This window comes from Oryx dammah, unplaced genomic scaffold (genome assembly GCF_014754425.2).
Source record: "Oryx dammah isolate SB20612 unplaced genomic scaffold, SCBI_Odam_1.1 HiC_scaffold_1, whole genome shotgun sequence".
NCBI lineage: Eukaryota > Metazoa > Chordata > Mammalia > Artiodactyla > Bovidae > Oryx > Oryx dammah.
Window position 1 is genome coordinate 11,197,982 of NW_024070185.1, and position 72,089 is coordinate 11,270,070.

The window sequence follows — 72,089 nt, forward strand, 5'->3', positions numbered from 1 at the left end:
AAGGATGAATGCCTCTTCAGAGAGAAACTCACGGCCCAGTGCATGGAGCCTGAAAAAGAGCCTAAACCCCCAATGATTAATCCACAGGAACAACAGTACTAGAACCAGACACTCCCATAGACAGCAAAGTTGTGTTCTTTTTGCAAGTCACCATGCCCTGCCCAGAGTTGTGAGATACTCCCTCTGGAATCACAGAATCACTGGGTGGATGTGGTGACCCCCAAGACTTATAAAGTACTGACTAGAAATCATTGTGTTTTCACTGCAGCACTGTTTTTAATAGGCAGGACATGGAAGCCACCTAACAACAAAGAAATGGATAAAGACGACGTGGTACATACATACAATGGAATATTACTCAGCCATGAAAAGAAACAAAATTGGGTCATATGAAGACATGTGGATGGACCTAGAGACTCTCATACAGAGTGAAGTAAGTCAGAAAGAGAAAAATATCATATGTTAATGCATACATATGGGATCTAGAAAAATGGTACAGATGATCTTATTTGCAAAGCAGAAATAGACACACACACACATACACACAGAGAACAAACATATGGATACTAAGCAGGGAAGGGGGCTGGGATGAACGGGAGGTTGGAATTGACATATATATACTACTATGTATTAACATATATATACTGCCAAGTCCAAGATGACTTAGAGACTGAAAAACAACAAGAAACCAACGTAACAGTGTAAAGCAGCAGCTGCTGCTACTGCTAAGTCGCTTCAGTCGTGTCCGACTCTGTGCAACCCCATAGACGGCAGCCCACCAGGCTCCACTGTCCCTGGGATTCTCCAGGAAAGAACACTGGAGTGGGTTGCCATTTCCTTCTCCAATGCATGAAAGTGAAAAGTGAAAGTGAAGTCACTCAGTCGTGTCCGACTCTTCGTGACCCCCATAGACTGCAGCCCACCAGGCTCCTCCGTCCATGGGATTTTCCAGGCAAGAGTACTGGAGTGGGGTGCCATTGCCTTCTCCAGTAAAGCAGCTAGACTCCAATAAAAATTAAGCAAAAAATAAAGAACTCAAGATGCATGTCTGTGAAGGTAGAGATGCTCTGGTGCCATCATGAGACAAATATGCCAACACAGAGCCACACGGAACTCCCTGGGGAAGGAGGATCCACACGAAGATGAATGACTGCTACCCGGCTTCTCTGCATGGAGGCTTGGGCTGCCTCAGTCCCTGAGTGATTCCTATCCAAGGAAATGTGGAACAGGCTAAGGGAGGTTAGCCTATGGAGATGAATCCAAGTTTAAGCGGGAGGTCTGCCGTTCTGGTCATGTGTCCCCCACCGTAATCTGGGGGTAATTTCTTATTTCGGAAATAGACAACAGCTCCCTGCTAGTGTCTTTATCTTGGCTTTCATGAATACCTCCTTCTCGCTTCCTCAAGCACACTGGAAGGGGAGATGCTGAAGTTGAAGCTCCAATACTCTGGCCACCTGATGTGAAGAACTGACCTCCCCAGATGATGTGTCAAGGAAGAAACCGTGACAGTGCTTCCGGATGAAAGCAGGGGTCCCAGCTGGTGACTAGGGAATGACCTAGCCATAGGTCACACCTTCTGACTCCTCAGGGTGTCTCTTCAAGCAGGAGTCCTCAGGCCATCCAGGCTGGGGGGAGCCAGTGCCAAGCCAGCTCCAGCCGCAGGTCAGGGCAGGGGATTCAAGGCCCAGGTGTTTCCACAGCCAGCAGCCTCGTGTGCAGAAACGGACACCCTGCTGCTCCTCTCCATTCCAGTGGCTGCAGGGCCTCCTTAGCCTGTGGGCACTAACAGCTTTCTTTAGGGACAGCGAGGTCCATGGGGATGTGGAGGCTGGAGGGAAGCTGGAGAAGTGATGGAGTTTTCCAGCTTTCATGCCGTGCAACTTGACTTTATCCCTCCCTCCCGCTGCAATTCCAGCTGCCTTCCCCGCTGCTGTGTAGTCATTTGGGCTTTTTTTTTTCCCTTCTGGAAGCCCCGACGACAGGACTTCATTATTGAGAACGTGGACCCAGATAGAAGCGCGTTAGAGGGACGAACGTGCTGTGGGAGAGCCAGGAAAGGATAACTCGACGCCCACAGCAAGGCAGCCAACAGCGTGTGCTGTCCTTGAAAGGTGTGGTCAGCAGTTTCTAGCCCTGAAATACATCAAGCTGTCAAGGAGGCAGGCTGCCAAGTCCCTGGGGCCCTCTCCATCTCAGGCTCCCCTGGGCACCCCTTTTCCCTTTCCACCAGCCCCAGGAAGTTCTTAAAGGGCCACCCTTTTAAAAATACTATTTCCCCCCCAAGATTCTTTCATTATGGGTGTGGAGTTCTTCATCTTTCTTTAAAAACAAAAAGGAATTATAATTGCACTGTCTTTTAGGGTCGCTAAAAGACTCTGATTGTAATTCAAACAATTATCCTGTCTCAGTGAAACAGTTTAAACATATGAGACAGTAATAGCAAGTACTTTTACACTGCATACTGTGTGCTAGGCACAAGGTGCCACTTATGTAACAACTCATATTTCTTAGGCATCCTATTTATTCCTCAGATGTGATATTACTATTAATCTTCCTTTGACCAATGAGGAAACTGAGGCAAAAAGAGCTTAAACAATTTATTTGAAATCTGTGAGACCAAATATGTAGTAGATGTTGGAATTAGGAGACCAATCCGGGCGTTCTGTGCTGTTACCCCTTACTGGCTTCATACACGAATAGTAGTTCAGTCTCCCTTCAGGCCAGGCCTGGGCCTGCTTCCACTTCTGCAGTGCCCTGGAGATTGGAGCAGGAAGAGAATGATACTGTTTGTACTGAAAACTTATGCTTGCTAATTTCCCATGGTTCCTCCCCTTTCCACATTTGCAAACAGCTTGGTGGCATGTCCTCAGTTGCAGAGTCTCCACCTGCAATGGGCTTATAATCACTTGGGCAATCTGTTAAAAAAATGAAGAATGAGAGAATGAGCGTGTGTGTGTGTGTGTGTGTGTGTGTGGTGGGGAGTCCTAGGCGGATAAGTCCCACTGTTGAGATCCACAGGAAGTGTCTATTTCATGAATATTGCATTCTACATAATACACTGAACACATTGTGGTAGCTCAATGATGCAAACTAAAGTTGGCAGTTTTGCTCTTTAAAAAAAGTAAACATGAACAAAAGCACTGTCAAAATCTTTTCTCTGTACCTATCAGCATTTGTGGGAAGTGAGCACCCACAATGACTGTACGTGACACTTCTCTTGTACAAGTTCATCCTCTGCTTTCTCTCCAGGGACCCAACAAAATTCTTTTTTTCATAGTATTTAAAAATAAGGAAATTGGTGGTGACATTTTGCAACATGGTATGACAACTGGTGAATTTGGAAAATGATAATGTAATGGAATTAGGTGAAACTGCTGAAATTCTTGTTTCCCCATGGAATTCAGCCAACATTTTGTTTTCTATGATTCTGCAGAAATAACATGAAACAAAATTGAACTTTCTCATCAGCTGGAGAAACTGCAACTTCTGTTTATCTAGTTATTATCACATACAAAATATTTTCTCATGGCTTGGAATTAGAAGGGAATCTGAACTTTTGACTACTTATTGGAATTCTTGAAAAAGCCCTAGAATGGTAGGGAAATATAAGTAGTAAATAAACAGCCACTAGGAAATCCTGTAGTGGGAAGTTCCCAGAAAGTGAAGGATTCGGGGAACTGGAGGGGATGTTATTAACAAAGATTGGAGCCCACATGGCGACGGTGGTAATAAAGCAGCAGCAGTAATGCACCCTAAGTTTTCATAGAGGGATGATCTCAGCACAGAGAACATGTAAGTGTGAAAAGCACATTAACCAGAGTGCTGACCCCCTAGTGCAAACTCCAGTTCTACATGTCCTGCTCAGCCCAACTGCCAGCACCTTCAAAGCCCTTAAAAGCTTTGTCTTAACAGCATCACTTGTCTCCTTCTCTGGGGCCCCATCCCAGTGGCTAAGCCAGACCTATTTTTTTCTTGTCTCTTCGTAAAAGGAGCAGCTGGAACTTTCCTATCCTCCTCCATCCCACTTCTCACCCAGCTTCTAAACCTGGGCTCACTTTAACAATACCTTCAGCATCCAGATGGAGAGGAAGATTCCTCCAGAGAGCTGGGATCTGGCCGGTCCTTCCTGGTGCGGCTGATTCCACAGCCGTGGGCATGGCAACAGGAGGAGAATCAAGTCCTGCCAAGGCTTTTGTCCAAAACCCATTGGTTTAATGAAGGAACCATCTTCTTGTCTAACAGAACTAAGCACCCTAGAAAAGTCCACTGCAAAATCCTCGAGGAATGGAAAGAGAACAGGTTTGAGAAGCTGGGTGATATTGAGGAGGTTCTCAATGGGAATCTTTTGTCTGATTATAAAAAAGTTTCAGTCATTCAAATCCATGCCTAATCAGTGCCCAGATACAGACAGATGGTCTTAAACTGGGGTGCTTGAAACCTCTAAAATTGTACATAAAGTTGTGCATGTGTGTGTGTGTAATCGTCTTCCAGAAAAGAGAAACAGTATCTTCCATTGTATTCTCAAAGGAGTCTGCTCCCCCATGCCCACTGTCACCAAAGTTAAAAACCAGTGACTTAGAGACCACATAATTTTTTTCTCAAGTTTAATCTTACAGATTTTTAAGCTTACTGTTTTTATTGAGATATAATTGGCATAATATTTTAATATTAATTAATATAGTTGCTTTGATAGTAATTTGACATTCATTTAATATAGTTGTTTTATAATATTGCAAAGCAAAGCAACTATATGAAATAAATATTAAATTACCATCAAAGCAATATAGTTGCTTTATAATTTTGGGTCTTCCCTGGTGGCTCAGTTGGTGAAGAATCTGCCTGCAGTGCAGAAGACCCAGGTTCAGTCCCTGGGTTGGGAAGATCCCCTGGAGAAGGGAATGGAAACACACTTCAGTATACTTACCTGGAGAATTCCATGGACAGAAGAGCCTGGAGTGCTGCTGTCCATGAAGTTGCTAAGAGTTGGGCACGACTGAGCAACCAGGCACACTTATAATGTGCTAGTTTCTGCTGTACAACAAAGTGAATCAATGATCTATACACGTATATCCCCTCCCTCTTGGACCCCCCACCCCTACCCTCGAGGCCATCACAGAACACTGAGTTGGGCTCCCTGTGCTATTCAGCAGCTTCCTGCTAGCTGGCTACCTTACACATGGTGTTATATATATGTAATTGACTTATAATATTAATAGAATTTTGAGCTGAAAGGTATCTTGGGGGTGATACTTAGTTCATTTTTGTTCCTTTAAAATTTTTTCTGTATAAAAACTTGTCTGATTAACATGAAATGTTTCATAAATAGTGAAGTCTTGTTGGCCTTTCTCTTCCAAAAACACCTTCCAAATGGGTCTAGGGAACTGCGTCATGGTGACCTAGAGGAGAGCTGTGAGTAGCGGGATGATCGTTCACCCATATGTGCCAGAAGGATGGATGAGGGGGTGGCAGGAACATTCCTGTCCTGTCTTCTGGTTTATTTTCACATCCTACTTGGAGCACAAAGATGGGACTTCATGGTTTAGAACCCCAAGCTCCTCCATTTCCAAAGGAACTGATAAAATTAATTCTTACTAGAATTACCAGGCATAGTCTCACCAAAAGACTTCACGATTTTCATGGCCCAGTTCTTCTCCAGAACACTTACACATTTATTTCTTTTACTTTTCTGGTTAAACCAGCTCAAAGATACATAATTTAAGGTGATCATCATTTGAAAAAAGTTTCATTGGTCCAACACAAATATTGAAGAGTGAAATCACCTTGACACTTGGCACCTTTCACTGCAGCTGGGTGCACTCTTCCTAAGTCCAGGGTTTTCATCTGGTAAATGGAAGTTATTTTTAAATTTCATTTATGTTAATTTTGGCTGCACTGGGTCTTCGTTGCTTTGCCGGGGCTTTCTCTAGTTGCAGCAAGAAGGGACTGCTCTTCACTGCAGTGTGCGGGCTTCTCATTGCGGGGGCTCCTCTTGTTGTGGATCACAGGCTCCAGGGGTCACGGGCTTCAGGAGTCACAGCACATGGGCTCAATAGTTGGCAGTCCGCAGGCTCTAGAACCCAGGCTCAACAGTTGTGGACCACAGGCTTCGTTGCTCTGCAACATGTGGAATCTTCCTGGACCAGGGATTGAACCCATGTCCCCTGCGTTGGCAGGTGAATTCTTATCCACTGCACCTCCAGGAAGTCCTGTATGTTCTTATGAAGAGCAGGGTAAGGAAACCACAAGACTCTAATTTTTACATAAGATTCCTCTAAGGTCAGATGGGAAGCAGGAGAACAGTCAGCTGATTCTTTTAGTAGGTAGGTCAGAAAGGAAGCCTTCCTATTAAGAAGTAGAGTAGAAAGAACTTGGCCACCACTGGCTGCTAGGGCAGGGGTGGGGGAGAAGTTAAGGATGACTCCCAGGCTTCTGACTTGGCAATTGGGGCACACAGAAAGGAGAGTATAGGGGAGAAATAAATGAGACCTACCTGGGATATGTTGCATTTGGATTCAGGTGGAGAATTTGGTATGCAGCTTGATATGAGGATCTGAAGCTCTAAGGAGAGCATTGGGCTGGAGATATGATTTGAAAGACATTAGGATACCGGTAGCCTACACACCTACAGGAAGTTAGAGAAGAGGATCTCAAAAAAGGAAAGCAGACAATGATGTCAAATATCTTAGAGAAGTCAAGTAAGAAAGAACCAACTGTCCATTGGCTTTAACAGTGTGGAAGTCATTGACGGCTTTAGGATAAGCAGTTTCTGTGGATTTGTATAACAGCCAAATTGTATCTGTTGAAAGATTGGATGGACAGCAAAAAGTGTCAAAATGGGATGGAGGCGACTCCAGAAGTCTGCATAAAAAAAGAAAAAACATACAGTGATAGATGGAGGAGGCGCGGAGGATGGTGGAAGTTTTATTAGTTTTTAGGTTTGAGGAGACTTGAACCCGGCCAAGTGATAATGAAAAGAAACCAGAAGGAGGGAAAACGTGAACCAGAAGGAGGAGAAGAAATGAGTCATTGATCAAACACATTTCTGGATGGCAGTGGAGTCACTTCAGGAGCTCTGTGGGGATGCTGGCTGTGAAGCAACCATCCCCCAAGACCTCAGGGAGGGAAGGATACGCGTGCAGATAAACGTGTGAGTCGGCAGCAGGGTTCTGAGGGAGTCCATGCTGGGTCCTCTCATTTTATCAGTTAAAGGGAGTGGGATACTTGAGATGAGCTAAGGAGCATAAGGGAAGTGGCAAAACTTTGACCCTACCATGGAGAAGAAAGGAAAGGGAAAACTGACCAGGGAAATAGACAAATTATGTACACACTTAATTCTTAACATCTCTTCCAGAAGCATTGGATTGAGGCACTGGGCGTCCAGCTGAGACGGGATATCCTAAGTGTGTATCCTAATGTATGCACTGTCCTACCCAGCTGTGTGTGTGTCTCTAATGCTTGGCTACCAGTGTGTAGAGCTGGAGAAGGCAGATCCATCTGGGTTAATTCAGGGTTGAAGATTTATAAGATGGGAGAAACAGCAGAACAAAGGGATGGGGAATCTGGGTTTTTCTGGGCAGAAAGTTGTTGAAGTGATGGATCATGGGATCTGGGCAAGAGAGGGAAAAGATGAAGCAGGAAAGAACTGATGCAAAGTGAAGGACTGAGCCGAAAGGGAGCACTCAAGTTGATGAAGAGCTTGGGAAGACAAAGAACAGGTTCCTCAGAGGAGAGCTGGAAAGCAGGTCGGGAAAGACAGGAAAGTGTCATCAGAGAATGCCTACACTAAAATATGGTTTCCAAAACACTCTACCTCTATTTCCACATTGTATTGTGAAATCTAAAAGTGCATTACAAATGAAAAGATAAATGTCTGGTAAATTACTTGTTATTTTGTTTCATGTGCCTTTGGCTCTCTTCCACGTGATAATTCAGTTCTCTTTTCATTGATGGAGAAAAATGTAGACCAAGTCTTATTTCTCTGTATTATTTCTCTGATGCTTTGACCATTTTATATCATTATTATATTAATATTCTAAATGTATAATCTTGGGAAAGAAGCCAGTGTTTTCCATTTCACCCAGCAGCTGTTATAAGGATAAGCAAGACTTCAATACATCTGCTATCTCTGGCTTTGTCATTTCCCTAAATTTAAGTTGATTATAAGAAAATTTTAACTTACAGATCTCAGGAGGACAGATCACATCAATAAAGCCCACATGACAAGTGACTGATGGTAACAAACTGGACCCAGAGGATGATGGAAAATGTCAGGAAGGCTGTGCACACCATTGTGACCTATTTTTGGAGCTGAGCCAGAAACCTAGTTGTATATACACAGGCTAGATGGGCATCTCAGGTTGATAAGGTACAGGTTGCCTCTGTTCCATTAAGGCTGCTTCCTTTATGCTTCTGGAAGAGATGTTAAGAATTAAGTGTGTACATAATTTGAACAAGTTCAATGGGAACATAAATATTTCCTTTGTTATGCCTCATTTTGCTAAAATATGTATTTAGCAAGTATGCAGGTTAGGTTGAAAAAGCAAACAGAATTTCGAGTAATGAATTAGAATTCCATTTGCAGAGCGAATTAACCCAGGAAATTGTGTTAGTCAGTAGGACTAAGGTATGTTTCAAGAATCCTGTTCCACACAACTATATGTAAAATGGATAGCTAATAAGAACCTACTGTATAGCACAAGGAACTCTACTCAGTGCTCTGTGGTGACCTAAATGGGAAGGAAATCCATAAAATAGTGGAGATATATATATATGTATAGAACTGATTCACTTTGCCATACGGCAAGAAGCTGGCACAACCTTCTAAAGCAACTATACTGCAATAAAAACTAATTTAAAAAAATGTATGAAGGCATATCAAAATGTATATAAACAGATAATTGAATCATAAGCACTATACAGTTTTGTGTTGCAATTATTTTCTTATTATTGAGTCAAGGTCATATGGATGTAACATATAGCGTGGTGACTATACTTAACACTATATCGAAAATCTGAAAGTTGCCAATAAAATAGACCTTAAAGGTTCTCATCACAAGGAAAAAAATTGTAATTGAGTGTGATGATGGATGTTAAGTAGATTTATTGTAGTGATCATTTCACAATATATACAAAAATCAAATTATGTTGAACACCTGAAACTAATATTATTGGCAGAAGATAATGTTATATGTCAATTATATCTCAATTTTAAAAAAGAATCCTGTTCAGTTGTTTTAATAGCTGGACAGAATAAAGATGGAGTTAACACATGTTTAAGGGCCACCAGGGTCTATGAAAAAGATAGCAAAAGTAAAAAGGCAAGCAAGGATTTATCTTTGGGTCACCACACTCAGGGTGCTCAGACCAGCTAGCAGTAAGGTTCTGGTTCCTTTGCCAAGCTTATCCCTGCCAGTTTAAAAATAAGGAAAGTGTCTAGTCCATCATAGGCACTTAGATGGCAGGTGGTTCAGACAGTAAAGAATTTGCCTTCAATGAGGGAGACTCAAGTTCGATCCCTGGGTCAGGAAGATCCCCTGGAGAAAGAAATGGCAACCCACTCCAGTATTCTAGCCTGGGAAATCCAATGGACAGAGTAGCCTGACGGGGTTGCAAAGAGTCAGACACAACTGAGCGACTAACACTTTCACTTTCTGTTCTCATCCCCCTGTCTTTGCTACAGGTGGTGTTGCTGGTCCCTACGTCTCAAGGCATTAACATCATCTAATTCCCATGCTGTTAGTCCGTGCTCATCAAACCACCTGCTAATGGTAATTTGCCTTCCTACGTAGACTTTTCCAAAAAAGATCAACTGCCTGGAATGCTGACATGAATATTCTAGTTTGCTTACCAGTTTTGTCTTTCCTTGTAATTAATGGAATAATATTCTAGTTGTATTTACCAGTCTCTTGTGAGATGGCTAATTAGAGTGAGTTGCTGTCCCTGGTTCCAATGAATTTGGGGGAAAAAAATGTAAAATTTTCCACCTTTAAAGATGATGAGCAGGCCCAGATTCTACAAAGCACCGGCACTCAGAAACCCCAGGTGATCTACTGTGAACTCTCTTTGACATTTTTTCTGTTTCAACAAATGCCATGCATGCCTTCTCAAATCATACACTGATAGGTTTCAGTGCCTGGAATTCCAATAAATTGCCTGTAACTCAGTTAATCTTGACCATGGTGAGGAGCCTTGTGGTGAGGCCATGGGGCTCAAACTCCAGTCTTAGCTGAATGCTTGTAAAAATTCATATTCCTGGCTCTCCCCATAGAGATCCTGCCTCTGTAGATACAGGTAGAAACAGAGACTGCATTTTTAAGCACAACTGAGTCTGATACACATAGTCAATGAACTACACTTTGAAGCAAATGGCTTTAGATCACGGTTGTAGCTCGTCACTATGCACCCTAGCAAGGGGATGTTTTCTGTTCTGAGTGCCTTGAGTTCTTCCCCCACAGAGTGAAGCTTGATGCACCCAGAGGAAGGGAAGTGGGGGGGAAAGAAGCCAGTGTAGAGTAACAACAGAGAGAAAGAAATGGTGGCAAACTGGCAAAGGAGCTGGGAGACTTTCTACTGGAACTTAAGCTGCTTGCCTGAGCCCGGTCCCCATCATGGAGTGAGACAATTTGTCTGCCTGACAGATTGGTCCTGTTGCCACACGCCCTCACTCAGAAGCATATTTCAGGTTTAAAGGGATGTTTCCTTTAGTTTGGCAAAGGGCAGATAATAATGGTGGCAGCATGCTGTGTTGTAAATGTGTAATTGGCACTCTAAGAAGCTTCTTTCTCTTTGTTCTAGAGGTCAACAACACTGGAACCCTCTTCCAAATTTAGTGCTGGAAATCTTTATTTATCGGCAGTTGGCAGTCAGCCAGAGAACCACAGGATTCTAGTGTTAGTTGCTCAGGCATGTCTGACTCTTTGCAACTCTGTGGACCATAGTCCACCAGGCTCTTTCCATGGAATTCTCCAGGCAAGAATACAGGAGTGGGTAGCCATCTCTTCTCCAGGAGATCTTCCCAACCCAGGGATTGAATCCCGGTCTTCTGCACTGCAGGCAGATTCTTCACTGTCTGAACCACCAGTGAAGCCCATAGAATGCTAGAACAGGGGCTAATTCAGAGTATGGTTGAGCCCCTCCCTGCCTATTTAAAAGATGGTGAAGCCAAGACAGAGAGAAGACAGGCGATTCACCAAGTCCCAGGGTCTCATGGAGGAAGAAGTGGAACTAGGTCTCCTGACCTTGTTGCAGAACACGCTGCTGCCTGCTCCAGAACCAGCTAACAGAAAGGTTCCTGCTGAGTCAGCGCAGATGAGCTAGCGATAGATTGGCCCTGTAGCTGTTTAAGCGTATTTTATCATACAGGAAGCAGACGCTACCAGATGCTTTGCATTTCGACTTCCTCCATCTGAGTCTACATAATTCCTTGCTACTTTAAGTAACCCACTTTTTTGGGTCATCTTTTTTTTTTTTTTTTTAACCCGTAATCTTTCTAAGTCAGCATTCCTCCTAAACTAAGTGCAGTCGCCATCTAGTGGTTTGAAGATCACAATAAAGTTTCCTGTTGGGACTTCCCTGGTGATCCAGTGGTTAAGAATCTGCCTTGCAATGGAGGGAACATGAGTTCCATCCCTGGTCAGGGAACTAGATCCCACATGCCTCAGAGGCCACAGTGAAAAATCCCACAATTAAAGATCCTGTGTGCTGCAACTAAGACCCTAACACAGCCAAATGAATAAATAAAGAACTTTGAAAGAAAACGTCCTGTAGAAGCTCTGTAGGTAGGCCAGTGGAACCAGAGAATTTTTACCACCTTGAAGAGAAACTGCTAGATCTACACACTGGACACCTTCACGCTACACAGGAGAAAAGTGAGGCTCCAGAGAAGGAAGCAACTTGCTGAAGGCCTCACAGGTTAGTGGAATCGCATGGAAAAAGTTGACAGTGTGAGCTTTGTCTGGTCCCACCCTCTTGCAGAGCTTTCCAGGTGGCGCTACCGGGAAAGAACCTGCCTGTCAATGTACGAGGCGGAAAAGATGAGGGTTCAGTCCCTGGGTCAGGAAGATCTCCTAGAGGAGGAAATGGCAACCCACTCAAGTATTCTTGCCTAGGAAATCCCATGGACAAACAGGCCTGGCAGGCTAGAGTCCATGGGGTCGAAACGCGTCGGACACAGCTAAAGTGAGTTAGCACACCCTCTCGCAGAAGGGCAAGGACTTCTGGGGGGAGGGGAGGTGTTGGGCGCAGCTGAGACTCCAGGAAGTCTGGCCGTGTGCCTGGCGCACTGTGCTCTGTGCTTGTGTCATGGGTGAGTGGCTCCTCCACACTCGTGCCGCCAGCCTCCATTGTTTTTCCCCACAGTGCCATCAAGCCAAAGCACTTCTCCGCACATAAGAGGCTCCATCAGTGTGGTCGGTGGCTGGACAAGCGCCTGCTTTAGTCGAACCCACTGAACAGTGTGCTTGGCTTGCGGTTGGCGGAGTGTGCCGGCTGCCTCCCCTCCAGCCGCACACTTCTGCATCCCTTCTGGTTGAGCGTCTCTTTTCCAGGACTCCTAGTGTTCTGACTGAGCTTCCTGACAGACAGCAAATCGAAGCATCTGCTTCCAGAAGTAGGGTGACTGCTCGGGCCTCACCCCCGTCTATTTATAACGGGTGTCTGCTTCAGGCAGTCCCAGAGAGGGTGCTCGGGGCAGAGCGCAGAGCACAGCAGACCTGCAGGAAGAGGCCTGGGCCGGACAGCTCCACGGGGAGCGGGAGTGGGCAAGGGCTTGGAAGGCTGCAGATGGCGAGGGTGCCAGGGTGGCAGACTGTGGGTGGCGGTTTGTTTTTTGTTTCCCTTTGTACTCCAAATAAGCTGAGGACTTTCTTTTTCTCGATGAAATCCCCTGGGAGAAAATGGGGACAGGAAGAGTGACAGGCAGAGGCAGCCCCCATAGGGAAGTTTTCTTATCCTGGGGTTCCCTGGAGGGCTTCCAAGTGGGATGCGTTCCGAAGCCTCTAGAATTATACACACAGATTTTGTGTCTGTGTATGTTTTCTGGGACAAAGAGTTTCTCTCTTTTATCAGCTCCTCAGAGGAGTTCATGACCCAAACATGTCAAGAACCCCTGGTGTAAATATCAAATCCATCTCCAAACTCTTCAGAATGAAACAATTTTTCATCCCATTCTGGAAGATTCAGCCACAAGTGTTGCTTTCTCTTACCACCCTTCTCATTCAGACCTGCTGTCATTTTTTAAAGGATGTGTACACATCAAAAACAAGTCTATAAGTAAAATCTTTCATTCTTTTACGATGGGTACATATCCAAGTCCCAAACTGAGGCAGGCAGAAAATATACATTTCTTTCAGTTTTCTAAAATGCAAATTAACTTCTATCACGAGCCCTCATTCCATCCTTGTGTCAGAGACTTAATCTGTATGTTTGAGATTTTCTGTTTCTCTCTCTGCCCCAGGGGATTATGTCTCAATTCTGGGTGCTCACCTAGTATGAGGTGCCCAGATAGGACCAAGGCATTGAGCGCAATAGGAGGCATCTGTCCTCCATGTCATCTGTCCACAAAGGCATCTGCTGAGATCCACCTTTTGTCCCATTGGATCCTTGGCCATGGGACCACATGTGCTGCCCCGAGCTGTCTATCTTCTAGTCCTGGCCTCGGCAGACCTCCCTGCTATCTTTTGATTTTTGGCTGTGCTAGGTCTTCATTGGGGGGCCCAGGACTCTTCGTAGCTGCAAGAGGGCTTCCCCTAGTCACAGCAAGTAGGGGCTGCTCTCTAGATCTAGCGCCTGGGCTTCTGTTTGCGGTGGCTTCTCTTGTTATGGAGCATGGGATCTAGGGCATGCATGGGCTTCAGTTGCCCACCGCATGTGGGATCTTGTTCCCAGACCAGGAATTGAACCCGTGTGCCCTGCATCGGCAGGCAGACTCTTAACCACTGGACCCCAGGGAAGTCCCCTTCCCTGCTGTCTTTATGATGAATCCTTGGAGCTGCTCATGGCTCTGCCCTCCTTAAGCTGAGGCTCTGTGGTCTGGCTTCTCTCCAGGGTGCACTGATTCAGGAAAGAGGGTGCTTTGGATCTCTCTTTGAGGTCCAAATTTACCAAATTTTCCAATTTGTTTTTCCAGAAGAAGCTGGAAATTTTCACTTTATGTAAACTGTTCTGATTTTTAAACACTGAAAATTAAATGTGCTTTGGAAAAAGATCACTCCAGGTCAAATGAAAAAACATCTGTGGCCCAGCTTCATCCCCAGGGCTGCCACTTTTCACCTCTGCCCTTAAAGGCTTAGACTTTGCAAACCAAAGCAAGGGCAACACCCTCCCCCCTTTTTTTTCTCTGTTCTTGGATATGTCCCTGCTCTCCCCAGGGCAATAAACACAGGATTGCCTACCTACTGGAACAGGAAAGAAGGGGAAAAGGGAGAAATCAGGGTGCAAAACATTATATTCCTAAAGTATTATCCTTCTTTACCTTGATACTGAGCTTTTAATGTAGGGTCTATATTTCATAAAAGTAAACTTCTTTTATGTCCAGGAAAAAAAGGCTCATCATTGCACAATATATTTTTGGTAATGTGATCCCACCCAGCAAATACTTTGAGTGGAATTACACAGCTTTCTATTGGGTGTCCTTAATGGCAATCCACTCTAGCACTCTTGCCTGGAAAATCCCATGGACGGAGGAGCCTGATAGGTTACAGTCCATGGGGTTGCAAAGAGTCGGACACGACTGAGCGACTTCACTTTCACAGTGATCATTTAATTTTAGTTTCTGAGAATGGATTAAATAAAAGAGACACCTGAAGCCTAGAGGTAAGTGACTTGGCCTTGGCCACCCAGCAAGTCACTGCCAGCTGGACTCACAGTTGCTGACTCTCAGCTCTTTCTGTTTAGTACCTCCTCCCAGACAAACCAGGGCCCTGGTGGGCACTGTGCTCTGCTTGGGGTGGGAGGAGGCTGTGGGTGCTGAAATGGAGTGCTCAACTCAAGGAGGAAAGACCCAAGAGGCCTGGCTCCAAGAGAAGTTAAGTTAAGGTGGGTGGAAACCAGAGGCTGTGATCATCAAAAGGGACTCAGGAGAGAGGGAGTATCCATGGACAAGCGGCAGGTCAAAAACCAGGAGTTTGGGCTGGGCTTTCTGGAAGGGCTTGAGACCTTGGTGGGTGGGTAGAAAGGCCCACCAGTGACATCAAGGCAACTGGGACATTTTGTCCTCTAATTGGGACACTTTTTACCTGAGAGACCTTTCTTAAAACTTGATTTCAAATTATATTACTCCCTTAAAACTGTCCAAGGGCTTCCTGTTGCCTATGGAACAAAGTTCTAACTCTTTGCTTATTGAAATATTTATTTATTTGGCTGCACCAAGTCTTAACTGTGGCATGCAGAGTCTTTAGTTGTGGCAGGCGGGATCTAGTTCCCCGATCAGGGGTCGAACCTGGTCCCCGTGCACTGGGGTCTTGGAGTATTAGCCAGTGGCCCACCAGGGAACCCCCCCCCCCAAATCCTTCTTTGTAACTGTGCCCCTGTGTGCATTTCTAGTATTTTTCAACACCATTACCCAACCTTTTCATACTCTAGCCCAGTGGTTTTCCAACAGCATTGTAACTTGAATAAATGTGTATCACAATTGTCTAGAGGTCTTGAAAGAACAGATTTCTAGATCCCCATCCTCAGAGGGTTTTTTTTCTTTATTTTTTTAATTGGAGGAAACTTACTTTACAATGTTGGGTTGGTTTCTGCCACACAACAACGCGATATATAATTATACATATATCACCTCCCTGTTGAGCCTCCCTCCCCTTCCCCATCCCTCATCTGTAGATCATCACAGAGCACCTGGCTGGGCTCCCTGTGTTATACAGCAACTTCTCACCAATTATTTACTTTGCACACGATAGTGTATATTATATGTCAATGTCCGTTCTCAGAGTCTTAATTCAATACATCTGGGGTGGGACCAGAAATTCTGTATTTCTCCCATGTTCCCAGGGGAGCCTGATGGTCTGGGCACTATATTTTGAACACTACTGTTCCAGCCACGTGCTTGATTGTTTCCTGAGCCAGCAGCAGCAGCAGCAGCAGCGTCGCCTGGGAGCTCTTAATACTTAGACATGCAGGTAGTCTGAGTCACACCAGACCTGTAGAATCAGAGTCTGCATGAAAAAGAGCCTCCTGTGATTCATATGATATTAAAATCTGAGATGTACCATTCTGGCCTAATAGTTCTCTACTCTGGCTACACCTTAGAATCACCTGGATAGCTTCACAATCTTAATTTTAAAATTTCATGGAGGCCTTGTGCTCCAGATTCTGATTTCATCAAACTGTTGAAACAAGGTATCTGTCGCTTTAGAAGCTCTCTGGGTGACCAGTATGAATACCATCCTGTGATTATGTGAATACATAGCAAGGTGGAAAATGAGTGCCCTGGCCTCCCAAAATCACCACCACCTTACAGACGTCATGCTGCCGCCTTCCCTGTTGTTACTCTGCACTGCTCTCCCCTCGGCCTGCAGCAACACTTTGCCTCATCCTTCAAAACCCACGCTACCAAACCTCCTCTGTGAAGAGGTCCCTGGACTTTTCCCCAGCAGAGTTCACTGCTCCTCTTTTAGGAGTCCACTCTTGGTGCACGCCATTGGAGGTAGATCATATCAAATTGTAATCATGCATTTTCATATCTCTTTCTGTCACTTGTGAACTTCTTTGGGGCAAGGAATCTGGTTCATTTGCTTTTTTTAAACTGTTTTTGTTCAGTTGCTCAGTCATATCCAACTCTTTGCAGCCTCATGGACTGCAGCATGCCAGGCCTCCCTGTCCATCACCATCTCCCGGAGCTTGCTCAAACTCACATCCATTGTGTTGATGATGCCATCCAACTGTCTCATCTTCTGTTGTCCTCTTCTCTTCCTGCCTTCAGTCTTTCCTAGCATCAGTATCTCTTCCAATGAGTCACCTAGCTTTTGTTACAGTTGGTTCTTTGTACCTGGTTCTCTTATGTTTTTGTCAGTGATTAAACTCAGATGAGTTGAGTCAAGCTTTGAGAATCAAGTAAGTATCCTTCAGACGTTCTCAGTCCCTCAATCAGCCCCACTGGAAACACCTACAACCCTGCCAAAACTTTACTGTCCACCAAAAGAAAACATAAGAAAGCAAAAGTGTGAAACAACAAACACCCGAGAGCAGATGTGTGCATAACATGCACGTCTCGTTTGCCTCAGAAGGAATAGTTGGGAACAGGTTGTAAGGGCAGGAAGTTTGTTGGTCTTGTTCCTTACTCTATCCCCCATGCCTGGGAAGAACTAGATGGAATAAATTGATGTTGAACAAGTGGTGACTGTAAGGCAGCTTGCTTTCCTCCTTCTCCTTTCCCATAGATCATTCACACCAGGGACTTTAAGCTCTGTTTTGAATGCTGTAGCTTATCCCAAGTCAGGATCACCAGGAGCTCCTCAAAAGATGCTCTCGCTTTGGAAATTTACTGACTCCAACCACAGTTTTTGCAGGCAAAGTGTGAATCAATCTCCAGTAATATCCTAAGTGCTTCTTAGAGACATGGTAATCTTTTGGAACGACTGAATATCATAGAGTTGTACGACCCTAACTTCTTCATTATTCACCCTCACCCTAGGCACACAGAAACACACAGATGCCCAAGGGAAGAGCTCAAGTTAGACTGAGCTGTTGTACATTGAGCATCACTGGCGCACCAGGTCTCCACACTGTGCTCTGCCCTTAAGAACTCAGAAGTATTTACTGCCCTGTGGGCTGAGTCAGCAGTGAATTTGACCATCTCTTGATGACAGCTTGTTTTGCTGAATCTCTGACAGAGAATGACAGAATTTTAGAACTGGAAGGGATCTTGGAGATCATTTGGTTTAACCTCACGTGTTTGATGGATGAGGAGGCTGAGATCCAGAGACATGTCACTTGCCTAAAGTAACTTAGCTCATTTTGTTGCTGAATAAGAGCATTAGTTGGTGTCCTGAGTTGTTCTTGTTGATGTTGTTCAGTTGCCCAGTCATGTCCAAATCTTTGAGACCCCATGGATGGCAGCATGCCAGGCTTCCCTGTCCATCACCAACTCCCAGAGTTTACTCAGATTCATGTCCATTGAGTTGGTGATGCTATCCAACCATCTTATTCCCTATTACTCCCCTCTCTTCCTGCCTTCAATCTTTCCCAGCTTCTGGGCCTCTTCCAGTGAGTCAGTTCTTCGCATCAGGTGGCCAAAGTATTGGAGCTTCAGCTTCAGCATCAATCCTTCCAATGAATATTCAGGACTGATTTCCTTTAGGATTGACTGGTTTGATCTCCTTGCAGTCCAAGGGACTCTCAAGAGTCTTCTCTAGCACCACAGTTCAAAAGAATCTATTCCTTGGGTGCTCAGCCTTCTTTATGATCCAACTCTGGTCACCTGCATTTTCTATTTATCTTATTACTAGCTCTAGAATATGTCTTATGCTGGGTCTTAAAGCACCTCATTTAGGAATGGCAAGTCATTTTCCGTTCCTTATGACAAAAAAAGGACTTTGAAAGAGAGTTATGATCCTTAAAAAAAATCCTTTTAGGTTAAAAGTGGGATTAGGATGTGTTGAAATGCATTGGTCTCAGCTTGAAAGAACATGGTGAAATTATTTTGCTCTTCAACTAAAAGCATTAGCCTCCGTTAAAGTTTTTCTCAAAGCATAATTCTTTTTTCCCAAAATGTATAACTTACAAAGAAACAAAACCAAAACAATGTCTCAACCAAACTGATTTATTCACTGTCTCAGAGATACACTTCATATTTGTAGAATATCCTCTCCAGCCTGCTCCACACTTTTGGTCCTGGCTGACCTCTATGCATATCTCTATATTTTTCCAAATCTAGTTAAATTTTTCTCCTCTCTAAGTGTCTCTGGACTGCATGCCTTGCCTGAAACAATTTCTCCTTTTTCCTAACTTCCTTAATATTTTTTAGAGAATCTAATAATTGTATATTAATTTTATTGTATATTAGGAGAAATATTACTAATATTTTAGACTCATGATTTCATAGTGGATTTTTTTAAAGGTGATTTAATTGAAAGTTGTATCAGTTCATTACTGCTGCAAAACAAACTAGTCCAACCCAATAGTTTAAAAGAAGGATATTTTGTTGAACTTACGACTGGTAATTCGGGCTGGGTTCAGCTGGACTGAAGTCAGCTGGGTTCCTTCATGTGTGTGTGGTCAGCTGCAGATTTGCTAACTGTTTGGGGCTTGCTGGCTGTCAGCTGGAGGCCCTTCCTTTCCCTCCACGTAGTCCATCATCTCCCATTATGCTTGCCAGGCTCTTTGTATGGCAAAGCCAGGGGTCCAAGAATATAGCAGAAACGTGTAGAGTCTCTTGAGGCCTTTGGGAACTGGCACACCATCACTCCTCCTGCATTCTATGGGTTGGAGCAACTCCCGAGGCCAGTCCCTCCAAATGGGAGGAGCTACAAAGTCACATTGCAAGGGGCATGGATGCTGAGAGGGGAAAAGAGCTATGGACGTGTTGCAGTTGATCTGCTATGAAAATTGATTTAAAGAAAAGTACAGAGACTTCCCTGGTGGTCCAGTGGTTAAGAATCCACCTCTCTTGAGGTTTGACAGAAAACAACAAAATTCTGTAAAAAATTATCATTCAATAAAAAAATAAAAAGAACCCCCTCCCCCCAAAAAAAATCCACCTCTCGATGCAGGGGACACAGGTTTGATCCCTACTAGGGATGGCATCACTGACTCGATGGACAAGAGTTTGCGTGAGCCCCGGGAGTTGGTGATGGACAGGGAGGCCTGGCGTGCTGCGATTCATGGGGTTGCAAAGAGTCGGACACGACTGAGCGACTGAACTGAACTGAACTGAGGGGAACTAGGATCCCACATGCCTCCCACAGCAACTAAGCCTGTGTGCGGCAACTCCTGAGCCCCAGTGTCACAAGTAGAGAGAAGCCTGCGTGGTGCAATGAAGTTTCCACATGCCACAACTAAGACCCAAAGCAGCCAAAAATAAGATGAATATTTTTAAAAGAGAGAGAAAAAAAGTGCAGGATGTAGAAGACTCTGGTAAAGACTGTGGAGTTGTTACCCAAATGGCTGAACAAAAAAAATGCAATCCATCTGACACTTAATCACTTATCACCTTGTAACTATTCTGGTGAGACCACCCAGTAGCACTAATTTGGAGTGCAGTTAGAACAGGGCATTGGGCTTCCCTGGTGGCTCAGAGGGTAAAGCATCTGCCTGCAATGCAGGAGACTTGGATTCGATCCCTGGGTTGGGAAGATCCCCTGGAGAAGGAAATGGCACCCCACTCCAGTATTCTTGCCTGGAGAATCCCATGGATGGAGGAGCCTGGTGGGCTACAGTCCACGGGGTCGAAAAGAGTCGGACACGACTGAGCGACTTCACTTCACTTAGAATAGGGCATTACCTATGTCCTGATCTTTTCAACTTGGATTTCCAGAATTCTAGGCCCATATAAGTCTTCCCTTCAGATCTCAGGATTGGAGTTGTCTGGGGGTGAGGTAAGGGGTGTGTTGGGGTAGAGGAAGATCCCAAAGGGCATCTCACAAAATGCCTTCCTCCACGCCCTTCAGGCAGCACACGTAGCGGTGGTGGGAGCTGGATCATCCCCGTGTCTCTGGACACCAGTGTTTCTATCTTGCCATTATACCACTCTAGTTTGGGGCAAGTATTTAACATAGAGATCAAGTTATTCTTATTTAGCCACTGTGATATATCCACATTGAAGCCAGGAACATTTTTCTTGGGTACTACAACAATTAAAATTTCAGTTTAAGAAAAAATTGGTAATGAAAGAATGGATATTTCCACTATTACTGAGTTCTGCCTCAGAGGTGAGATGAGGGGGTGAGGAGGAAGCATCCTGGGCTTCAGGATGAAATGCTAAAATGATATAATATATTGAAAATATAGTTCCTATTAACTTAAATTTCCATAAGCAACTCTTTATTACATAACTAGAAAAACGTAATTGATCAACTCTTGCTGAGAGAGACAATGTAATCAAGTTGAATCTAAAAATGAAGGAAGGAAGAGGAAATGAACTCATAGAGAAGACACTAACTTTTCAAGTATTATGTATATGTTAGTTGCTCAGTCCTGTCCAACTCTTTGTGACCCTATGGACCATAGCCAGCCAGGCTTCTCTGGAATTCCAGGCTCCATGGAATTCTCCAGGCAAGAATACTGGAGTGGGTTGCCATTCCCTTCTCCAGGGGATCTTTCTGACCCAGGGATCGAACCTGAGTCTCCCACATTGCAGGCAGATTCTTTACTGTCTGAATCAGCAGGGAAGCCCCTGTCAAGTATTGGGTTGACCAAAAAATTCATTCAGGTTTTTCCATAACATTTTATAGAAAAGCCCGAATGAACTTTTTTTTCAATTATGTATGCTTATATATATATGTATATATCTTTGTGCATACATCTATAATGTATATATAAATGAAATGACAGCAATACAAGGGAGAGGAGAAAGGAGTTAGAAATATTTTGTTATTAAAGGTGTTTACACTACCCATAAGGCATTATAGGGTTTTTTTAAAGACTTTATTTTGTATTGGAGTGTAGCTGATTAACAATGTTGTGATAGTTTCAGATGGACAGCAAAGGGATTCAGCCATACATATACATGTATCCACTTTCCCCCAAACTCCCGTCCCATCCAGGCTGCCACACAACATTGAGCAGAGTTCCCTGGGCTACACAGTGGGTCCTTGTTGGTTATTCATTTTAAATATAGCCGTGTGTACATGTCTATCCCAAACTCTCTAACTATCCCTTCCCACATCCTCCCTTCTGCCAAATGCACTTTTTGGCCAACCTAATCCCTTCACCGGAGAAGGCAATGGCACCCCACTCCAGTACTCTTGCCTAATCCCATGGACGGAGAAGCCTGGTGGGCTGCAGTCCATGGGGTTGAGAAGAGTCGGACACAACTGAGCAACTTCACTTTCACTTTTCACTTTCATGCATTGGAGAAGGAAATGGCAACCCACTCCAGAATTCTTGCTCGGAGACTGCAAATTGCCTCGTGCAGTGAGGGACTGCTATAGTCCTAGGAAGCATCCAGCCCATAGTCCTCATGACAGGCATTGTCATCAGCCAAAATGCTAAAACTGTTTCTTATGTAATGTATTTATTTCCTAGGTCTGCCTTAACAAAGTACCACAAATAAGTGAGTTAGAACAATAGAAATTTGTTGTCTCACAGTTCTGGACAGTACAAATCTGCGACTGAGGTGTCAGCAGGGCCTGACTCCCTCTGAAACCTGTAGCATAGGGATTCTCCTTTGCCTCTTCAGCTTCAGGTAGCCCCAGATGTACCTTTGTATCTGGCTGCAGAACTCCAATCCTCTGTCCTTCACGCCTGTTCACATAGTTCCCTCTTTCTCTGTGTCCAAATTTGCCTTTAAAATAAGGACACCAGTCATACTGGATTAGGGCTCAGTCTAATGACCTATTTTAACTTGATTACTTCTGAAAAGACCCTCGTTCCAAATAAGGTCACATTCTGAGGTCTTGAAGGTTAACGGCAGCATATCTTTTGGGAGGAACACAATTAAACCCGTGACACATGGCATGGTACTCTTTATTTGGAATAGGGAATTCATTTTATTACCTAAAGTTTGTAAACTTGCCTTGAAAATATATGTTTAAAACATGCCTCTCAAAAAGCTGTCTAGTTTCAAAAGGTCACAAAGGAAGTCTAAAAAAAAAATTTACCAAAAAATAGGAAATATTTTACCGTCAGAAAACTGAAAAAAAAAAAAAACACAAGTTTTTAAACACATTTGGAACTGCATCTTTGTTGTTGCTTAGCTGCTCAGTTGTGTCCAACTCTTTGTGACCCCACAGACTGCAGCATGACAGGCTTCCCTTCACCATCTCCCAGACTTTGTTCAAACTCATGTGCATTGAGTCAGTGATGCCATCCAACCATCTCATCCTCTGTTGGCCCCTTCTCCTCTCGTCCTCAATCTTTCCCAACATCAGGGTCTTTCCCAATGTGAGCTCTTCACATCAGGTGGCCAAAGTATTGGAGCTTCAGCATCAGTCCTTCCAATGAATATTCAGGGTTGATTTATTAGTGAAGATCACCTGGCAGATGGCTGTCTAATCATAAGAGTTGTAAATGAGGGTTATTACAAAGACATTTGATTGTTTTCTATAGTCAGTATATCTACTAAGGGCCTTATCTTCACCCTCACCCTGTGGTGCTATTGAGTGAAAAAATGTATCCCAGAGTTAGGACAAAAAATATAACTGGAAGCACTTTTTCAGTTTCCTTTGATGAAATTCTAAGGTGGGGAAATATCCCTCAGTTCAGTTCAGTTGCTCAGTCGTGTCCAAGTCTTTGTGACCCCATGGACTGCAGCACGCCAGGCTTCCCTGTCCTTCACCATCTCCAAGAGCTTGTTCAAAATCACATCCATTGAGTCGGTGCTGCCATCCAACCATCTCATCTTCTGTTGTCCCCTTCTCTTCCTGTTTTCAATCTTGCCCAACATCAGGGTTTTTTCCAAAGAGTTAGGTCTTTGCATCAGGTGGCCAAAATACTGGAGCTTCAGCTTCAGTATCAGTCCCTCCAATGAACACCCAGGACTGATCTCCTTCAGAATGGACTGGTTGGATCTCCTTGCAGTCCAAGGGACTCTCAAGAGTCTTCTCCAACACCACAGTTCAAAAGCATCAGTTCTTTGGTGCTCAGCTTTCTTTATAGTCCAACTCTCACATCCATACATGATCACTGGAAAAACCATAACTTTCACTAGACAGACCTTTGTTGACAAAGTAATGTCTCTGCTTTTTAATATGCTGTCTAGGTTGGTCATAGCTTTTCTTCCAAGAAGCAAGCGTCTTTTAATTTCACGGCTTCAGTCACCATCTGCAGTGATTTTGGAGCCCCCCAACATAAAGTCAGCCGCTGTTTCCATTGTTGCACCATCTATTTGCCATGAAGTGATGGGACTGGATGCCATGACTTAGTTTTCTGAATGTCGAGTTTTAAGCCAACTTTTTTCAGTTTCTTTTGGTGAAATGCTAAGGTGGGAGAATATCCTTAATAAATAGTAAAAGCCCCAAGAGAAAACATTCTCATATCTCCCTGTCTCCTAATGTAGACACGGGCACACACACACACACCCCTGTCAGTGACTTCTGAAGTGAATGCTGCTGCTGCTGAGTCGCTTCAGTCATGTCTGGCTTTCTGCGACCCCATAGATGGCAGCCCACCAGGCTCCTCTGGCCCTGGGATTCTCCAGGCAAGAATACTGGAGTGGGTTGCCATTTCCTCCTCCAATGCATGCAAGCATGCTAAGTCACTTCAGTCGTGTCCGACTCTGTGTGACCCTATGGACAGCAACCCACCAGGCTCCTCTGTCCATGGGATTCTCTAGGCAAGAATACTAGAGTGAGTTGCCATTTCCTTCTCCTTCTGAAGTGAATGATTCCTCTCAATTTTCTCCCTCCAACTATTTTTAATACCAACCATGTGCTTGATCTTCCTCTCTCTCCTTCCCTTTCTTCTTGAGCCCTTTGTTATAGAGAATAACGAAGTCTCTCTGGTTCCTTTTGATTCTTCCCCATGACTGCCTGTTTCTCACATGCTTCAGAGCAAAGGAGAGCCTGGGATCCAATCCAGCAAGTCAGAGTCACCCTCCTTAGAAGAAGTGGGAGAGGCTGTGACTACTCAGACATTAATATTTTGTCAGCTGCTGCACGTCTATATTTTTGGATGGTGTTACATTTTCAATATGAAGTGAGTGGTTTGTTAATATAAAGCAAGTGGTTTTATTAATAGAAGCCACTTTCTTCCTGCAGCCATGAAATAAACTCTGAACTAATATTTTAGACTATCTCTTTGAGCACCCAACGATTAACCCCCTGAGTGCATCCATATAAGAAGGTCTTGGGAAGATGTGTGTTTGTGATCAAAGACAGTAGGGCATTGGTGACAGAGAACAAGGTTGAAAAGCTTGGGTTTCAATGTGAAAAATGATGACTGAGAGACAATGTTGTTGTTGTTGTTTTTTAAATCAATAAAATCATTAAAGGCATAGAGCATACAAGAATGTTAGCATAGTTCCCCAACTCCTGGATATTAGAGCTAAGCTAAAGCTTAGAACCCAAAAAGGAGGTATAATTCCAAACAGCAATTTTATAGTTGGTCTGCGTCATTTGAAGTTTGAACCTCGTGAAAAAAGGCTTTTAAATGAAGTCATGAGTAACCATGATCTCATATGAGTTGAATTTTATATACCCTCCCAAAGCTTTCCAATAAAATGCCTAAGAAAAGGCACAAAAAAGACAACACCAGAAAGTAAAGAGAACACCATATGCTGTGGTCTAGTGGGAATTTCTACTAGAGAGAATTTCCGTGAGCAGAAACACTGGCGAATGTGCCCCCACAACCCAGTGATAAAGTTAGAGAAGGACTTTAGCTACCTCTTACTCTCTCGCTCTCTGTAAATCTGAGATGTCTCTACTAGGAAAACAGGTAGCTGCCCGTCTCTGTAAGGGGGCTGTTTTGTGTGATAGGTGGAGTTGTGGAATCAGCTCCATACCTGCCCCATCATTTCTCCTTTTATATACTTTGGAAACTAAAACTCCAAGTGCGCAGCCCAGCCAGAAGCAGAGGACATGTTTGTCTCCGTCCAAGGGCCCTAAACTGGGGAGGGTGGGGTGTAAGTGCACACGTATTTGCATTCATAGTGTCTGAAAGTTCCACTACTTTATTTCTGTGGACCTAATCTGGAAAAGAAAAGTGTGGAAAGTACACTGATTATGTCACTATTATTGCTATCAAACCGATTCTCCAAGCATTTGTAGTTACCCTACAAGATGAGTTTCTGGGCTATAATCTGAAGATTATATTCCTCTTTGAATAATGTTGATATTAGGACATGGCAAAATTTGGGGAGCCTTAACATAATGCTAAAGTGTCAGTATTACTAACACATATTTTATAATTCTTGGAGTTAGGAACTCATATTTGGTACCTGTAATCCCTGGGGTGCAATTTGAAGAAGAAAAATGGAATCTCAACATGGGCAATGTAAAAACATACTGTAGAGGTAAATAAATTGAGATATTGCAGTTTCAGTGAGAAAGGATTCTCCTACAAATTCAAACTCAAATTTTAGCCACTCCATTAATATATATACTGTATAAAGTTGACTATTTTTGTATAGTAAAAGAGAAGAAGGAGAGGAAATTTTGCCCTAAACTATTGTCTATGTTTGTAAAGTAACTTTTTTTTTTTGCTTTCAATTTTAAAATTTACATCTGCTTACTGTAGAGGACTTTTAAAATGATAGCATTGTATTACTACAGAAATTTTTTAAATTTAAAATAATATTGTAATATAGCTATATTAGTTATAATATGCCAGACATCATTCTAAACACTTGATATGCATTAACCATTTGGGTTTTTAGAAAATATTTATTGATTTGACTGCACCAGGTGTGTAGTTGCAGCATGTGGGATTTAATTCCCTTACCAAGGATTAAACCCAGGCCCCTTGCATTGGGACCTTGGAGTCTTAGCCACTGGACCACCAGGCAAGTCCCAGTGATCTGAATTTTAACAACTCCTCAGATAGGTTTTATTAGTCCCATTCATAGATGGGGGAAGTGAGTCGTAGAGAAATGTAAGTATTTATGGTCCTTTTTCTTTTATAATTTCCTTTTATTATTTTCTGTGTTTGAAGATCACTAATAGTTCTCCTTTAACTTTTTCAAAAACAGTTATGGCATTGACACGTATACTCTCATGTAAGAAACGAAGCGCCAGTCTACGTTCGATACAAGATACAGGATGCTTGGGGCTGGTGCACGGGGAGGATCCAGAGAGATGATATGGGGTGGGAGGTGGGAGGGGGATTCAGGATTGGGAGCTCGTATATACCCGTGGCGGATTCATGCCAATGTATGGCAAAACCAATACAGTATTGTAAAGTAAAATAAAGTAAAAATGAAATTAAAACAAAACGGTGAACCCATATTTTTTCTAATTATCAAAATAAGAAATGAAATGACATCTTCAGATTTTCTTCTATATGTGAATGAGAAATTAACATTCACTTCCTCTTCTCATCTCCCTTTCTAGCCTTTGTTAAGGTAATCTGGAATTTAACAAAATTGTTTTTATATTATGTATCCTTTTCTCTTCCAGGATTACAAAAATATTCCATTTTGTAGCAAAGTTTACAATTCTTTGGATTTATCTCAAAATGTTTCCAATGCTCTTGCTAATTCTTTTACATCTTTCTATTTTTCCCTTAAATCTCAATTCATCTTATAGGGTTATTGCTAGCTTCTTACTTTTAGGAGGATGCTTATGCTTGCTTAGTGGCTTCAGTCGTGTCCGACTCTCTGCGACCCCATGGACCATAGCCTGCTAGGCTCCTCTGTCCATGGGATTCTCCAGGCAAGAATATTGGAGTGGGTTGCCATTTCCTTCTTCGAATTTAGATCACAACAGAACATAAAAGTCACTCACGGCTTGATTTTCTGAAGAGTAAGTCCGAATTAAAAGGCAATGGCTTACTAATAAAAGTCATTCACATGTCTTAGGAATTACATTAGTGTTTTTTCTCTATATCCTCTTCAGAAATAAACTATAAAATCAGGGATACCTTGTCCAGAGTGATGGCATAACATCATGTACCTAAGATTGACTAAGGCCTAAAATAACTGTTATCTACCCTTCTTGCTACTACAAAGACAGCTATAATGATTTGTGCTATAGTAACAACAAAGACATCATCTGGGTAAATGAAAAAGTTGAAAACTACTCCTAAATACTGACCCACAACTCCAAACTTTTTCCCTACATGAGTCTCTTTAATTCCTAAAACAGTAAGTCTTAAGAAGTTTTACTTCTTTAATTCCTAAAGAAGTTAAGTTTTACTTCTGTTATTATTTAGTAAAATAATGGTGTGCCATATATGAGAAGGGCTCTGAAAAAGTTATTTTTAGAGAGTAGTTTATACACCATAAACAAATTATAAGTCAGCAAGTCAATTTAGGTTGAAAGAAAAAGTGTAACTATTAACATACCTGATCAATTGCAACAGACTGACAGATATTATCTACATTGAGTAAGTAGAACCCATAATCTAGCAGTGTATCAGAATATTTTGGGTGTTTGGATCTAAAATGATCCCTATAAAAAGATACGAAACTATTAGGATATAAAGTAGAGAGAGACAATTTTAAATGGTATTTTTAATAACAATCATGTACCGTGCCAAATACACTGCATGTTTAATTAACTGCTCTGCTTTCTTAAATTCACGTTTTACAACACAAGCCTTAGAAGCTGTAAAATCATTTAGCCCCCCCATAGAAATGAAATTGTCTCTCGATTGCCTTTACATCTATCTGAATGAATTTTAAAAATCTGGGTTGGAGCATTTTTCTCCTAAAAACTCTGAAGATGTAACTACGTTGTGTTCTGCACTTAGTCTGGCAGAACAGAAGGAGGACCCCAGCCTGGTTGTGGTTCCACTATGTACAACATGTTTGTTTTACTACATGCTTTTTCTGTATCCATACAATTCTAAACTTTTTTCAGAATATATCTATGTATGCGTCTTTTTTTCAAAGGGAGGCAAGAGCTGACTGCTTTGGGAGGCAATACAGGTTAAGAACTCAAGCTCAGGGCTGGTGCCCTGGGATGACCCTGAGAGATGGGGTTGGGAGGGAGGTGGGAGGGGGGTTCAGGACGGGGTACACATGTCTACCCATGGCCGATTCATGTCAATGTATGGCAAAAACCACCACAATATTGTAAAGTAATTAGCCTCCAATTAAAATAAATTAATTATTAAAAAATAAAATAAAATAAACTAGGAACCATTACAATTCCTCCCCCCCCAAAAAAAGAACTCAAGCATGGAAATCAAATAGCATAGATTGAATCTCAACTCTGCTCTTAGAGTTGAGACCTTTGTCAATTGACCCTCTCTAGTCTCAATTTCCTCAACATAAAGTGGAATAATGATAACACTTCACTACTTAGGTTTGTTACTGGGATTCAGTGAAATCATGGAGATGAAACAGCATGATACCTGACCCATAGCAAGTGGTATTAGTTTTGTTATTAGGCTTGTCGGGAACATGGTTCACCCTTCCAATCTTTACACTAACACAAGTTAAAGCAGACTGATATGATCATAGATCTTATATCTCATGAAAATTTCCCAATAATTCCAAGAATAGAGGCAGTCACCAGCTAGAAACAAAGCATTGTTTTCTTGGAGGAGTCTGAAACCATCAGAAGCTTGCAGAAGTTGGCCACGTCTCCTTTTTTACACATTAGTTTTTGGTTTGGATTTTGGGTTAACCAGAGCATTTTGAGCAATGTGTGTGGAAATCTTATTCATAAGCAGAGCCATTGTTCTCCTCCACTCCTTGCTTCATGCATACATGGTTTGTGGCAGTTAGAGCTGCTGATAAAGTAGGAAAAATAGAATAAATAGGAGATAGAGTATAATAGTCTGGAGGTATATGTAGGTAGGAATACCATATGTATACAATGGTATTCCTACAATAGATGGATGTTTTCTAGTTGGTGGAGACCTTGGTTTTCCTAATAGGGAAAGAAAGTGGTAAGAAGTTAAGCAAAACCTCCTCTTTTCTGCAGAAGTGAAGGACATGAGCTCTGAGGCAGGAAATGAGAGATATGGGCCTCTCTGCTTTGCTGCTGTCTTTTTGATCACTTGTTCCAGGCAAAAACAACAGGTGAGTTATGAGGAAACTCACGCAGCCCTGTGAAGAACTGAGAGGAACTGAGGCCTCTCACCAACAACCAGCACTGATTTGATAGCCGCATGAGGGAACTACTTTTGAAGCAAATTCTCCAGCTCCAGTCTAGTTGAGTCCAGGCTTCTCCAGATAACTATAGCCCCAACTGACATCTTGACCACTTATAGGAGACCCCTAGTCAGACTCTTCCAGCTGACTCACTCTCAAATTCTTGGCCCAAAGAATCTGTAAGAAACAGTAAGTGTTTATTTTTTAATTTTTAGTTAAATTTGTATTGGGATAAAATTAATATTACTTACAACTTATCATTTTCACCTTTTAAAGTATAAAATTAGTAGTTTTTAGTATATTAATGATGAGTATCTTTCACCACTACCTAATTCTGTAATACTTTCATCACTCCTAAAATAAACCATTTACCCTAAAATAAATCCTGTGCCTCCTGTTTATTCCTGACTGCCATCCCCTGAATATCACTAATCCACTTTCTGTGTTCATGGATTTGTCTATTCTGGACATTTCACATAAATGGAATCAGACAGTAGTTGGGGTAATTTATTATGCAGGAATAGATAACAGCTACCATTCTTTCTGTGCATAGGACAACTGACATGGAACAGATTCTTTTCAACCCAATTTCATTGGTTTTGTAGTTGGAGACAGTCGCTTCACGATTCTGAATAGACTGACATTCAGTCTTGTTAAATTTTTTTTCCAGCTTTTTGTTTGATTTTATAAAAATGTTTGTTAAATTTTAATAAAAGCTGTGAGTGAGGCTGTGAGTTAGTTATCTATTGCTACGTGACAAATTACCACAAATGTGGCAGCTTAAAACCATGCACATTTATTATCTCACAGCTTCTGTGAGTCAGAACTTGACTGAGATGTGTCTTCTGCTCATGGTCTCACCAGGCTACAGTCAAGGCATCATCTGGGGGGCTTGTTAAGGGAAGAATCTGCCCAAGCTCACTCAGATTTGGGGCAGAATTAATCTGTTTGCAGTTGTAGGACTAAGGGTTCCAGCTTCTTCTCAGCTACTGCCTGGAGGGTGCCCACACTTCCAAATGGCCACCCTCAATGGGTCATGGGCTTCCCCAACATGACCACTTACTTCTCCAAGCAAGCAGGCAGAAGCTCTAGAACGAGTGTGCCAGCCAGATGCAGTCTCATCAAATGTAACCGAGTCATGGAACTGCCATCGCATCCCTTTGCCATATTCCACTGGCTAGAAGCAGGCCACAGGTCCTGTCCACACCCAGTGGGAGAGGACTGTCCAAACACATGAGCATCAAGAGACAGGGATCATGGCAGGGAAGCCGACATCTCAGAGTCTGCCACAGATTGCAAACTGAATACCGTTTTAAACAGGGTGTGGAGGACAATCCTGTACAGAGTCAAACTCTTTTTTCATTTTACCTTGTTTCTAAAAGACTAGAATTCATCTGATGGTACTTTTACTGTCTACTTTTACTCTCACGTTTTATCATTTTTGATACAGCATTGTCTGATTTTCTTCCCACACACACACAAAAGATTATCTTTTCTGAACCTTGCTCCAGCTCAAAAATGGAAAAATGAACTGCAATCTAGAGCCAGCTTTCATGGCTCTGATGTCTCCATAGAGTCACTCTCCTGAAAACTTTATGAGACGATGTAGCATAACGATTATGAATGTGAGTTCTGGAGTTAGGAAAACTTGGGTTCAAAATTAGGCTCGGCCATTCACTTGCAGTGTCCCCTAAGACAAGGGACTCAATTTCTTCATCTTAGCATAGACATAATAATAATAGCTACATTGTGGGGTTAAGAGTATTCAAGGACAGAATGCATAGCAAGTGTTTAACACACTGTGTTATGTATTATAGGGCTTCCCTAGTAGCTCAGATGGTAAAGCGTCAGTCTGTAATGCAGGAGACCCGGGTTCGATCCCTGGGTTGGGAAGATCCCCTGGAGAAGGAAATGGCAGGCCACTCCAGTATTCTTGCCTGGAAAATCCCATGGATCGTGGAGCCTGGTAGGCCACAGTCCATGGGGTCACAAAGAGTTATGTATTATAAACACTCTATTGATGCAAACTTATAATAACAATAATGACAATAATAATAAGTATTATTGATCCAAAGGAGCATTTAAAGAAGGAGGAAGCAATAAACAGTATGGCATAGAGGCCAGGTATGACAAGGGCTGAAGGATACCCAAGAGATGCAGCAACTGGAAGGCCACTGATGGTCACGGTAAGAGTTGCACCAGTGAATGGTGGTGTGACCGGAACTGTAACACGTAGGATGTCAGAGAGAATGGGAAGTTAAGATGCAAAAGCAGATGAGAAGGGCAGGAGAAGTTTTGAAGGAGGGACCATGAGGCCATATCCATGATATGCCCTTTGCCTCTGTGTGCAGTGGGTGACAGATTTCACCTCACAAGAGAAGAATATCCAGCAAGTCCCCAAACCTGTGCAGGAGATTTGACTTTTCCTCTTTAGGTTAATATATTTCTAACTCTTTCTTATAAAAAATTTTTTAAAATCCAAACTTCTATTTCTGGCTTCTCTGTAGTTTGCTAAATTACAACTTTAAATATTTAAAGGTTTCCCGCATACACAACGAGCTGATGCAATGAATGCAAAAAAAGAAACTGATCTGTAAGAGGCAGGGGAGATTAGCAGAGGTTACAGTTTCCCAGCTGGCATGAAAATGAATGGTGGAGACTTTGAACATTTGAGGGAAATCAAATGCAAGCCAAGGATGGTAGATTTAGAGATTTTAATATCGCACAGTCAGTTGCAAACCCATTTGGCATGTGACCAGCTATCAGTATGGGTAAAATGGAGGCGCTGATGTTTATCTTCTTTTCTGAGCTAGTTAGAGGACTTATTTGTATGGTAATAGGCTCTCCAAGCTGGAACAGTGGGGAAGATGCCTGAGTTTATAATTTATTATTATTCTACCTAGCATTGTATTTTGTGCCAGCAGTCACACTTTACCCAAGAGCTTTCTGAAAATTTCAGTTCATCAGCCAGAGGGAAGAATAGTTCTTCAATGATAAGGGCCATGAGCTGAATGCTGTGCCTTTACCTTAAGGGGTGCTGGAAATATTATACGATGCAGTACCAGACATTTATAGAGCTAAAGAGTTGCCTTAGTTCTCCCCCTTGGGGGTAACTGATGGAAGCTTTAACAAGCTGTTACAGTGAGGCAGTAGGAAAGGCCCTGAACTGGAGTCCCAGAGTCCAATAGCAAATCCTAGATCCATTGCTTACTGTGTAAACTAGGTCACTTCATACCCTCTCTAAGCCCATTTCTTCTTCTGTGAAATTGGGCAGTTAAATCAATCTCATGAACAGTTGTACAGATGAATGAGATTTTGTGTGTCTGGCATGTTGAAGTTTCAATAGATTCCACCTGTATTTGGATTTATAGCATATCTCTACTTTCTATTCAGTAAGTTTAATTCTTTCTGTGAATATAACCTGAGTAACAACTTCTAAGATCCATACCCCAAATATGGAGTAGTGAGTTCCCTGTTCACAGTTACTGCTGCAGGTGTGTGGCAGAACACGCATGGGGCAGAGTGGTGAAATGATGTAATTTTGCTGCCCAAGAAGGCAGGACTCCTGGCTGCACCTCTTAAAAAACCCCGCTGGGTGACCTTGAAAATGATATTGACTCTCTGAGCCTACTTTCTGGTTTGTAAATTGCACCACAGGGCAGTTGCTGGTGTGGAACAAATACATTCTGAGTTTTCTTCTGTCTTGAATATTCCCAGTGTAGATAAGAAGTTCTTTATATAGTGGGCTACTGAGTCATACTTTTGCACATAGTAATTCATTAAGAAGCATTATTGCCAGGAACTCTAAATTATTCCCATGGAAGAATTTAGCAGCTTAGGAAATTCATTGACAATAAATGAATTTGTTAACTAAATGCAATACAGTCCTATGAAGAAGACAATTTGTTTTTTATTATCATTTAAACGTATTAATGGCAACCCACTCCAGTATTCTTGCCTAGAGAATCCTATGGACGGAGGATCCTGGTGGGCTGCTGTCTATGGGGTCGCGCAGAGTTGGACACGACTGAAGCAACTTAGCAGTAGCAGCAACCGTATTAAAAAAGGCCATTATCATTCAGTTCCTGAATTCTGTTGCATGAACATTTGTTGATTTAACAAGTAAATAGATGCTTGCATTCTATATCAGCCATCTATGCGATTGTGTCAAACAGGAGCCTGGGCTGTTTGGATGTTAGGGGATGTAGGAGGGGCTGTGTTCTGAGCACTTGCCTTTCTGTGATGCTATTTGGTACTGTGGTCCTAAAATACACCTTTGCCTGCAAGGATCCTGCAGGCTAATTTCAGCAGCTGGGAGTGTGCCCGGGCTGTCATGGGCTTTAAGGTACGCTGCCGCAGGCAGTCACCAGCAGGCATCTGTCTCCAGGTCTCGGGGAGCTCAGAGTGATGTGACCCCAGCCCCAGTATGGAGCCTAATAGAAAGTGATAAGTCATAGCTATGCATCCAAATATTTTTGTCAGAATAAATATGGGACTTATTTAAAAGTTGTGTACACACACAGGAAAAAGAGTTACCTTGATCATATAAGGATCAATGCTGACCTTCTTCAGGACCAATTACTGATGTAGACTAGCAGGGAAATTACGCCTATGCTTTGAGATGCTTGGGGTCCCTATCATGGGGTCTTCCTCTAAGCCACTGATCTCAGACCTGGTTTCAAGTCCTACTGCTACTTATTAGCAGTGCAGCTTTGGGAAGGTATTCTTTTCTATAACAAGAGGTGCACTGAGATGACCCAGAGGGATGGTATGGGGAGGGAGGAGGGAGGGGGGGTTCAGGATGGGGAACATGTGTATACCTGTGGCGGATTCATGTTGATGTATGGCAAAACCAATACAATACTGTAAAGTAATTAACCTCCAATTAAAATAAATAAATTTATATTTTAAAAATTACAGAACAAAACCAAGAGGCTAAAAATAGTGCCCACTTCATGCATGGTGAATATGAGAATTAAATGAGATAATGCATGTTATATGCTTTGGAAAGGGCTTTTCACCTAATAAACCCTGAATTGTTATACTTATTCATGATTATTTTGTTACTGTTATGATAATAAAATTTGGGGGCTCAGAGAGAGCTGCCCAAGATCAGACAGCTAACAGCTAACTGGTCGGGCCAAGCTGAGCACCCAGGTGTGTCTGCGTATGGTTCTACCACACTTGGTGCAAAGGAGAGATGAGCGTGGGGACTCCGAGATCACCAACAGCAAAGACAGAACTGACTGACTAGCACTATTGTGGAGCAGTCAGTTCTGGGCAGAAGCTTGTCCGTCAGGAACAGAAGGAAGTGAGAATCAGTCACGTGTATAATACAACAGTCCTTCCCACCTTTCTTCCCACAGGCTATAGAAAAGCTAAACCTGGGCCTCGGCGGCACTCCTGAAACCAGACATACCTCAGCAGACCTAGTTGTGAACTGAGGTTAAAACTGAAAAAAAATACACATCAAGCAGTGCAACGAGTATAGCTCCTTTATTTTGTATAACTTCCCTTTTGTCTTCCTCTGTGCTGCTGTCAGATGGCATACTCTAGTAGGCAATCTCCTTTCAAATTTCAAATTCAAACTGGGATAAAAATGTCTCTGGTTTTCCTTCTCCCAATTCTGGAGTTTTTTTTTCCACAGCCCTTAAGGTGCCAATGTGAAGCAAAGCTGGGCAGGGGGAGTCAGGGCTTTAGCATCTGACCTCTCGCTGATGTTTTCTTTTTCTATTTTCTGTTCCTGTCTTATAGGAACTTTCCTTGGGTTACCTCTGAGTCCATTCTAACCATGGTGTAGAGAAAAAAAAACTATGCCTTATCAGACATATAAGCATCATTTCTTACTTCAAAGGGAGATTTTATAATTTATAATTTTTTTCTCTGCAACATTTGGCTTTCAAGTCTTTCTGGCTACTAAGTTTTTAAAAAGACATTTGATGTGGTACTGACTTCCTCATTCCCTAGGACAGTGTGACTCTTGGCCTATCTTTAGGGGGAAAAAAATAACACCTTAATTACTCAGAAGTTACTAAAGAAATGATCAAAGATACTTACAATACATTATCCAAAAGACACTGGTTAAGATCCATAGTTATGCCATTAGGGTGGATCTTTCATTCATTCATTTGGGAATATTTAGAGAGAGCCAACAGAGGCCAGGCATCAGTGATGGCAATAAACCACTTTCTCACTTTTCAGAGTCCAGATAACAGCACTGAGGTCAACCACAAATATAATCGATTTTCATAGAACCTTGGAGAAGCCTTGGAAGAAATGGGTTGGTGTTTTTCTGGACTATCTGTAATGAGAATAAAGATGCTTGCTTTTTGAGGAACCATTGCATCACGCCCTCTGTTCAGAGATGCTATCTCCCAACCCTGGCTGCCTTTTGTATTGGTTATTTATTTTTGTGTAATAATTTACTCCAAACTTAGTAGATTAAAACAGCAGGTACTGAATATTTCACCTTGGGTCAGGAATTTGGGAGCAGCTTAGTCAGGTGTCATTGGCCCAAGGTGTCTCATACATTTGCCATCAAGCTGTCAGCCATGGCTGCAGTCACCTAAAAGGCTTGACTGTGGCGGAAAACCTGCTTCCAGACTCACTCAGGTGGTTCTTGTCAGGCCTCAGAAGATCTGCTTCCAAGTTCACTCATGTGGCCGTCTCTGCCAGCCAGGCAACCTCATGACATGGCAGGTGATTCCCCCAGAGTGAGAACAAAAGAGAGTGTCCAAGATGGCAACCAGTCTTTTATAACCAATATCATAACTGACATCCCAGAACTTCTGAAGAATTCTGTTTGTTAGGAGCAAGTTAATAGATCCAGCCCACATTCTAGGGGAAGTTACCCCAGTGTGTGAATATCAGTAAGTAGGGATTATTGGGCACCATCTTGGAGAGACTGTCTGGGGTAATTTTTTTTTTTTTAACTGCTATGAATGTGTTTTAGGTTACGTATAGATTTCGTATAGACTTCTATGATTTTCCCTAATTCTTTGGCATAAATGATTACAGGCATTTAATGAACTGTTCACTACATTATGCGTTAGTCTCAAACTAGTTCAGGCAATCCAGGCAATCCATGATGCTGATGGCCTGCAGAACCAGTAGAAGAGACACTTCTTTCTAACGTGTCTTCTTATTTTTGCTTGTTTAAAAACATTTATTCAAGATAAATGCAAATTTTGGTCATTTTAGGTAAACTGTTAAAATTGCATGTTTTCTAATTTATTACTTTTCTTTTTTGGTAAGATGTCTTCTTATAAGCTTCCCTGGTGGCTCAGATGGTAAAAGCGTCTTTTTGCAATGCAGGAGACCCAGGTTCCATCCCTGGGTCAGGAAGATCCCCTGGAGAAGGAAATGGCAACCCACTCCAGTATTCTTGCCTGGAAAATTCCATGGATGGAGGAACCTCGTAGGCTACAGTCCATGGGGTCACAAAGAGTCACTTACTCACTTCTTATAAGCACTTGCTCTTTGCTATTGAGAGAGCATCTTGGGATACAGTTATACAATCTCAGATGAACAGTTAGCCTAGAGTCGCTCAGTCGTGTCCTACTCTTTGTGACCCATGGACTGTAGCCCACCAGGCGCCTCTGTCCATGGGATTCTCCAGGCAAGAATACTGGAGTGGGTTGCCATTTCCTTCTCCAGGGCAGATGAACAGTTAATGGGATGAATTAGAAATACAGGGAGTGTTTCCAATGATGATTCATGTCCTGACATTTTAGGAGCTGTTTTAACCACAAATGTACTTGAACTTATCACAGAATTAAAAATCAAGAAACCTGGATTTGAACTCCAAATTTGCCTCTAGCTCTTGACATGGGGTAAGTTACTTTACCTCTCAGAGGGTCTCTTTTCTTTATCTGGAAAATGAAAGCTTGGGCTAAACGGTCTCTAAGGGCTCTTCCAGCTCTCCCAGACTGTGCCTCTTCAGCATAGTTTTTCTTCTTCAGGAGGTTTGTTTGGAACCAGGGATGCTGTCTTTCTGCTGGTTGTTTTATTTGTTGGAACTGGATAGATTGTTATCACTTGGCAATTTTCTATTTTCATTTTCTATAAACTACTAAGACATACTCCCACCAATCTTGTATGGGAAAACATTGAACCTTTATTGAAATCTTACCATGTGCCAGGCACTTTGCTAAGCATTCTATAGGCATTCTTATAACAATCCCATGAAGTGGATATCTTTTATTCCATGCTTTATATAAGAAGAAACTGAGGCTTAGAGAATAATTTGTCAAGATCACAAGCTAATTATGACGGGAGCCAGAATTCTTTTTTTTCATATTTTAGTTTTTTTTTAATTGAAGTATAATTGACTTACAAGATTAGTTTCAGATGTACAACATAACGATTCAATATTTTTATACATTGGGGAATGATCACCATGATAAATCTAGCTATCATCTCTTACCATACTAAGTTCTTACAATATTATTGACTTATTTTCTATGTTATTCATTACAGCCCCATGACTTACTTATTTTATAACTGGACCTCTTAATCCTCTTCACCAGTTTTGCCAGTTCTGCCTCTCTTTTCCCCTCTGCTAACCACTATTTTGTCCTCTGTATCTGTGAGTCTGTTACTGTTGTTTGTTCATTTTTTTTTTTCCAGATTCCACGTATCAATGATATCAAATGGTATTAGTTTTTCTCTCACTTATTACCATTTAGCATAATACGCTGTAGGTCCATACATGTAGTTGCAAATGTCAAGATTTCAATTCTTTTTTATGTGTGTATATACAGTACCATATCTTCTTTACTCATTTATCTATTGATAGATGCAAGTTGCTTCCATTCCTTGGCTAAATGGTACTGCAATTAACACCAGGGTGCATATATCTTTTTGAATTAGTGTTTTTGTTTTCTTTGGATAAATACCCAGAAGTTGAATTGCTGGATTGTATGATATTCTATTTTTTCATTTGGTGATGCATATTTGGTGAATATCTTTTTGAATTAGTGTTTCTGTTTTCTCTGGATAAATTCAGAAGTTGAATTGCTGGATTGTATGATATCCTATTTTTTCATTTGGTGATGGATCGCCGCTCTGTTTTCCACAGTGGCTGTTATCAGTTGACATTCCCACTAATAGAAGATGGTTCTCTTTTCTCTATATACTTTCGAACATCTTTTATTTCTTGCTTTTTTGGATGATAGTCATTCTGGCAGATGTGAGATGAAATCTCATTAGTGGTTTTGATTTGCATTTTCCTGATGATTAGTGATGTTGAGCATCTTTACATGTGCCTGTTGGTGGGGCAAGAATTCTAAGGGTCAGTCTGGCTGGCTCAAAGCTAGGCCCTTGACCTCTAAGTTATCTCTTTTGTGCACCAGTTCCTTGGGTAACACCTATCAGTCAAGGATCCAGGATCCTGAGCGATGAAGCTAATCAAAGTGCTCTGGCCAGTGCAATAGCTTGGAAATGTTAAGCACCCCATGGAAATGAGCAGTATTCTTTCCAGAATAAGCCTGTCATGTAAGGTTGAGACTTTGAGGAAGGTGGGTCTTATGAGCACATATCATTTTCTGACAAAACCCCTAAATGTGTGTTGCTGAGGAGAGATGGAAATCAAGTCTGTGCTTTTTTTTTTCCCTACTGTGATTTCTTATTCTTCATGAATGCACATTTATTTGAAAATCTCTCCTCTATGTTTGGCTAGTAAGAGAGTTACAAAGTGGAAATGCATCTCTTGACCCCTTTGGCCCTCTTGGAGCTATAACCTTGTTGCCAGAAGGTCTTTCAAGGTAGACAGGATGGGACTCTCCTGATGGACCAGTGGTCAAGGATCTGCCTTGCACTGCAGGGGACATGGGTTGGATCCCTGGTTGGGGAACAAAGATCCCACATGCTGTGGAGCAACTAAGCCTGTGCACCCCTACTACTGAGTCCACATGCTCAGGGACTGCGTGGCATAGCTAGAGAGCTCACAGCTACTTCAGCTACAGAGCCTGTGCACTCCAGAGCCTGTACGCCACTACTGGAGAGCCCACACACAGCAGCTACTGAGTCTGTGCTTGCCACAGCTAGTCTGCACTCTGCAATGAAAGATTCCACGTTCCACAACTAAGACCCTAGGCAGCCAAATAAAAAGAAAAAACAGAGACAGGACTCTGAGGCAGTTTTTTGTTTTGTTGTTTGTTATTTTGTTTTGTTTGGGGCGTGTGTGTGTGTGTGTGTGTGTGTGTGTGTGTTGGCTCCTTTAGGCTGTTAGTCACACAACTAAAGCTTAGAATTGAGTTTCACCCACAGCACATTGTAGAATAGCCTGTAGGAACTTTCACCGGGAGCCCCCTAGCAAAGGCTGTCCCTGGCCCCTGGCTCTTCTTAGCTCATGCTGATGTTGAAACTCAAGCTAGTTTCTGCTATGGGCTGAGAAGGAAGGGCATCAATTCAGCAGCTCTTGTTTCTAATGAGCTGTTTTGGGAGGGGCCTTTTGGAGTTGGAAGAAATGCTATTTTCTGTAGCCATTCATTTGGCTGTTGCAATAAGGAAAATTTCCACTAATGTGAAGAATCCATTGTAAAGATTTTATTAGATGGGAATGGCTGCACCAGAATGATGAAGACTGCAAAGCAGCATGTATAATCACTAACATTTCTGGAGAATTCTGTGGGAGCTTTGCACATTATTTAAATCCTTTCACCAGCCTTGAGTAATAGATATTATCTCTATCACGCAGATGACATGTAGAGAGTTGAACAGATTGTTCAAAGTAGAAATCCTGTAACTAGGAAAGCTAAACTAGAACCCATATCTCTCACAATCTAAAACCTATGTTTTAGGCTACTGTGCTATTTACCTGCTTATAAGTTTGAACTTTTTATATTGATTACATGTTGAAATATTTTGTATGCATTGGGTTAAAGTATATTATTAAAATTGATTTTACCTGTTTCTGTTATTTTTTTTAAGAAGGCTACTAGAAACTTTAAAATGATGTAAGCCACTCCCACTATGTTTCTATCGGACAGTGTGAGACAACAGATGTTTCATATCCCCAGGAGATGCAACTGGGAAAGTTGATTGGATTCTAAGCTTGGAAGGCCTTGAAGAACAATTTGTGAATTACCCATAGTGCTTACAGCTTATATGTCTTCACTCAAGGTTCACGGCTTTTATATTGCCTGGTAACTGTAACTTTTAACATTACCACATTCCCCTGGATGGTCCAGTTGTTAAGAATCCACATTTCAGTGCAGAGGATGTGGGTTTGATTCCTGATCGGGAAACTAAGATCCCACATGTAGTGGGGCAACTAAGCCCATGCCACAACTAGAGAGTAGTCTGTGCACGTCAACAAAGATCTTGCATGCTACAACTGGGGTTTGACATAGGCAAATAAATATTTTTTTAAAGGTCAATATCCAAATTGTTTGAGCAGTCACCTTTCCCAATTTGCTTATTGTGTTTTATGAAGTAGTTAAATAGTTGGAAAAAGCTACCAGGAATGAAGGTAAGGAAACAAGAGGGCACAGTTCTGCAAGGGGATTAGGAGACAATTGCGTTGCTTCCATCTAAAAGGGATGAAAACCAAGGCGCTGAGCCATTAATCCAGGGTGCACTCTCTAGCAGGCCTTTGGCAAGAAGCATAACACTTACTTAAGTGGGTCACAGCCTGACTGTTAATTTCCATTCATGGAATTTGCTTCATTTTCTGGTGTCTCAGTTAGCTCCAAGGTGATGCTTTAAATAGTTGTGAAGGCATCAAGGAGGTAGTCAGAGCTTCCAGAGTAGTCATCATTAACTTCTTTTTGTCAGTATTTCTCCACCTTCTGATGAGTCTTCAGCAGAATCTGGGCTCTTCTCCTGGAATCCAACCAGGAAGCTGTTATCAGAATTGTCCAGCCACTCCTGAATACCACTGCCAACGAACTGGGAAGAATTGGGCAGGGGGAAATGCCAGCCTTGCTGAGTCAAGCAACTTTTTCAGCCCAAAGCTGACTGGTAATTGTGGTGGGATTCATGAGACTGTATTAGGTTCATTCAGCCTAGATCCAGGTCCACGCAGAGAAGAGCCGGCAGTCAGGCTATGCAGGCAGCAGGTACGGTACTAGCCCTCTGAATTCTGGGGTTCCTTTGTTGTGATTAGATTGTGAATGAAAATGAGAGTAAGAGCTGAGGGTTGATAAAGCCTGTGCTACCTACACACTTATGCTTTTGATTCAGATCTAGTCTGGATGAAAATGAGTGGTCCAGTTTAAATAATCCCCAAAATAACTCTCATTTGAAAGTTCAGTTGAATCAGGGCTTTGTAGACAAATGAGTTGAAGTTGAGCCATGACCCTTCAAGTTAATGGCTGCATGATTTTGGCCAAATCACTTTACCCTTCTGAGCTTCAGTTTCCTCATCTGTAAAATGGGCATATACAAATTCTCTTCTGGTTGATGTCAGAGTTAATTGACATGAGCATGTGGTCTCCAGCACGAGTAATGCAACAAGTCATGCTAAATTTTCCCATTCAATGTGTTTTATTATTAAAGCTTTAGTATAAATAAATACCTTTCTTGTGAAATTGAATTCCAACCTTTGGAACTGATCATGCTTACTCTAGAATTTTTTTTAACTACTTGACTTTGGAGATTGTCCAATTTTGATGATGATGAGGGATACTTATCTGTTTTTTTCTTTTTTTGGTCATACTGCTCAGCCTACGGAATTTTAGTTCCCCAACCAGGGATTGAACCTGGACCACAGCAGTGAAATTGTCCAGTCCTAACCACTGGACCACCAGAGAATTCCTTAATGAAAATGTATCATTTATTCAGCACCTACCCTGTGTTATGGCAATGCCATGGATGGAGGAGCCTAGCAGGCTACAGTCTATTGGGTTGCAAAGAGTCGGGCACGACTGAAGTGACTTAGCACACAGTCTGTGTTAAGCGCTTTTTATATGTTATTTCATATAATCATCATAACCCCATGAGGCAGGTATTATCATCAACATTTATAGATGAGGAATGAGGTTAAGAAAAAATAAGTGACTTATTCAAGATTATAAAATTAGGTACAGAAGACCTGGGATTTAAACCCAGGCCTATCTCCAGCACTATCATGCTTAACCACTATGTTACGTTGTATCCATTCTATCTATTAGTTCACCTTATTTTTCCTCAAACCAAAAGATTTTCTGTGTCCATAAAAGGTATCGAAATGCGCTTGAAAAAGGAACCATTCCCAACTTGAAATATCTTTTATAGTCTGAACTTACTTGATATATTGAAACAAAAATTTTAATTGATAAGACAACGAGGAAATCATTTTGATGAAAGAAAATTGAATTTCTTATTCTACATGGAAATTAAGAGAATAAATGTAATTCCGTGGAGAAAAGAAAATAAATTATCTTCAAACCAAAGTCTAAAAGAACTAATAGAGCTATACACAATTTATAAATGATTGTAGTACTTAAGGTTTATGAAAATGTTCAAAATTTATGGGCATAGAAGATTGTGTTCTTTTAAATTCCAAATGTTACTTTTTTATAAGAATGCAAAAATTATATAATACTCACTTGCTATCATATTATAGGATGTGAGAATGTTAAATAAATATGAGAAAATTGAGAATATGAAAAAAATTGAGAAATTAAAGTAAACAATTCTATTTCTGAGGCCAAAGAAATATTTCATATAACTAAAGGGATAAACCACTGAGCAGTTTTCATGGTGGGGTTGGGGAGGAAATTCTATCTGTTGAGTTGACACCATTCAAGGCTGTTATTTGCTATTGCCAAGAGAGTTTTATTTTTTATTAAAATTCTTTTTCTTCAGTTTTGCCCAAAGGAACAAATGTCATTCTAATGCCAATATTGTAAAATGCATTTATTGCTTGGATTTACTTTCCTAAAATTTGCCCTCTCTTACTTAAATAAAGGTACATCTCTCTCTAGGATACTAAAAGCCCTAATTTTTTTTTTTTACTGCAGTGTACTTGATTTACATTCTTGTGTTAGTTTCTGGAATATAGCAAAATGATTCAGTTATATATATATACATACTCTTTTTCATATGGTTTAATACGTTAATAAATTACAGAATATTAATGATAAATTACAGGGTACCCATTACTTTGCCAACAAAGGTGCATCTAGTCAAGGCTACGGTTTTTCCAGTGGTCATGCATGGATGTGAGAGTTGGACTGTGAAGAAAGCTGAGCGCCGAAGCATTGATGCTTCTGAACTGTGGTGTTGGAGAAGACTCTTGAGAGTCCCTTGGACTGCAACGAGATCCAATCAGTCCATTCTAAAGGAGATCAGCCCTGGGATTTCTTTGGAAGGAATGATGCTAAAGCTGAAACTCCAGTCCTTTGGCCACCTCATGCGAAGAGTTGACTCATTGGAAAAGAATCTGATGCTGGGAAGGATTGGGGGCAGGAGGAGAAAGGGATGACCGAGGATGGGATGGCTGGATGGCATCACGGACTCGGTGGACGTGAGTCTGAGTGAACTCTGGGAGTTGGTGATGGACAGGGAGGCCTGGCGTGCTGCGAGTCATGGGGTCGCAAAGAGTCAGACACGACTGAGCGACTGAACTAACAAACTAACTATAGTTCCCTGTGCTCTACAGTAAGACCTTGTTGTTTATTTTACATATGACAGTCTGTACCTGCTAATCCCAAACTCCTAATTTATCCTTACCCCCTTTTCCCTTTGTTAACCATAAGCTTGTTTTCTATGTCTGCAAGTCTATTTTTGTTTCATAAATAAGTTATTTTTGTCAAATTTTAGATCCTACATATAAGTGATATCATATGGTATTTGTCTTTCTTGGACTTGTTTGCTTAGTGTGATAATCTTTAGGTCTATACATGGTGCTGTAAATGGCATTATTTCATTCTTTTTTATACTAAAAGCCCTAATTTTACTAATGATGAGATTATTCAGAATAAGTATAGCGTGTTTGAACAACTGGCTTATCAATGTAACTCACATTAACACCCTCAGAGGAAAATTTGTAAATCTCATGTTGCTATAATATAGAACATCTTCTCTGTTACATTTAATAAAGGCTATTTTTCAAGAAAAAGAGGAATCATTTACCATTTTGACTTTATTCATCTCATTATTCTACTGAAATGTCCCAGTGACCTGTAAGTTGCTTACTTCATGACTTTACCTGTATCTCTGAGAACCGACGAGCATGCTTCCTTCTTGAAGTGCTGTCTTCATCTGGCTTGAGACATCACTTTGTCCTAGTTCTCCCATTTCACTGGTCATTCAAGTCCTCTTTATCTTCTGACTCCTAAGTGTTGAGCCCTAGAAACCTTCTCATTTCTTTCTCTTTATTTATTCCCTCTGTAATACCATCCCCAGGCTCTTAGCTTTGAAAGCATCTATATGTCAGTGATTCCCAAATTTGCATTTCTAGCCCTCTTTTCTAAAGAGGACTCATGATCAACCATCTACTCAAATCTACACTTAAATATTAGTCAGGATCTCAAACTTAACCAGTCCTGAATCAAACTCCCAATTCTCCACTGCCATGCCCCATCTCTCCACTGACAATCCTCTTTGTACCGTTTTCTACATCTCAAAAGATGTTAGCTCTGCTTTTCTAGTTGTCCAGCCAAAACTACATTTTCTGTCTTCCTCTAACACTCTACATTCATCAGTAAATCCTCTTGGTTTTACCTCCAATATGTGCTTAGTTGCTCAGTGTCCGACTCTTTGCGACCCCACGGACTATAGCCTGCCAGGCTCCTCTGTCCATGGGGATTCTCCAGGCAAGAATACTGGAGTGGGTTGCCTTGCCCTCCTCCAGGGGATCTTCCCCACCCAGGGATGGAACCCAGGTCTCCTGCACTGCAGGCAGATTCTTTACCAGCTGAGCTACCAGGGAATCCTAAATGTATTTTTGTTCTTTGTTTTCAAAGAGCACTTCAATCTACAGAATTCTTAAGGAAAAACAAAGCATCACACACACAAAAAAAACCCAGATATACTCACTGTCTGTGTCCTCATGCACAACTGGCTGTATCATTGCAATTAGTTAAAACTGCTAAATTAAACATTTTAATGAAACTGATTTAGTAATTTTGCCTTCAATATACTATTTATCAAAAATCAGCACTTTTCACCACTTCCATTGCTCTTTACCTGGTCTAGGCTTCCACTGTATTTTAATCTCTCACCTGAATTATTTCAAAAACTCCTGTTTGGACTCTTTTCTTCCTCCCCCACTACACTCTGTTCTCCACTTAGAGGTGAGAATAATCTTTAAATTGCAGGTAAAATCAAGTTACTCTTTTGCTCAAAACTTTTAATGGCTCCTTATCTCATTCAGAGTAAAATCCAAAGACGATATGACCTGCCCTATATAACCTTTTTGGGCTATAACCTTTCTGCCTCTTAGTATGTTCATGGGGTTGCACAGAGTCGGACATGGCTGAAGCGACTTAGCAGCAGCAGCAGCAGCAGCATGCTTATTGGGTTTGCAAGGCAAAAATACTGAAGTCGTTTGCCATTCCCTTCTCCAGTGGACCACGTTTTGTATCTCAAAGAGTCGGACATGACTGAACCACTCAACGACAACAACAATATAACCTTTCCCTCAGCTACCTCTCTCATCTCATACTTTTATTTCTTGCTCCCTGAGTTCTTGCCTCTTTGTACATACTCTGTTCCAGATGTACCCCTAGAACAGATTTCCTAGGACAAATACCTTTCTCACTTTTCAAGGTTATTTGTTCATGTGTTATCATTTAGAAAATATCTTCCCTGAGTATTCTTCCCCTCCTCCTTGGACTTCCGGTATCTTTTATTCTGTCTTATTTATCTCTGTAGCACTTTTTACCACCTGACACAATATATATTCATTTGTTTGTTTATTTTCTCCATTAGAATATTAGCCTATATTCCAGATTCCAAGAATGGCATGCTAGATGATTCCAACCAAGCCTCCCACTTGAAGACAATTTAAAAAACTGAAACGCACACACATTCTCAAAAGCATCAGAGACCTAACGAGATATTAAGAGAGAACAAGGAAACACTCAGAGCCTTTTTGGACAGGATGATTTACTAATGATGAAAAGAAAAGTGAAAGGCAGAGCTTCACTGAGACCTTAGGAAATGACCCACTCTGTGCTCCAGAGCCCACGGGCTGAAATTTGGCTCTGAGGCAACTTGCTGGAAGCATTTGAGATGCAGAGCTAAGCATTTGAGGACTCAGATACATGAAGATTTGGGGACTGTATCCATCTCCTTCAAAAACAGTGAGGCCTTAATATAATATCCCCTTTTCTGACTTGGAACACTCAAAGGCTACATCCCGGAAGCACGGGATCTGGATTTTCATCTAGCCTGCACAAAACCCTCAAATCCTGGTCCTAGACTGCTAATCTACTTGGGTGTTTTGTAGAGGAAAAAAGGAAAATACTTTGTGGAAGAAAATAACATCATTCTGGGTCTCAAATTATCACCAAATGTTATTTTAATTTGTCCAGCAAACTATTAAAGACTATAAAGCAAATGAAAATTCAAGACAAATGGCAACTAATATAGTTCTAAACCAACTAGCCACTCAGCATATGAAAAGTTGCTCAGCATCGTTAGTCATCAGAGAGATGCAAATTAAAACCACAACAACATACCAATACCCATCAAACAAGACATAAAGAAATCACTGATAACACTGAATGCTGGTGAGGATACAGAGCAACTGGAACTTCCATGTATCACTGGCAGGAACATGAAATGGCACAACCACTTTGGAAGACAATTTGGCAGTTATTTAAAAATTCAATGTACACTTCTCTTATGACCCAGCCATCCCACTTGTAGGTATTTACCCAAGAGAAAATAAGATATGTAAATGCTTATCCAGTGGTAAATGGATAAGTTCAGTTCAGTTCAGTCGCTGAGTCGTGTCTGACTCTTTGCGACCCCATGAATCGCAGCACGCCAGGCCTCCCTGTCCATCACCAACTCCCGGAGTTCACTCAGACTCATGTCCATCCAGTCAGTGATGCCATCCAGCCATCTCATCCTCTGTCGTTCCCTTCTCCTTCTGCCCCCAATCCCTCCCAGCATCAGAGTCTTTTCCAATGAGTCAACTCTTCTCATGAGGTGGCCAAAGTATTGGAGTTTCAGCTTTAGCATCATTCGTTCCAAAAAACACCCAGGACTGATTTCCTTCAGAATGGACTGATTGGATCTTGTTGCAGTCCAAGGGACTCTCAAGAGTCTTCTCCAGCACCACAGTTCAAAAGCATCAGTGCTTCGGGGCTCAGTTTTCTTCACAGTCCAACTCTCACATCCATACATGACCACTGGAAAAACCATAGCCTTGACCAGATGGACTTTTGTTGGCAAAGTAATGTCTCTGCTTTTCAACATGCTATCTAGGTTGGTTGTAACTTTTCTTCCAAGGAGTAAGCGTCTTTTAATTTCATGGCTGCAATCACCATCTGCAGTGATTTTGGAGCTCCCCAAAATAAAATCTGACACTCTTTCCACTGTTTCCCCATCTATTTGCCATGAAGTGATGGGACCAGATGCTATGATCTTAGTTTTCTGAATGTTGAGCTTTAAGTCAACTTTTTCACTCTCCAGTTTCACTTTCATCAAGAGGCTTTTTAGTTCCTCTTCACTTTCTGCCATAAGGGTGGTGTCATCTGCATATCTGAGGTTATTGATATTTCTCCCGGCAATCTTGATTCCAGCTTGTGTTTCTTCCAGCCCAGCATTTCTCATGATGTACTCTGCATATAAGTTAAATAAGCAGGGTGACAATATGCGGCCTTGACGTACTCCTTTTCCTATTTGGAATCAGTCTGTTGTTCCATGTCCAGTTCTAACTGTTGCTTCCTGACCTGCATATAAGTAAACAACCATGAACATAAAAACCATACACCAATAAAGATTAATTTAAAAAAACAAAAAACTGGGCTTCTGGGGTCACTCCAGCTGATTCCAGGTTAAGAATCCACATACCAGTGCAGGAGACAGAGGTTCAATCCCTGATTCAGGAAGATCTCATATGCAACAGAGTAGCTAAGCTCATATGCCACAACTACCGAGCCTGTGCTCTAGAGCCCGGGAGCCACGACTGTTGAAGGCCTTGCACCCTAAAGCCCGTGTTCTGAAACAGGAGAGGCAACCACATGAGGAGCCCGAGCACCGTAACTAGAGAGAAGCCCCCGCTCGCTGCAACTAGAGAGAAGCCCACGCTTTTCTCTAAATAATAAATAAAAATTAAAAAAAAAACACAAAAATATACAATGGAATGTAACTCAGTAATATTTACTGAATATATTATTTAATATTTTTAAATTATTAAATAAGCATAATATTTAACCTGTAATAATACTACATATTATTTTTGAAAGAGAGTTCCTTGGTAGAAAGCCATGTTGACCCTTTCGACACTGGTCTGATGTTTTGGTCACCTCTGTGGGCAGGTGACAGAATATATGGAAGCTCTTGAGAGCAGGAAGATGGTGAACCTTTACTTCAGGGTGGGCAGCAGCCCTTTCGCTTCCCATTTCTCCTTCCACGTGACTCTCTTTCTTCTTATCTGACGTGGTGCTCCCTCAGCCCTTCCCACTGTCCCCTGTGGCTGGGCTCGCGGTCCCCTCTGGTACCAGACAGCCAGGGATGTTTTTACAGCAAGAGCATGTGCTGTGGGCTCAGCTGCCTCAACAGTGTGGCCAATATTTCACATCCCCTGGAGCAGGAAGGAGAAAGAAGCTTGTAACTTGAGGGCAAGACCTTAGTTTGTGCCTTTGTAGTGACCCATCATGGCCAAGCACAGAGTCTTAGTTAGACATGCTGAACGCACAATATATGTTTGCTTTGTGTCCAGATTTGGTTTCTTTAAAGATACTAACTGGTTCCTAGCATCCTCAGCTGTAGTGAATGCAAGGTGAAATTGCATTCACTACTCTGGCAGGGGTGTGTGTTTAGTTGCTCAGTCGTGTCTGACTCTCTGTGACCCCTTGGGCTGTAGCCCACCAGGCTCCTCTGTCCATGAGGGTCCTCCAGGCAAGAATACTGGAGTGGGTGACCATCTCCTTCTCCAGGGGATCTTCCCAATCCAGGGACTGAACCCATGTCTTTTGCATCTCCTGCATTGTAGGCAGATTCTTTACCACTGAGCTACCTGGCAATGATGTCCTCAGTTTAAGAATATCAACTGTGTAATATCTGTTCATTCATTTATGAATTCAACACATACTTACTGAACACCTACTATGTCCTAGATCTATGCCAAATTATTTAGGTTTAAAGGATACATATCCAAGAACAAAAATCAATCATTAATTAAAAGTTTCAACAATATATATTGATCTTTGCATATTTTGTCTCCTAGTGAATTTAATTTTTCTTCTCATTTTCTTTCTCCTGTAAGGGAAGATGTTTTTAGGCACAGAGACCCTGGAACAGTGATTGGTGGCTCACTTTCCTGTCCTAGGAAGCTTAAAGGAATTGGTTCATTTCTGTGAGTAACAGTAGTGCTCCATGGTGGGGCATCTACATACGGGCAGATTGTTAAGGGTGCGAGTGAAGTACCAGGAGGGTCTGAGGAGCCTGCGTCTTGATAGCTTCAAATCATTTGTCTACCCTCCCCTCCACGCCTGTGACTATCAGCTTCTTCAGTGTCTGCTTTGCCCTGAGGGGAGAAAGTTTCCCACATTTACTTTCTTTTTCTCAGTAGCAAAGATTCTATTGTTTGACTTTCCTGTTTTTTGCTATCTCAAGTTTTCACTGAAACAGTAACTGAATTCAGGAGATTAAAGATACACAGGTGACTTGTCTATTATTAACTGTAGACCGTCTGCACCCTCCTACTCTCTCTCTCACCAGAACACAAGTACTTCTTTCTTCTTGTGTTTTGATGATTTTCATGCGGTTTTGTTTAGTCTAGGATACTGACATTGATTTTTAAAAAATCAAATTATTGTTGGGATTCCACAGAAATGACACATCTAATAATGTTTAGAGACTTGCACATGGACAATAGAATCACGAACCATTTCTACTGATGCTAAGTGGTGATTGAATCACTTCAGAATGTTTTGCACTTGATAAATTTTGCTGTCATTTGAAAAAAATAAAGTAGACAGTGTCATAGGACAGAAAGCAAACATTTGTACGTTTCTGTTATAAATCTCCCCCAAATTGTCTAGTTTCCACAAGCATATGTTCTTTAATATATCACAACTATGATCTTGGTGGTTGTGGAGGGCACAGTAGGAAAAAAGGGGGATGGAGGGAATGTTCCAGATAAAGCCCAAGAGATGTCCGTTGCTGGGATTCAGGTACATCTGATATGTCCATCTGGAGGATTGTTAACATGGTGCACTAGGGGCCTCCTGAAGAAAAAAATCCTAAAGGAAAGGGAAAACCAGCAACAGGCTTGGCTAGTAAAAAGGCCACAGGGGTCAGAGATGAGGTGAGTCTTCTGAGGACCTCCAGTTAGTGAAGACTTTGGTCACCGGGATCCAGCCTTCTACTGGCCATCTGCTGCTGCTCAAGCATTCCCAGGAGGAGTCAAATCTCCAACCCCCGCAGTGTGGTTATGTTAACAAACCAAACTTTGTTCCCTGCACCCTCTTGCAGTAAAGCCAGTCTAAGGACCCTGGGTTACTATGAAGAAAAATGTAGCATTTATTGCAGGAGACCAGGCAGAGTTCAGGCAGCTAATGTTCAAAAGGCCTGAATTTCTTGCTTGGCACCCCACAGTAAGCGGGACACTTTTCTTCACCACAACCTGGTGTGAATAGTTTGGCTTTACTGAAAGTGGGTGAAGGGATCCAAGTTTGGTTGAGTAGCAACGAGCCAAATCCTACTCCTGTTCATGACTCTGGTTAAATGTCGCTTATCCGGGGTTGCCTTCCTTGTCCCCCTCAAGTGGCTCACCAATCATATTATCTGCCCTCACAATACTCTGCACTTCTCTTTCTTAACACTGCACAGACGATCACCAGGGCCTTTGCAAGGACCAAGCCCGAGTCCTCTTTATTTTATTGGGTCCTGGTAAGCCAGAGGTTCTTCCATCATCCGTCTTCACTACTGAGCCACCAGGATAGCCCTCCATTTATCTTGATTTGAAATAGTAAAGAAATGTGACCCTATTACAGGTTACATTTTTGAGTTTGAAACTAATGTATCAGAAATTTAATCAATAAGAAGCCACATGCAAGGTCAATTACTTTTTTATATGACCCAGAAAAGAATGCAAGCCCTCAGATAACCAACACATGCGTATGACCCTGCAGAAATCTCAGTGCTGATAAAAATGTTAGTGTGTGGAAGAGAAAGAGGCTGCATACAACTAGCTAAATGATGCTCAAACTGGTTTTAGAAAAGGCAGAGGAACCAGAGATCAAATTGCCAACATCCGCTGGATCATCGAAAAAGCAAGCGAGTTCCAGAAAAACATCTATTTCTGCTTTATTGACTATGCCAAAGCCTTTGACTGTGTGGATCACAAGAAACTGTGGAAAATTCTGAAAGAGATGGGAATACCAGATCACCTGACCTGCCTCTTGAGAAACCTATATGCAGGTCAGAAAGCAACAGTTAGAACTGGACATGGAACAACAGACTGATTCCAAATAGGAAAAGGAGTACGTCAAGGCTGTATATTGTCACCCTGCTTATTTAACTTATATGCAGAGTACATCATGAGAATCGCTGGGCTGGAAGCAGAAGCTGGAATCAAGATTGCTGGGAGAAATATCAACAACCTCAGATATGCAGATGACACCACCCTTATGGCAGAAAGTGAAGAGGAACTAAAGAGCCTCTTGATGAAAGTGAAAAGAGGAGAGTGAAAAAGTTGGCTTCAAGCTCAACATTCAGAAAATGAAGATCATGGCATCTGGTCAAATCACTTCATGGGAAATAGATGGGGAAACAGTGGAAACAGTGTCAGACTTTATTTTGGGGGGCTCCAAAATCACTGCAGATGGTGAATGCAGCCATGAAATTAAAAGACGCTTACTCCTTGGAAGGAAAGTTATGACCAACCTAGATAGTATATTCAAAAGCAGAGACATTACTTTGCCAACAAAAGTCCGTCTAGTCAAGGCTATGGTTTTTCCAGTGGTCATGTATGGATGTGAGAGTTAGACTGTGAAGAAAGCTGAGCACCGAAGAATTGATGCTTTTGAACCGTGGTGTTGGAGAAGACTCTTGAGAGTCCGTTGGACTGCAAGGAGATCCAATCAGTCCATTCTGAAGGAGATCAGTCCTGGGTGTTCTTTGGAAGGAATAATGCTGAGGCTGAAACTCCAATACTTTGGCCACCTCATGCAAAGAGTTGACTCATTGGAAAAGACTGATGCTGGGAGAGATTGGGGGCAGGAGAAAAGGAGGACGACAGAGGATGAGATGGCTGGATGGCATCACCGACTCAATGCACATGAGTTTGAGTGAACCCCGGGAGTTGGTGATGGATAGGGAGGCCTGGTATGCTGTGATTCATGGGGTCGCAGAGTCGGACACGACTGAGTGACTGAACTGAACTGAACTGAAGCATTTTGTCATCAAAAAAAAAATGGTTAAAATTACATTTGGAAATGCATAAGATTTTCTTTTATTAAGTGAAAAAAGAAATTTTGCCATTCTGCCCTTAAGACTTCTTCCCAGTCAGGGAAAGGGCACTGATTTACCTGCTTCCTCAGACTTGGAGGCTGCTTGTCTTGTGTGCCCCATGTATGATCCTTTGAACTATTTTGGGAGTTTGAACTCTCTCTGAGTTTTTGTCTCTATTATTCTTTCTCTAATACTTTAAATTGGTTTGCCATTCAGTGATCGGTTCCATATATGCAAATTGTTTTGCGATTCCAGAAGAAATTTCACATTCTAAGTGAAAAAAAATAAGGAAAAAAAAAAGGTGTTAATTCTAAAACCTCTTTAACAGCCTACAGTCAGTTGCTATTAATTGTTCTTTCTTATTATCTTTAAAAAAAGAATGCCACTTTAAAACAAAGCAGCATGCCTCACTAATCATATCCCTGGGTTTCATCTTTCTGCAAACTTCATGTTCCCTAGCCCAGGCAAGCTTTTTCTGAGTTTTTAATCTCAATGTAATTCACCTTTTTGTCTTATTTTTGCTGTTGTTAACAATACCTTTTTAATGTATACATAAAGTGACGAATACTATGCATAAAGTTAGATACAAGTTCTTGCTTATCAGTCTAAAATAGAAGTTGCTGTCATTATACGTGTATTGTTAGACATCCCAAAATATTTACACGTGGGATATATGCAAATAATCTTTAATACATGCTTTAGAAAATGACATAACCGAATCTGGAAGTGCTCCAATTTACAGATTAGGAAGAGAAAATACTTTTTAACTAAATTAAATAATTTTAAAAATCAATTATTCCACATGCATAGAAATAAAACATGATTTACAAATGTATAGTCAACTTACATGTGAATATTTGTAAAGCACGAGCTATTTAGAAAGAATAGATTCTATTTATGGATTATTAACACCACTTTAATGGATGATATTTATATTTTTAAATGGAATTTGGCAATTAAGAAAAATTGTGAGAAATAAGATTGTGGAGATAACAGAAGATTCCCAGAAAGAATTCCCTATGAATTCCTATTTGCATGGTATATGTGTACAAATTACCTTAAAATAACTAAACTAAATGACTACTTTGTTGAAAGAACTATTTGCAAGATTAACTATTGCTTAGAGATGATTTTTAAGTGATCTGTAGTCATTTGATTAACATATTATTATTTTCCTAAAGGAAACCAAAAAAAGAAGTGATTTTCAGTGTGTTGTTAAATACAGTAGAACAAGAAACAAAGAAAGTAGGAAAAGGTGGAAATATTATTTCTACAAGTACAGTAAATGAGAAAAAAAGCTGCAGAAGAAATGTTCATATATTGAGATATGGGGACATCAGTTTGGCTTATACATGATTTGGCTTAAACTTTATGCTAACTAGAACAGCCCATTTTGTGGCCTGGTAAACATGCATTGTACATCTGCCTGCCAGCTAAGGATCTGTGTGCTGCTTCCACTGGCCTTTAAAAATTGTACAATTTAATAATTTTAAGTAAATTTACTGAGTTGTATAACTGTTATCACAATCAAAATTTTAGAATCTCACACACACACGTACAGAAGCCCTCATGCCTCTTTGCAGTCAAAACTCTCCCATCTCACCCCACTACCCCCACTTCCATTCCTACCCCCTGCCCTAGGCAACCACTGATCTACTTCCTGTCCTTCCAGAGGTGCCTATTCTGGGTATTTCATGTAAAGAGAATCATACACTATGTGGTGTTTCATGTGACCTCTTTCATTTAACACCACATTTTTGAGACTGATCTGTATGGGAGCATATATCAATACTGGGTTGCTATTTATTGCTGGGATAGTACTCCACCGCATAGATAAACCACAGTCTGTTTGTTCATTTGCAGGTTCATGGACATTTGGGTTTTTCCACTTGGAGATATTCCTACCTATGTTAATGCTCCTAGGAACATTTACATACAAACCTTTGTGTGGATGTAACTTTTCATTTCTCTTGGACAGTTGACTAGGAGTGGAATTCTTGGGTCATCTGGTAACTCTATGTTTAACATTTTAAGAAACTGCCAAATGTTTTACAGAATGGCTACACCATTTTACACTCCTACCAGCAGAGGACAAGAGTTACAGTTTCTTTATACTCTCACCAATGCTTATTATTTATCGTTTTATTCATTGGCTTTGTTAGATATTTTAAATACGGTGGGGAAACCCCATACCACCTTCCTAGATCCTTAGGTGGGTGCTTCTGTCCTGAACTACATTTTTAGAAATAGATTCAGTTCAGTTCAGTTCAGTCTCTCAGTCGTGTCCGACTCTTTGCAACCCCATAAATCGCAGCACACCAGGTCTTCCTGCTGCTGCTGCTGCTGCTAAGTCGCTTCAGTCCTGTCCGACTCTGTGGGATCCCAGAGATGGCAGCCCACCAGGCTCCCCCATCCCTGGGATTCTCCAGGCAAGAACACTGGAGTGGGTTGCCATTTCCTTCTCCAATGCATGAAAGTGGAAAATGAAAGTGAAGCCACCCCATCATGTCCGATTCTTCGTGACCCCATGGACTGCAGCCTACCAGGTACCTCCGTCCATGGGATTTTCCAGGCCAGAGTACTGGAGTGGGGTGCCATTGCCTTCTCCCCAGGCCTCCCTGTCCATCACCAACTCCCGGAGTTCACTCAAACTCACGTCCATCAAGTTGGTGATGCCATCCAGCCATCTCATCCTCTGTCGTCCTCCTCTTCTCCTGCCCCCAATCCCTCCCAGCATCAGAGTCTTTTCCAATGAGTCAACTCTTCGCATGAGGTAGCCAAAGTACTGAAGTTTCAGCTTTAGCATCATTCCTTCCAATGAACACCTAGGACCGATCTCCTTTAGAACAGACTGGTTGGATCTCCTTGCAGTCCAAAGGACTTTCAAGAGTCTCAAATAGGTTAATTACCTATTACATACTTATATAGAGAAAGTGAAGTCTCTCAGTCGTGTCCGACTCTTTGCGACCTGTGGACTGTAGCCCACCAAGTTCCTCTGTCCATGGGATTCTCCAGGCAAGAATACTGGAGTGGGTTGCCATTATATACACATATACTTATACGCAGAGTACATCATGTGAGATGCAGGGCTGGATGAAGGGGGGATTGCCAGGATAAATATTAGTAACCACAGATATGCAGATGACACCACACTTATGGCAGAAAGTGAAGAAGAACTAAAGAGCCTCTTGATGAAAATGAGAAAGGAGAGTGAAAAAGCTAGCTTAAAACTCAATATTCAGAAAACTAAGAGCATGGCATCTGGTCCCATCATTTCATGGCAAATAGATGGGGAAACAATGGAAACAGTGACAGACTTTATTTTTTTAGGCTCCAAAATCACTGCAGATGGTGACTGCAGCTATGAAATTAAAAGATGCTCGCTCCTTGGAAGAAAAGCTTGACCAAGCTAGATAGCATGTTAAAAAACAGAGACATTACTTTTCCAACAAAGGTCCATCTAGTCAAAGCTATGGTTTTTCCAGTAGTCATCTATGGATGTGAGAGTTGGACTGTAAAGAAAGCTAAGTGCCAAAGAATTGATGCTTTTGAACTGTGATGTTGGAGAAGACTCTTGAGAGTCCCTTGGACAGCAAGGAGATCCAACCAGTCCATCCTAAAGGAAATCGGTTCTGAATATTCATTGGAAGGACTGATGCTGAAGCTGAAACTCTAATACTTTGGCCACTTGATGAGAAGAACTGACTCATTTGAAAAGACCCTGATGCTGGGAAAGATTGAAGTCAGGAAGAGAAGGGGATGACAGAGGATGAGATGGTTAGATGGCATCACCGACAGAGTGGGCATGAGTTTGAGCAAGCTTTGGGAGTTTATGATGGACAGGGAAGCCTGGCGTGCTGCAGTCCATGGGGTCGCAAAGAGTCGGACATGACTGTGTGACTGAACTGAACTGAACTGAACCCTTTGTGGGAGCTTAGGACCTGTGCATATCTGCCAGCTGTTATATTTAACTCTAGAAACATTAGTACTTTTAAAAATAATATTGCTCTACTTAAAGCTTATTGTGTGTGTGTATTAGAGACTGTTAATTATACCCCAACATCCAGTCTTCCCTTTTTACATAGAAATATAATTATTGGATGGGCAGAACCAAAAAGTACATTTCCCTTCCTCCTTTGCAGTTCTGGATGTAGAAACATGACTAAGAACAGGTGAATGGGATGTGAGCCAAAATATTGTGTATTCTGAGACCAAAGAAATGAGCCTTTCACCCTTTTCCACATCTTTACTGGAAAGTAGGAATGATGGCAAAGGCTGGAGGTGCCCTCTTGGACACCACGTGCTAAAGCAGGCAGAGCATCAGAACAGAGGGCAGGTCTCTGACCATTCCAGGGCCACCACAGCAGTCCCAGAATACTTAGTCAAACTTTGACAAGAGAGCTAAATGCCTTATTTAATCCAGGGTTATTTTGAGGCTCTCTGTTATAACAGCTAAAATGTGAAGTCACTAACATGAGCATCTTCGCTGATGAAGATGATCACACAAAGAAAGGCAAGGTAATGCAGGAAAAAGAGCAGTGGACTCAAAGTGAGACTAGGGACAACCCTGGTGGTCCAGTGGTTATGAATCCACCTTCCAACGCAGGGGACGTGGGTTCCACCCCTGGTCAGAGAACTAAGATGCCACATGCTGTGGGGCAACTAAGTTCTCCTGCCACAACTACTGAGCCTGCACACCTAAAAAAGAGAGCCCGTGTGCTACAACTAAGACTCGACACAGCCAGGTAAAGAAATTGATTAATTTAAAAAATAATGTTGCTGGAGATTTAGCCTTGACTTTACTTCTAGTCAGCTTTGTGACCCCAGGAAGGTCTCTATATTTGTGTGTGTGTCCTCATCCATAAGATCAGGTGATTTTTATACAGTTAAAAATAAATTATTAAAACTTGCAAGTGAAAAGCGTCCCAGTTTCAAGAGTATTTCACTCTATTCATTTCCATTGGTAAAACAACTCAATAATACTTTAAGATGTATAAAATTGAATCTTTGGTGCTAGCTTTCTGTAATAAAATAAGATGCTAATCATCTTTAGTGGCTACGTCGTTTGCACAGGGCTAAGAATTCCGTATATAACTCCGTGAACCTGCATGCTTAGTGTGTCCAACTCTTTTTGATCCCAAGGACTGTAGCCTGCCAGGCTCCTCTGTCCATGGGATTTTCCAGGCAAGAATACTGGAGTGGGTTGCCATTCCCTTCTCCAGGATGTCTTCCCAGCCTAGAGATTGAACCCACGTCTCCTGCTTTGACAGGCAGATTCTTTACCTCTGAATTCCCTGTAGATAAGCTTTTTAAAAATCTTTCCAGTGGGTGCCATTATTCCCATTTCACATATAAAGAGCCCCATGAGGGTAAGTACCTAGCTCTGTCATGCAGGTAGTGAAGTGTTGGAGACAGGAGTTAGGCTCCTGGGATCAGAGTGCAGGAGCTCAGCCACTGCCACCCTGCCCCATCACTATACCCAACTAGTACTTGTGAAGCATTTCAGGAAATCAGTGGTATTCACTGAAGAGCTTGGCCTTTGTGACTGGGAGGCATTGTGACTGGGAGGCATTCGAATACTTTAAAATGAATAAACCACTCTTGAAAATGTGCTCACTGGGTTAAGGTGACATGTGGAGGAGTCATTGTGAAAGGAACACAGAGAGAACTTGAGCGAATGGTGAAGCACATCTGCCAAACGCTGAAAAGAGGGTAAGCAGCTCTCAAGAACCGATGACCTGCAGCGCTGGGCGGCACGATCGTTGGGCTCCAAGGACGCAGCCTCCTGGATCGGGCTGGCAGCTGTGATTCTAGGAGGGCCTGGCTCCAAGATAGGCTGTTTCCTGCCTGATGCACTTCGCAGAGGCACATCAGAGAAGCTAAGCCTAATGGACTCTGAACACTGGTTGTGTTTTTTGTTTTTTTTTTTCTGGCAACAAAATTAAAACTGCACCTAGGGATTTATCCACCCTTTTGCTGATCTCGATGTGAACCATGCAGTGAAATCCCCGTACACAGCACTGACTATCTCCCAGGGAGTTGCTTAAAATGTGGCTGAGCACAATGGAAGCATCAAGTCTTGTTGGAGTCAGCACATAGAATTAATCTCTGAAAGTAACTAAAGAATTCGTTACACTCTGTAAGATAAATAAATGCAGAGTATGGTAAAGTCAGAGACGTTCAGCGCAGCTGCTTTTAGAAGGAGACATCTTGGGGAAGGATATTCTTGGGTCACATTTTTAATGCCACTCTGGTACCTTCTATGATTGCAAAAATGCTTGGGGTTTCTTTTTCTTTACATGTATTTAATATGTGAGGTTTTTAACTTGCCCCTATTCACCTTCCATTCTTTTTAACATTGGGAAAGGAAAAGCAAAGTATCTTGGCTTGTTTTTTTTTTTTTAAGCTCTTAGAAGTATAAGTATATTTTTTAGTGAAAGTTGCTGTCTTGTCCGATTTTTTGAGACCCCACGGACTGTAGACTGTCAGGCTCCTCCGCTATCTGTGGAATTCTCCAGGCAAGAATGCTGGAGTGGGTTGCTATTCTCTTCTCCAGAGGATCTTCCCAACCCAGGGAAAGAACCCGGGTCTCCTGCACTGCAGGCAATTCTTTACCATCTGAGCCATCAGGGAAGCCCAAGTATATTTTTTAAGTAAATATGAAATTAGGAAATATCTCACTCTTTAAAGCCATTACAAAATAAGGCTCTCTGCTTTTCATCCCATCCTTAGTTTTATTTTTACCTTGACTCTGAATTTCATGCTTTGGCTTTTTTTCTGAATTTGATTCAAACCATCTGCTTGGAATCACCAAGAATGCTTATTGCAAAGTTGTTCTGAGACTTCGGAGTAAAGGATATCAGATCAGAAAATGTTTGTCCCCCAGTACCCAAGGAAATGAACAAAAATATTGCTTTTCAGGAGACCAAAAATTCATCAGCAGCAATCAAAATAGAAAAATGTTAAAACTTCATGCAATAAAGTTTGAAAAGTAGCTCTTAATCTTGCTTACCATGACACCCACTTCCCAGGAAGAGAAGTGAGAACAGGTGAGTCAAAAAAAAATTCTCATACTCTGAATTCACCTTGATTTGAATAGAAGTGGCCAGAAGGTGAGTGTGGAAACTGAGCGTAGGAGCTGCTCTCCGCACCACTGTGGATCCCAGCTGAGGCTAGAGGGGCTGACAGGCCTGGCTGTTCTCCAAGGTCATTGCTGAGTTGGAGGAGCCAACCAGAGCCCACGGATTAGGAGACCCCTGGCCCTCACTGGGAGGACTGCCTGGGGAAAGAACATTCACTGTGACTCAGAGAATGTGGTTTAGGATCCCAGCAAGAGCTGCAGGCAGGTCCAGAGGAGTTCTTCCTCTCTCAAGACTCGAGCTGCTGAAAAGTAAATAGAAAATGACATCCAGCCCCCAAGTTGCCGTCCACTGGTCTGCTAGTTTCCAGGGAAGGTACAAAGGAGGTCAAGGAGAACTACAGTAGGTCAGAGAAACTGAAGAGAAGCAGAACTGCCCAATTACAGCTTGAGCAAATAAAAATAAATGGCATGTAAAGAAAAAAAAAGTCATGTCAACTTTGTTAATCTGTTAGAAAGAGGGGGAGAGAGAGAAAACCAAACATGAAGGTGACAGCCTGGAAGAAAACAAAACCCAAAGAACAGAAGAAAACTCACCAGATTGTCTTGTGCTAAAGAAAAACTTTAAAATGATGCTATCAATAAATAAGAACTCAAAGACGAAGTGCTGAAACAACATGAAGAGATGAAAGAGACTTGCAAGGCTAAGGAAACCCATCAGAACCAAAATAATGCTATTATAGATCTAACAAATAAATTAGAAATCAGGTCTAGACACGACTGAAGAGTTACTGGCATTGAAGAACACCTTAAAACCATCACTATGAACACAGAAGAAGACTACCAAGAAGCTAAAACAATTAGGGACAAAATAAGGTGTTCAGTTCTAGATGACACAAAACAAAGATAATTATTGTCCCTGAAATAGCATACTCAACAATAGGAGATAAAAATTATTCAGAAATACAATGAAGGAAATTCCCTGAAATGAAAGAATGGAATTTGCTATCGTAATGGTACACCATATACCCAGAGACTATTTGATGTATAACAATAGACATTGATTAAGATATTTAACTTCAGGGATAAAGAGAGGTTTCTTGAGGCATCCAAGCAGAAAAGGCTAGTTGCCTACAATGGGAAAAGGTCAAACTGGCTCCCTCCTTTTCCACAGAAGATGGGTAAGCAATATCTACAATTTCTGCAGGAAACGGTGTAAGAGCCAATGATGTTATACTAAGCCAAAAGGCAGACATTTCTAAATACGAAACAAAATAATGAAAGGAAGGGGCGGGGGAAGAAAGAGGAAAGAATGAGGAAAATAGAGCCCATTTTAAATGCACACATTCACACACTCACACATTTCTTTGACAATAAAATCAAGCCAATCAAGAGATAAGGTGAAATCATCTAATTTTTCTTTCAACTTCTTTTCTTAAGTTGTCAAGGATTAAGTTTTCAGAGGAAACCTCAACTATTTCAGGGCATCGAGGAGGAGGAGGATTGGAATGTTGGGGATAGGGGAGTGGGAAGTGGGTGAAAAGGAACGAAAGCATAAAAAGTCAGTCTTTATTAAGGTCTTGCCCCAGTCTAACCCTGCCTGTGCTTCAGAGCCTCATAGGGTAACATGAAAATAATTAGCTCTGCTTTGCAAGGTTATAGAGAGAAAAGGTATATGAAGACCAACAGGACCTCTGTGTTCTAAGTGCTCAGTAATTGTAGTCTCTTTCCCACCCCCATCCGTTTCTACAGCCCTAAAAGCTGGTGTGTGTTTGGTTTTGTTTGTTCACTCAGGCTCACTTTCCATTATGCCACTGTAGTTTTACAGGTTGAGTAATTTATGGCTTAATGTGAATATTTGCTAGCAAACTCTTCATAAACCAGCCTGGAGATAATCATGGACTTTAGCATTAGAGCTAGATTTCAGTCCTGGTTTGCCCCTCTCATATATATAATAAGAAAATCTGGATAATAAGAGAGAAAAGAACAGAAGCAATACTTGAAACCATAATGACTGAGAATTTCCCCCAAATTAACGTCCGACAGAAAACCACGGATCCAGGAAACTCAGAATGTATTAAACACGATAAATGCCGCCCCCGCCCCGCCCCCGCCCCGCCCCCGCCCCGCCCCCGCCCCGCCCCCGCCATTCCACAAGCAACTCCTAAACATATCTTTTTCAAACTGCAGCAAATCCATCTAGAGGAGGGGGGAAAAGAAAAACTTTCCTGTAGAGGAACATCTGACTTCTCAGAAACCAGGCAATTAAGAATAGAGTGAAATATTTAGTGTTTTGAGAGAAAGGTACTACCCATGAAGCTGCTGCTGCTAAGTCACTTCAGTCATGTCCAACTCTGTGCGACCCCATAGTTGGCAGCCCACCAGGCTCCCCCGTCCCTGGGATTCTCCAGGCAAGAACACTGGAGTGGGGTGCCATTTCCTTCTCCAGCTACCCATGAAGAGATATGGTGTCATTTGAAAGTAGACTTGGATTAGTTGTCAATGTATATTGCAAATTCTAGGGCTCAAGTGGTAAAGAATCTGCCTGACAATGCAAGAGCCACAGGAGAAGTGGTTTGATCCCTGGGTCAGGAAGATGCCCTGGAGGAGGAAATGGCAATCCACTCCAGTGCTCTTGCCTGGAAAATCCCATAGACAGAGAAGCCTGGTGGGCTACAGTCCCTAGGGTCACAAAGAGTCGGACATGAGTTGAATACTGAGCATGAGCGCAGGTATTCCATTGTATATGTGTGTATGTCTATATACTTATACATGCATGTAAGTATACATACCACATCTTCTTTATCCATTCATCTGTTGATGGACACTTAGGTTATTTCCATCTTGGCAAATGTTGTTACAGTCTTGGCAATTGTAAATAATGCTGCTGTGAACACTGGGGTCCATATGTTGTTTGGAATTACTGGTTTTGTGTTTTCCCAGATATATACCCAGGAGTGGAATTGCTGGGTTGTGTGGCAGTTCTATTTTTAGTTTCCTGAGAACGCTCCATACTGCTTCCACAGTGGCTGCACCAAATTACATTCTCACCAGCAGTGTGCAAGGAAGGGTTCACTTTTCTGAACATTGTCACTGGCATTTATTTTTGTTCTTTTTGATGATAGCCATTCTGACAAGTGTGAAGTGATATCTCATTTTTGTTTTGATTTGCATTTCCTTGATGACTAGCTATATTGGGTGTCTTTTCATGTGTCTGTTGGACATCTGCACGTCCTCGTTGGAAGAATGTCTATTCAGGTCTTCTGCTCATTTTTTAACTGTTGTTTTTTTTTGTTTGTTTGTGGTTTTTGTTTTTTTTTTCTTTTGATGTTGAGTTGTATGAACTGTTTATATATTTTGGATATTAATCCCTTATCAGTTTTAATATTTGCAAATATTTTCTCCCATTCAATACGTTGTTTTTTATTTTGTTGATGGTTTCTTTGCTGTCCAAAAGCTTTTAAGTTTAATTAGGTCCCATTTATTTATTTTTGCTTTTGTTTCCTTTGCTTTAGGAGACAGATCCAAAAAAATATTGCTATGATTTAGGTCAAACACTGTTCTGCCCATGTTTTCCTCTAGGAGTGTTGTGGTTTCCATCCTTACATTTAGCTCTTTAATCCATTTTGAGTTTATTTATTTGCACTAGGAAATGTTCTAATTTCATTCTTTTACATGTAGCTGTTCGGTGTTTCCCATACCACTTATCAAAGAGACTGTCTTTTCTCCATTGTATATTCCTGCTGTCTTTGTCATGCATTAGTTGCCTGTTTAAGTGCAATGTGGGAGACCTGGGTTCTATTTCTGGACTCTCTATTCAGTTGCATTGATCTGTGTGTAGCTGTTTTTTGTGCCGTTACCATACTGTTTTGATGACTGTTGCTTTGTAGTATAGTCTGAAGAGGGAGAATGATTCCACCAGCTCTGTTCTTCTTTTTTAAGATTGTGTTGACTATTTGGGATCTTTTGTGTTTCTGTACCAATTTTAAAATTATTTGTCCTAGTTACGTGAAAAATAGGTTTTGTTTTTTTTTTTTTAATAGGGATCACATTATATCTATAGATTGCCTTGAGTAGTATGGTCATTTTAACAATATTAATTCTTGCAATCCAAGAATACAGTATATATTTTCCATCTCTTCATGCCATCTGAAATTCAATTGATTTCAGCAGAGCCTTATAGATTTCCTAGTATAGGTCTTTTACCTTTTTAGGTAAGTTTATTCCTAGGTATTTTATCCTTCTTGATATGATAGTAAATGGGATTGTTTCCTTAATCTCTCTTTCTGATAGCTTAAGTGTATAGAAATGCAACAGTTTTCTGTGTATTAATTTTATATCCTGAAAGTTTACCAAATTTATTGATGAACTCTAGTAGTTTTCTGGTGACATCTTTAGTATTTTCCATGTATGGTATCATTTCATCTGCAAACAGTTTCACTTCTTTCTTTCCAATTTGAATTCCTTTTATTTCTTTGTCTTGTCTGATTGCAGTGGTTAGGACTTCCAATACTATGTTGAATAAAAGTGGTGAGGCATCCTTGTCTTGTTCCTGATCTTAGAGGGAATGCTTTCAGCTTTTCACCATTGAGTATGATGTTAGCTGCGGGCTTGTCATGAAAAGAAACCTACTTTAAATATAAATATAGATTAATAGTATATCTCTCACACAGAATTTTCCTCTGCATTCCAGACTCATATGTCCAACCACCTACCTGACATTGCCTTTTTTAATATTTAAGAACCCTTTTAATCATCATAAAAACCATGACATAAACACTATTATTATTCTCATTTTGAAAACCAGAAAACTGAGGCTCAGAAAAGTGCATTCTGTAAATTTGCATAACTGATTAATGTTTGATGGAATTGAAACCCAGAACTCTCTGTCCTCAAATTTCATGCTTTTGTTCAATGTATCATATTATTGCCTCTTAAAATTTACATCAGAGGAATGGAGGTAGCATGCTTGAAATAATAATAATAATAATAATAACGATAGCTATTACTGTTAAGAAATGGAACCAGGGTATTTGAATAGGAATAAATCAACATTCTAGAGGCTTCCCTGGGAGCTCAGCAGGTAAAGAACCTGCCTGCAATGCAGGAGACCTTGTTCAATTCCTGGGTCAGGAAGTTCCCCTGGAGAAGGAATAGGCTACCCAGTCCAGTATTCTTGGGCTTCCCTCGTGGCTCAGACAGTAAAGAATCCACCTGCAATGTGGGAGACCTGGGTTCAGTCCCTGGGTTGGAAAGATCCCCTGCAGGAGGGCATGGCGACCCACTCCAGTATTCTTGCCTGGAGAATCCCATGGGCAGAGGAGCCTGGTGGGCTATAGTTCATAGGGTCACAAAGAGTCAGACACAACTGAGAGACTCCACACAGCACAGCAACACTCTAGACAATTCAAAACTTATAGACTCTTAGGGTTGGATGGGATTTTGAAGGTCATTTGATCCATCCATCTTTCTTTCTTACTTGATTCTGGGACATTTTTGAGGTCATAGTATTTTTTTTAAGAAATGTTTTTCATTTAAAGGGACTAATATTGCTTTTTCTGAGCAATGAGGCGAGAAAGTAAACCACCTTGATATTATTTCAACTTCTGATTCCAGTTCTGTCTGATGACCTGCATCCATGAGTTTTTTTTTTTTTTACCTTGTATTTTGTCCTTTATGAACCCTCTGTTGGTTTCTCCCCCCCCCCCTTTTTTTTTTTAAAATTCATTTGGATTGAGGTTCTCTCACTTAGTTGATACTGCATTTTGGGTGTCTCAAACAATTTCATAGTAAACAGGTTGAATACTAAAATTCATCATTTTCTCTGCCAAGCAGGCCCTCTCCTGGTGCTCCCTTTCCCAGTGATTTGTGCCACCATTAGTCTGGTTATGCCATTCAGAAACTTAGGAGTCATCCTGGCTTCACCCCTCTTTCACTTCCCACACCTTGCTACCATCACAGCCAGTCCTATATACTACCTTCTACAGAGCTCTCGACTATCCTTGTCTCTCCACTTCTACTGGCACCGCCTGAGTCAGCCTCTAGACTGCATTGTTGGAGTAGCCAAGTAACTGGTGGCTCTGCTTTCGTTTTTGTTCCTTCCATTTTGTTCTCCAGAGTGCAGAGTAATCTTTTAGACACAGGAATTCAGGGATCTCCTTCCTTGCTTAACATCCCACAGTGGCTTCTCATTGCTCTTGGAAAGGTCAAATCCTCTGAACACTGCCCCAAAGTGCTACATGGTCCCTCACTCAGCCTTTCAGTGCTTGATACGCATCACCCTCCCTCCTATGGTGGGACCTCAGTACCTGCCGTTTCCTCAGTGCACGCTCCAGACACTGGCAAATGAGAAACGTTCCCCGCCATGTCCATAAACAAAGTATATTTCAGGTGCCAGCCACTACCGCTGTCCCCAGTGGTGCACCCTGTGGAGGCTGAGGATGGGAAAGGAAAGGATACTGGTCCTAGACAGCTAAGGTGCCCATCAAAGGAACTATTTCAATGAATCCAGCATGTTCCCATACATAGAGAAGCACTAAATTCATTACCTTTAGATGTCTGGTTTTCTTCAATTAACAGTAATCTTTTGATGGGCCTCCCTGGTGGCTCAGTGGTAAAGAATCTGCCTGCCACTGCAGAAGACACAGGCGATGTGGGTTCAATCCCTGGATCAGAGAAGGAAATGGCAACCTACTCCAGTATTCTTGCCTGGGAAATCCCATGGACAGAGGAGCCTGGCAGGCTGCAGTACACGAGGACACAAAAGTGTTGGACACAACCTATTGACTAAACAACCATCTTTTGATGTTCCAACTATTAATTCCTCGTCTTTGTTGAAAAACGCTTATATATTCTGACTCCTCCCTTACCTCTTCAGAGAGGCTCCTAAGAGGCTGCCTTCTGGGCTTGAAGTCCTCAGAGAGTCCATGAAATAAAACATAATTTTCAACTTTTAGGTTGTATTTTTTTTTTTGTTAACACACTCTTGCCTATCCTTTTCACTCAATTAACTAAGACTCTGTGTGTTGATTTTATATCCTGCAACTTTACTATGTTCATTGATTAGCTCTAGTAATTTTCTGGTGGAGTCTTTAGGGTTTTCTATGTAGAGGATCATGTCATCTGCAAACAGTGAGAGTTTTACTTCTTCTTTTCCAATTTGGATTCCTTTTATTTCTTTTTCTGCTCTGATTGCGATGGCCAAAACTTCCAAAACTATGTTGAATAGTAGTGGTGAAAGTGGGCACCCTTGTCTTGTTCCTGATTTTAGGGGAAATGTGCCGCGGCCAGCACTGCAAGGTTTTTCCCCACCCGGGAGTCACGAGAAACGGAGCTCGATCGCTGAGAAAAAAGAGACTGAGACAGAAAGATGGGGTTGAGAGGATCAGACCAAAACGGCTGATGACTTCGTTTATTGAGGAGAGTTTTTATAAGAAAATATACATGACTCCTGGCACATATCAGAGGGCTAATATTTACAAGACAATCTCCAAACCCAACATTGTTTAAGGAGTACTTGTCCTTGAAGTGCAGCTGCTGCTAGACCTTCGGGAGCTATGAGGTTACGATAACATTCTTAGGAGAGGCGGGACAGGGCGCTTAAGGAACAGGCCTTAGGGCTTAGCAAACACGCCAAGCAGCTCCCAAGACTTAACCCATTACGGGCAGTCTCCCGCAGCTCCCCCTTCTTTATTTATTTATTTATTTATTTTTTTTTAAGGAGGGGCGGGACAGAGAGCTAAGGAACAAAGCCTTAGGCGAGGCAATCAGCCAGGCAGCTCCCAGGACTTAACCCTATCATGGGCAGTCCCCCGCATCTCCCCCTTCTATATATTTTTTTAAAAGCTCCATTAGATGTTTGTGATGTAACATATTTCTATGTATCATCACTCGCATGGATAAGAATTCTTTTACAATGATACGGGCTACGCAGGGAGCTAAACACATCAAGACAAGCACCGCAGTTATAATCACGCCAATTGCAATCATGCTTTGTTGTAAAGAATGGAGGCTGGGAAAGTTTGAAAACAAGTTGCTTATAAAGTCTTCAGCCTCCTTTGCTGTATCTAAAGAGGCTTTCGGTGCATTTTCAATTTCCAAAATCTCATGATGTAATTGTAACAAATCAAGGGAGACATTGGAATTGAACCAAATACCTTGGAGATGTTTCTTAATTTTATCCCAAGGAAAATCAGAGTTGTTATAAAGCTTTTTGGTAACGCAAATCCACTTATAATTAGCATGACATTGAATTTTCATTCTAAAATTAAGGCTTTGAATTTCTTCTCCCAAAATTCTTACAGTATCATATAAAGCAGCAAGTCTATCTTTTATTTTTTTATCTATTTCCTCTTGAGTTCCCATCACCTTAGTAACATTAAAAGCTAGAGAATCTACAATAGTAGCGTCTTGTACTGATTGAGCTAATGCAATCGAAGCAGTTACAGCTGTAGCAATAAGGGTAATGAGAGAAACCACCCCAAGGATTATAAGATCAATCCCCCTTTTTGGACGGCTGAGTGCCGAATTAATGCGTTGTAGCAATTCTAAAGCAGATTCCTCGTACCAAGTTTCAGCAATTTTTACAGGTGTCATAATAAAGGCAGGTTGTTTTACTACTAAGACCTGTTTTCCCATGGAGACTCCTCTTATACAATTTGTCAACCAACAGTCTGAACAATTTATGTGATAGACATTATGAGTTTGATTAATATATATAGATCCTGTTAATAGCATAAAAGGAAAAGGTACACAAGCCTGGGGGTACCGATGTCCAGTGGTACCTATATTTCCATATTTAGACCCGCTAATATTAGGCTGAATATACAATCCATAACCATAGTCAAAGGCAGCCAGTAATTTCCACAGTTCTGTTTGATAGATCTTATGTGATCCTATTGTCAGGATGGGAGGATGTTGTCCCCTATATTCTGGGAATTCAGGGGTTCCCCCTGGTGCCCAGTCCCACAAGAACGTTGTGCCAGCATTATTGATGTCGTAGACAGTTGCGCTTCTTCCTCGGCAGAGTGTCCAAGGAACATCAATGCCTATGCTTATGCTGATGTTACGGTCACAGAACGGTATATGTAAAGGTCCAGTTCCTGCATGCTGTGTTATACGGCCTGCTTCATGTGTGATACCTGGAATCGTCACCTGCGGGTAAGAAGTGAAAGCAGATACAGTTATGCAGAAAGGTTGATTTAGCTTGTAGGAAAAACACATGGGATATTGTGCGGTGAGTCCAAAAAAGGAGATGTTAGCTTGTTGGGATTGAATATGAGTGTTGGATGTTCCACCCAGGAGGAACGTATCATTAACATACACAGGAAGCACTTCTTCATTCCATCCCAGAGGTTGAATTAATGGTGGATCTGGGACATAAGCCCAGTATGTTAAGGCAGTCCCTTGTTGTATTTGTTGTAATATCATGAGCAGCATGATTAACATGTTTGTAGGGGTCACCGGCGGCAGGGTATGGGCTTCATTTCAAGCTCGCTGCATCAATGCATGTATCTGCTGTGAAGTAGGCAAATTTTCCACGTCATCATTGAGGGACATCCGTCGCATTTGGTACACAAGGGACCTCCTCCGTCGCGCGTACCAACCTTTCCGGGATCCAGCGCGGCGCTTCGGCATCCTGTGGGAAAACACAGACATGACCCCGCCCCCAAATCAGTACCGGATCTGGTCCAGACCATCGTCCAGTGAGGGGATCCTTCCATTTTACGAGAGGTTTCTTCTTCAGGTGATGGTCTCCCCATAGTCGTTGCGCGGCAGAAAGCCCCTGTGAATCTAAAGGTAAAAAATTTAAAACAAATAAAGCATGGTGTAAAGCATTTTGTGGTGAAGGAGCATATATAGCTCATTCCCCCTTTTTTGTTTTAAAAGTTGATGTTTCAGCCGTTGATGAGCTCGCTCTACAATGCCTTGTCCTTGCGGGTTGTAGGGTATTCCAGTTTTATGCTGAATATGAAAGGAAGCACAGAAGCGTTGGAAAGATCGACTGACATAGCCAGGGCCATTGTCAGTCTTAATAACTTGAGGAATTCCTAAGATAGAAAAACAAGAAAGCATATGTTGTATACAATGCCGAGTAGCTTCTCCAGTGTGAAGGGAGGCCATAAGAAAGTGAGAGAAAGTGTCAATAGAGACATGAACATATTTAAGACGACCGAAATGAGGGACATGGGTGACATCCGTTTGCCAAATATGATTAGGGCGAAGGCCACGTGGATTAATGCCATATTGGGGTAGGACAAAAAATTGAGGACATGTAGGGCAGTTTTTAACAATCTGTTGAGCTGCTTCACGGGATATTTTGAATTGTAAACGCAAAGAATGACTGTTTTGATGGTGCAAAGCATGAGAGGCTTGAGCAGCACTAACAGCAGATTGATAGAAGAGTTGCTTAGTTAAAGAATCAGCAACATGATTACCATGAAATATCGGCCCTGGCAATGAAGAATGAGCTCGGACATGCCCAAAATAACAAGGATGTTGCCGAGCTTGTATAGTAGCCTGGATAGATGAAAATAAAGTAAACACTTCTTCTGATGAAGTACCTATAATAGGAACAGTTTCTAACACATTTAAAGCCCGAACGATGTATTGACTATCAGTGAATAAATTAAAGGGAGTTGAAACCGTCAGTAGAGCTTGATGCACTGCAAATAATTCGACAACCTGGGCAGAAGAAAAAGCAGTTTGAGTATAATAAGATTGGTCATTAATAATTAAAGCTGCAATGCCATTGGAAGAACCATCTGTGAACAAAAGAGTGGCATTATTGATAGGTTGATTTTTAACTATTTTTGGAAAAATAAAAGGATGATGCATAGCAAAATGTAATAATTTATCTGCAGGATAATGATGTATAACTTGTCCAGGGAAATTGGCAAAAGCAAGGGCCCATTTATCAGAGAACTGAAGTAACCAATTTTGTTGCTCTGTTGTATAAGGTATACAAATCAATGGAGGTTCTTTTCCAAAATATTGAATAGATTCAACCCGGCCTTTAGCCACTACTTTAGCAACAAGCTCATAATAAGGTAGCAAATTTTTATCAGGAGTGGATGCTAAATAAATCCAGCGCATTGGCTTAGTCTGGTATAGGACCCCTGTAGGAGAGTGAGGAGTTGCAAGAATATATAATCCCCATGGTTTTGTATAATCACAATAAGTAATTTGTTGTTCTCTAATAGCAGACTCTATCATCTCTAAGGCTGTTTTGGCAGCAGGACTCAAATCTCTACGAGAAGTAGGGTCAGTATTTCCTTTTAAAATATCAAATAAAGGTTGTAAGACATAGGTAGGTATTTTTAAATAGGGTCGAATCCAATTTATATCTCCTAGTAATTTTTGAAAATCATTTAAAGTGTGCAGTTTATCAATTTTTAATTTAATCAGCTGAGTGCAATAAGTTTTGGGATATAATGTAAAGCCTAAATAAGTATAAGGAAAATAAGTTTGTATTTTGTCTTCTGCTATAATTAAACCATTAATAGTTAAATGTTTTTGCAAGGAGGCAAATGCCTCACCCAATAGTTGTTTATCCACATGTGCCAACAAGATATCATCCATATAATGTACCAGATA